The sequence below is a fragment of the Furipterus horrens genome, unplaced genomic scaffold (assembly GCF_987537825.1).
Source record: "Furipterus horrens unplaced genomic scaffold, mFurHor1.1.pri manual_scaffold_13, whole genome shotgun sequence".
In the NCBI taxonomy this organism is placed as follows: domain Eukaryota; kingdom Metazoa; phylum Chordata; class Mammalia; order Chiroptera; family Furipteridae; genus Furipterus; species Furipterus horrens.
Genome location: NW_028327183.1, coordinates 52,955,770 through 53,027,858, shown reverse-complemented (window position 1 = coordinate 53,027,858; position 72,089 = coordinate 52,955,770). Strand labels below are relative to the sequence as shown.

General features: G+C 41.2%; 3 protein-coding genes and 1 pseudogene across 3 annotated transcripts; 1 reads left to right on the top strand and 3 right to left on the bottom strand.

The window, feature by feature from the left end:
- Nucleotides 1-7,082: 7,082 nt before the first annotated feature.
- Nucleotides 7,083-25,687, bottom strand: LOC149995312 (uncharacterized). The gene is made up of 3 exons (XM_090259615.1): nucleotides 25,501-25,687; nucleotides 20,248-20,374; nucleotides 7,083-8,826 (listed from the first exon to the last, which is right to left on the bottom strand). The coding sequence occupies exons 1-3, from the start codon at nucleotides 25,531-25,533 to the stop codon at nucleotides 7,157-7,159; spliced, it is 1,830 nt and encodes a 609-aa protein (XP_090115741.1). The 5' UTR covers nucleotides 25,534-25,687; the 3' UTR covers nucleotides 7,083-7,156.
- On the top strand, nucleotides 17,032-17,724 carry LOC149995313 (securin pseudogene; annotated as a pseudogene).
- A 6,370-nt stretch (nucleotides 25,688-32,057) lies between the features above and the next one.
- LOC149995311 (uncharacterized) lies at nucleotides 32,058-45,486 on the bottom strand. Its single transcript, XM_090259614.1, has 3 exons — nucleotides 45,185-45,486; nucleotides 44,187-44,313; nucleotides 32,058-34,557 (listed from the first exon to the last, which is right to left on the bottom strand). The coding sequence occupies exons 1-3, from the start codon at nucleotides 45,368-45,370 to the stop codon at nucleotides 32,741-32,743; spliced, it is 2,130 nt and encodes a 709-aa protein (XP_090115740.1). The 5' UTR covers nucleotides 45,371-45,486; the 3' UTR covers nucleotides 32,058-32,740.
- Nucleotides 45,487-52,650: 7,164 nt separating this feature from the next.
- LOC149995310 (uncharacterized) lies at nucleotides 52,651-71,535 on the bottom strand. Its single transcript, XM_090259182.1, is given in 6 exon segments — nucleotides 52,651-55,498; nucleotides 55,501-55,577; nucleotides 55,579-55,732; nucleotides 55,735-58,104; nucleotides 70,336-70,462; nucleotides 71,303-71,535. Coding segments are annotated over 6 exon segments (2,973 nt in total). The 5' UTR covers nucleotides 71,489-71,535; the 3' UTR covers nucleotides 52,651-55,439.
- Nucleotides 71,536-72,089: the final 554 nt, after the last annotated feature.

Sequence of the window (72,089 nt, the reverse complement as noted above, 5' to 3'; positions counted from 1 at the left end):
GCAGAGGGGAGCAAAGGGGGAAAAAATGGGACTACTATAATAACATAATCAATAAAATACACTTAAATTATCCATTAAAAAAAAAAAAAGACTGCACAAGAAAAATTTGCTTGAAAAAGGTGTGAAGGCATCCTACTTTTGATCAAGAGAAAGTGCATTTCTGCAATACTTTTGAAGCGAGGGTGGCTTTGTGTATTGCCATTAACATACATGATTTAATGGAGGAATTGGGAATTCCAATCTATAATGCAACTGAATGGCAACTGTTCATCAATAGCTCAAAGTGGAGCTTGAAGTGTGTCCTCCTCCACAATGGCAACTTATTTGGTGCAGTCCCAATTGGCCATTCAGTTTGTTTTCGTGAAGAATATGAAGACATAAAGAGGGTCAGTGATCTGTTGCAATATCACAAGCACAATTGGATCACCTGTGTTGACCTTTAAATGGTCTGCTCCCTTCTTGGTCAGCAATGCGGATACACCAAATATCCCTGTTTTCTGTGTATGTGCGACAGCAGAGCTCATGAAAAGCATTGGGGAAGTTGAATTGGCCTCCAAGATCTGACCTCAAACCTGGTGATCCAAACATTCTACATGAGCCACTTGTTGACAGAAAAGACATTATTTTCCCACCTTTGCACATAAAACTGGGTCTCATGAAGCAATTTGTTAAAGCTTTGCCAACTGAAGGAGACTGTTTCAAGTATCTCATTTTGGCATTTCCTAGCCTGTTGTTTGAAAAGATAAAATACCTTAACATGTATGTTTGGTAGCAGAACTTTACTATTTGTACACTATTTGACTTACAGTAACAATATATAGCCTTTAAAATAACTCTAAATAAAGAGTCTATTCAGGTAATTTTTTCTTTATTTTCCTTTGTATGTACATTCTGTATAATTTTTGGGACAAAGGGAGGGTATCCTGTACCTTAAAAAGTAGATGTGATAGAGAAAAACTGGGGTCATTTTTTGATTCAGATGCCAAAAGTTAGTCAAAAACAAGTGTCAGATCTAATGCAACAAAAATTGTGTCCCCCAGTGTAATCTGTTGTCCCATGCAGACACTGTCACTGTATTTACAGGTGTAATGATCATTATTTCCCTGGAAAGGGGTTAAATCCTGAAACGAAAAACTTTTCTCTCAGGTTCAGATGCCCACTTTCCCAAACTACACATATGCCAGCATTGCAGCCATCCTGGCACTGAATGTGAATTTGGTACGTAGTCAGTATTCCCATGTCCATGTTTAAGAAAATCAGTAAGAACTATCATATGCAAATACAGGTGAACTGATTGTTATTTCCTTGTAAGATGAGATCTTTGAATCCAAAACCTTTTTTCTCAGGATCAGATACCCCCTTTATGCACCTTCATGATGTGTCAACATTGTAGACATCTTGGTAGCAAATGTAAACTTGCTACAGAACAATATTCCCAGATATATGACGTAGTCTTAGAATAAACCATACCCCCAAATAAATTAAGAAATATTATATAGGAAAGCCAGTATTTTTGGGGTTGCAACATAAATACTGAGAGTCAGACGGAATACAGCCTGAAAACCTAAGGGGCGGGGTGCAGAAACATCCACTTGCTTTGGGGTGCTTAATATCTCCCCGCCATATTCCCTCTACACCTGTCTGGAGTGTTCTTTCTCTGACCAATGTGCAAGCATACTGGACCTTCTCATATTCATCCTAAGAGCTTTGATATCCATTAAGTGAAGAGAATGAAGACTGTGTGCTTTATTCAGTATTTTGGTGAACGTTAATTTTTTGTAGCAATTGCTGGATGTGCATTTTTCACCATTTCAGAGCATGAATTACAAAGGGAATATGTAGAAATATTTTCCTAACATGTCATTGATAAAGGTGGGTGTTAACTCTTCCTGCTGGCTTTAGTGAAAGCAACACTCTTCAAAAAACATGCTAATAAAACACTGTAAAATACAAATAGCAAGATAATCAGGCATGTAAAACATCTGAAAGCTAAAGAATAACGTTGAAGTTAGAATTCAATGGTGCCTTCAACTTCCCTAATATCTGGTCTGTGCTTAGAGGAGCTTGGCTGTGACCATGGGTATTATTCTCTTTAAAATGATCTATTTAAATTTTTCTTATACAGATTGTATACTAAAAAGTTTGCTTGTATTTCTGCTAACTGAAATATGGAATAAAGGTCCCAGTTGTGGCCCAGGATGCTGAGCATTGCAGTGAGGGTTTGTATTCAGGACTATGCTCCAAACCAAAGGTTCTGGGTGAAGAAACATAAGACTGCAAAGGAGGGCATGGTACCAGAACATGGTCCTGGCTGCAGGGAAGACATGGCGAGTTTCACTGCCTCATACACCCATGAGGGATATAGACAGAATCACCTGGGCAGTGGGTCCCTTGCACAGAAAAGAGGTGAGCACTTGATAATGAAACCAAGATCCTTCATGTCTCCCAGCATCACTTCCGAATGTGAAGTCCCAGCATTCACATCCAGCAGGCCCGTCCACCTCAGGGTGAATGTCAGTGCCACACAGGAACAACAATCGCAAAGTCAAAGTAAGGCATGAAATTCACCAGAGTAAACGGGATCACAGACCGAAACTCAAAATGGTGGTGGAGGTGCCGACACCCAAACCAAATTACCAAGGTCTCCTGAGGATCAAATTCCATGCTGGGATCAAATGAAAGGCAAACTGTAGCTCAGTCTAATAGGAGGTTCCCCTGGGTGCTGACCGGTGTGCCTCATTTGGTTGAGCGTTGTCATGCAAAGTGAAAGTTTCCTGGTAGCATTCCTGGTCCAGGCAAATGTCTGGTTTGTCGTTTGGTCCCAAGTCAGCAAGTGTTTAGAAGTATCTGATAGATGTTTCTCTTCCTTCCATTCCTTCTCTCAAAAAACGAATAAGTAAACTTTAAAAATAATAGGATGTTTCCCTAGAGGACTGAGTGGTTGAGGGCAATTGCTTTGATATTTTAGGGAAATAAGGGGAGAATCGTAATAATTGTACCAATGGAAAGAGAAGCTTCAGCTGAGCCTCCTTGGTTCTCACTGTACCTGCTGCAGTGAGGGCTTCACAGCGGCGGCAGAGGTTATTTCTGGCTCAGGAGCTAGAATACTGGGTTAAAATCCAGCCACTTAAATCTGACACTTGTGTGGTGCGTGAACTTGGAGAATTTAGTTCATTTCTCTAATCCTGGATGTTCCCAGCAATTCAATATGTTTTTCCACTTCCCAGGCGGTTGTGAGAATTAAAAGTGAAGCTTTTCCAAAAGCAAACCCTGGAATCCTGGCACTGACAAGTACTCAGTGTGTTATTCCATTCATTTTTAAAGGCCAGGGTTAGCGACAGCATCACCTGTATGTCATATTCAGCCAACTGAGGTTCAGGGAGCACTAGCGAGTCACCTGGAGATTCACAAGTTGGGACCCCACCCCGAGGGCTCTGTGCCCACAGCATCTGCCTCCCTGCAGGTGTGTCAGCAATTTCGTAAAAGCCCAATTTTATTCTAAAACACACCCCAAAACAAAGGTGCCTGTGGGCATGGGGGCGTGAGGGGTGCCTGGCCTGGAAATGACTCTGCAGGCAGAAACAAGGGTTGCCTGAGTCCTGGAGGGTCCATGCACACCTGATGCATTGACAATGGTCGCCTTAGTACTTGATTTTTTCTAAGAGCTGAGAGAAAATATAAACCTCATACCCACTTTAACAGAGGAAAATACTGAAGTCCAGACGAGAGGAAAGGATTACTCTGTGACAGGATAGTAAGAATCTAGGAAAATTCCTGGGCAGCTGGACTGGGGAAACTGAGACAAGAAAATTAAACAAGGCCAAAAAGCTTGAGCAACTTACAGCTATCAGGTGAATAACAGGACTTAATCTGCCCTAAGCAAGGACACTGAAGAACAGATGGTTTATACCTCTCATCCCTAAGCAGAGAATACATCTTGGTCAAGAAAATGGAGAACAGAGGTGCAATTAATGTCACTTGTGCCAGCTAAAGCCGAGGACAGACGAAGTCAAGGGAAGAAACCTAAAAAATGCCATTAAAAGCCAGACAGACCCTAGATAAAAGTAAACAGCACAGCAAAGAACATTCCCAAACCTCCCTTACGCTCATTTGGATGCATCCGCATAGTGAAAACACACCTGCAATGCTAGTGAATATTCTGCTGAAACCCTCCCCTAAGATTCTCACCTGAAGGAGAGATAAAAAGCCCTCAGGACAAAGGCACAGGGCCAGCCTGCTCTAGCGCATGCCCATGCCCCTTCCCACACATGAACATTTACTTCCTCCCAACTTCCAAGGGTCCCCAGGCTGTCACCGAGGGAAGCAGCGGGCAGCAGCTGCTGGGCCCCGGTTACCCACAATCCCGTCTCCAAGGCCCACTTTTCTCTGACTTCCCAGTGAGCTAAGAGCAGCCCTGGCCTGGCCCACTGCTTTCCTATAACTTTTGTAGGGAACCAAAGCGGACCACCGCCTAGGATCTCCTGTTACCTCCTCTACCCCAAGTCCATCCTTTGTTTCACTGTCCTCAGCCTTAATAAACACACTCTGAAAACCACCTGGACTTATGTTTTCAAATCTTTTCTATACACAGTCAAAATCCCACATACTACAGGCCGGCCTGAGGCAGACCTGCACCTGGTCAATTCCTGCCCTGTAACAATGTGACTGTTGAGTCCCAATGATATTTTACAACCTGGGATTCAAATCCCAGGTGCCTGACCCAGGGCATCCAGAGTCTGATCACTGCCCTCCTGTTTCCCTCTGAACTGAGGTCTCGGACTCTAAACCACCCTGCTCATCGTGATGCCATCTGGTCTTCTTGAGAATCCTGTTCCAATGATAGAAGACCTCGTCTCATGATAGAAGACCAGAAAAATGGGGTAACATCACAAAAAAGGGCTCATTGTATTATCAAATGACTGGACTTCTAAAAGTGATGGAGAATATTACTACTGGAGGTTAAAATAAAGTATATGAAAAGAATTAAAAATATTAAAAATTCATTCTAATGCAAAAACCATCTTTTAAATATCTTTTTAAAGATTTTATTTGTTTTTAGAGAAGGGAGGAAGAGAGGGAGAGAAATATCAATGTGCAATACATACATTGATAGGTTGCCTTTTGCACATCCCCAGCTGGCGACATTCTCATGCACTCTGGGACAGACTTTGCCTCAGTGACAGCAAATACAGCCAACAAAAAAAACTTTCACTCAAACCAACAGGAATGCTGGCTGGGTCAAAAAAGCCACACCAATCAAATATAGGTTTCCTGTTTAAAACTTTTTTGTTTTTGACAGGGCACCAGAGGATCTGACGTGAACATCTGAGAGGTGACAGAAATCTACACATTTTTAAATTATTCATTTATTTTACAGAGGGAAAGACAAAAACATGGATTTGTTGTGCTTACATGGGCATTCAGTTGTTGCTTCTTGTATATGCCAGCGAATGAACCCAGAACCTTGTCATATCAAGATGACACTCTAACCAACTGAACAAGTTGGCCAGCCACACAAAAGCTTTTGATTATATTCAGTGACAATGACTGAGTGAACAGAAGATAAAACATTCTGCAGATCCTGAGATTAGTGTACACACCAATCCTACAGTCTTTCTCTTAGAAACATTTCTGGATGCACGCTCAGAAGGGGCACATTCCATGTAGTTCACTGCAGTCTCCTGCATACCCTATTAGGCCAGTGCTTCTGTTGCAATCACAGTTTCCCCTAACTTCCATGATGCTCCAACCAGTCACCATCACTCACGGAATTGCAGACATTTTGGCACATGGCCCTTTGCAAGAACTGGGCCAGAGATTGCCTTCAATAGCAGTGGCATCCTTGCAAACAAGGAAAAAATTCATGTTGCTTCTAGATGTACTAGCGGTTGTCTTAGGTAACCCCTCTTTGGAGTGATCTCTGTATCTCCTAAAACTCTTTGCATCTAGCCTTCACAGGAATACTAAAGAGCCTACATCTTACCTAAATGAATATTGGCAGTGATGCAAATTTGGGAAAAACAGTTGATTTCTGCACCAAATTGTCCCAATGGAAGCAGAGGAAGTTTGAAACGTATTTTTCACCTCTTCATGCTTGTAATGCCCATACCTGCTTATAAAGTACCCTATACAGTAAACAGAACACCCAAGATTAAACAAGACTTTAAAAAAGGGGCTTCATTATTTAAAAAATCAAATGGAGATGAGCTTTGCAGTTTTTGCACTGGAGGCTTGGACATTCAAAAATTTATCCCTGATACCTAGGAAAAGCATGTCCCTGAAAAAGGAAGTCCTTCTGCAAGCTGACAGCTGAACTCAGATGATGTTCTCTGGGCCAATACTGAGTCAGGTCAATGCGCCAACAAGTAAGAGTGAAAGGAATAAAGACTTAAACAAACACTAAGGCAACTCTATAATTTTCTCCAACAAATCAAAGAACAATGACTGTCTGTGAGCACGTGAGGCTGGTGACTGATGTAATCTGTGTGAACCTTATAAGTGGTACAGGTGAAAATAAGCCAGCAACAGAAATATGCAGTCACATAGCTCTGGCAAGACACCTGGGTAAACTAGAAAGTGCAACACAGAAGGAATGCTTCTTGCATAAAACAAATGTATGGGGAAATCTCCTTACTGTTGACGATTAGATGTATGAGATTCAATTTAAATAAAACAAAGCTTAAAAGGTTCCTATTGTATTGTTAAAACCAAAAATTTGTTTTAAGAAAACCAAAATAGTACATTTCTTGCACATCTAAGACCTTCTAGCCATGTGAACTCTTCTGTGGAGGGAGATTAAAATACTGGCTAAATGATTTCCAACATTAACTGTACTCATAAGGCGTTTCTCCTGTGTGAAATATCTAATGATAACGAAAGACAGTATTAGTGGTAAAAGATTTTCCACATTCCCTGCATTCATTAGGCCTTTCTCCAGTGTAAAATTTGTATCAACAAAAGCCAGTGCTACTGTAGAAAGATTATCCACATTCAATGCACTCATAAGACTTTTCTCCAGTGTGAACTCTCTCATGAAAACGAAGTTTCCTGGTATTGGTAAAAGATTTCCCACATTCACTTCACTCGTAAGTCCTTTCTCCAGTGTGAACACTGATGACAATGAAGGTTATGCATAATGGTAAAAGAGTTCCCACATTCACCATTCACTACACTTATAAGGCTTTCCTTTAGTGTGAACTCTCTGATGACGATGAAGGTGATGGATTCTGGTAAAAGATTTCCCACATTCACTGCATTTGAAAGGCCTTTCTCCTGTATGGACTCTCTGGTGATAATGGAGGTCAGTACGAGTGGTAAAAGATTTCCCACATTCACTGCACTCATAAGGCCTTTCTCTGGTGTGAATTCTCTGATGACGATGAAGGTGATGGATTCTGGTAAAAGATTTCCCACATTCACTGCATTTATAGGGCCTTTCTCCCGTGTGGACTCTCTGATGACGACGAAGGTGGTGGATTCTGGTAAAAGATTTCCCACATTCACTGCATTCATAAGGCCTTTCTCCTGTGTGAACTCTCTCATGATAACGAAGGTCACTACAACTGGTAAAAGATTTCCCGCCTTCACTGCACTCATAAGGCCTTTCTCTGGTGTGAACTCTTTGATGACGGTGAAAGTGATGGATCCTGGTAAAAGATTTCCCACATTCACTGCATTCATAAGGCCTTTCTCCTGTGTGGATTCTCTCATGATAATGGAGGTCACTATGACTGGTAAAAGATTTCCCGCCTTCACTGCACTCATAAGGCCTTTCTCTGGTGTGAACTCTCTGATGACGGCGAAGGTGATGGATTCTGGTAAAAGATTTCCCACATTCACTGCATTCATAAGGCCTCTCTCCTGTGTGAACTCTCTCATGATAACGGAGGTCACTACGACTAGTAAAAGATTTCCCACATTCACTGCACTCATAAGGCCTTTCTCCAGTGTGACATCTCTGATGATAATGAAGGTGATGGAGTCTGGTAAAAGATTTCCCACATTCACTGCATTCATGAGGCCTTTCTCCAGTGTGAACTCTCTGATGACATTGTAGTGCTTGCTTTTGGATGAAAGATTTCCCACATTCACTGCACTCATGAGGCCTTTCTCCAGAGTGAACTCTCTGATGATAACGTAGGGGAGTTTGACTGGTAAAAGATTTTCCACACTCACTGCACTTATAAGGCCTTTCTTTTGTGTGAACTCTCTGATGATAATTAAAACTAGAAATTCTGGTAAAATATTTTCCACATTCACGACACACAAAGGACAGTCTTCCGGTACAAAGAACCTTGTTCTGAAGCAAAGTGTGGCTGCAGCCAATGGCTTTTTTACATTCACTCTGGGTGTAATGATTTTTTCTTTTCTGAATAATGACCTCAGACATTGAAATTTCATTTGGCCTGTCCCTGGTGTGAGAAGACTGTTGTTGGGCATGTTGTGATATGGTAAGATTGTCCTGCCCAATCTCTCCACAGGTAAAAAGGTTATGGGACACATTGTAATTGCAGTCCTTCACAAGTAGGATGCTGTTCATACCTCTTACGAGAGGCTTCTCACCAACATGATGCTCCTGTTGCTCATCACACTTTCCACTGAAATAAAATCGTTGTGCACATGCCCCACACCTCAACTCTTTCGGGCTATGTTGTGTTTCCTGCTGCTCAACCAAGTGGAAAATGTGTCTCAAGACTGGCCCACAACTCTCACAGGGGTGGTTCTTCTGGGAAGATAAAGCTACCTTGGGATTCTTTGCCTGAGACACTCCACCAGAAATGTTCTGTTCAGTTGGTGTTCCCACATCCTCTGCTCCACAGCAGCACCCTTAACAAAAGGAAACACTGGTGAAGTATAGGTTGACCTTATAGAGAAGGAATATCCTCATCATAAATGGCCATCTGTCACAGCTAGCCAGGATTCTAAGAAATGATATTCAAGACAAGTTAGTCAGATTCTGAAGGAAAGCGCTGTTATACATTACTTGGCCCCAAAGGTCAGTCATGGCGGAGACCTCACCAAAGGAGAGACGGAAACATAGTATAGGACACAAAGAAGAGAGACAGGGTCTATTAGTGGTTCCCCCATAAATGGCTTCCTATAGGACTTTCCTGCTGGTGATGTGAGGGAGTATAGAATAATTTGAATGAGCTCAAACTCATAAACATCAATTGATGTACAGGGTCAATATCATATGTGCGCACTCCAAGGCTCTGCAGGCATGGACCAAAGTTGCAGTGAAGTAAAAAGGAACATGTAAGAGAAATGGTTGAAGTACAAAGTTTAGAGAGGGAAAGGTCTACCATGGGCTGGGAATCCAAGTAGAAATGATAACTTCAAGATGAGTACTTTACAAAGTGTCAACAATAACCAAGAACAAGTAGATGAGGTGAGACCTGGTAATGGTATCAAAACACTGTCCAACAAAATGGGTTCCTTGTTTTAACCTGAACAAAGCCCTGGCATCAAACTGTCTCCAGCAGCCCATTGCCAAGGCAAGACCGCCTCTGAGTCCACCATGCCATGGATGGAGTCCTGTTTTTGCACAAATGATTCTCCCCCTTAATCCCAGTTGAGCCACTGAATGGAATACAGATGACATAAATTCTAGCAGGGAACCTAAAGAGGCAGATGGCCAGCACTGTGGTAGAACAAAGCACAGAAGAGACCACGGAAAATGATCTGTGTAAGTGACTTCAGCAAGATGGGAGAACAAGAAATACGAGAATTCTTCCTTTTCCCAGAGCAAGGAGAAAGGTATCCTAAAACAAATCAACGATAGGTAGGGGAAAAGAATCTAGTTATGACAAACAGGAAATTAGTCCTGACCAGGGAGCTCAGTCTGTTAGTGTCAACCTGATGTGCTAAGGTTGCAGATTCAATCTGCATTGAATCCACATGCAGATGAATCTATTTCACTAGTCAAGAATTGATCCATATGGCTGAAAGGAGTAACTCCTTTATCAAATGCAGACATCCAAACAGTATTTTAAAAAATACTAAAAACAAGGACATAACAAAGAAAACATATCAAACAAATGAAGATCTACATACAGCCTAATAAGAAATCCAAAATATTTACTTTTAAAAACATCCACTATCCTCCAGAAAATATAAATAGAACCAACTTAAGAAACCAACACAAAAAGAAAAGAAATTAGAGAAAGAAAAATTAAATAATAATAAAACAGAAACACTGGAGTTGACAAATTACAATGAACAAAATTAAAAATACAATAAAGAGAATCAAAAGCAGACACAAAAGACTATGTCATGTCAAAGACAGGTCATTTAAAAGTATCCAGGTGCAGAGAAATAAAAAAGGGAAATAAGTTTTAAAAATACAGGGAGGTAAATTAAACAACACCATCAAGATAACTGATATATTTACATTATGGGAATCCCAGGAAACACTGTGTGGGTGGGTGGGGCAGACACAGAGAGAAGGAAAGGAGGTAAAGGAGAAAGTAAAGTAGAACATTTATTTTAAAAAAAACAAAAAACCCCGAAGACTGACTTCCAAAGTCTGAAAAAGAAATGTGAATAATCAAGTGCATGCATTCTCACAGGTCCCTATACAGATTCAGTACAAATTGGACTTCACCAAGACACAATAAAATGAAAGTGTCAAAAATCAAAGGCAGCCATGGTTGGTGTGGCTCAGTGGATTGAGTGCCGGCCTGCGAACCAAAGGATTACCAGTTTGATTCCCAGTCAGGGCACGTGCCTGGGTTGTGGGCCAGGTCCCCAGTTGGGGGTGCGTGAGAGGCAACCACACATTGATGTTTCTCTCCCTCCTTTTCTCCCTTTCTGCCTAGCTCTCTAAAAATAAATAAATAAAATCTTTTTTGAAAAAATCAAAGGCCAATAGAACTGTGAAAGTACAAACAAGGTAAACTCCTTACACACTGGGGAATGCCTATTTACAGTTATCAGTAGATTCCTCCAAACAAAACTTGCCAACTAGGAGAAAATAAAATAATATCCAAAACACTAACTGGAAACCGTCAATATTTTATCTAGGAAACAGGTTCTTCAGAAGTAAATACTTCCCCAGACAAACAAAAGCTAAGGAACTTCACTGAGACTCAACCTGACTTATAACATTTACTAAAAAAAAATTCTTGAAGATGATATGAAAGAATACTAAATAAAAACTCAAATATATAGGAAAGTGTAAATCTCAGTATTAAATTGACAATAAAATCAAGTTCACTATACTGTTAACTCTGGATTGGTGAAATGTACATTACATAACTCTATTTACAAAGGTTAAAAATTAAATCTGGTAAAAATAACAAAGCTAACATTGTGTACCTTAACAGATAAATATGAAAAAGTATGATTTGTGATATCAAAAACATATAAAGAGATGTGTGGCAGAGATTCAAAAAGTAGAATTTATGCATGCAATTGAAAGTGTTTTCAAAATAAGATAGACTATGCCCTGACCGGGGTAGCTCAGTTCGTTAAGCATTGTACTGCAAAGCAAAAGAATGCTGGTTCGATTCCAGTCAAGGCACATGCCTAGGTTGTGGCTGGTCTTGGATTGCAGGCTGGTCCCAGGTTGGGGTGCATGCGATGTTTTTCTCACACATTGATGTTTCTCTCCCTTTCTTTCTCCTTCACTTCCCCTATCTCTAAACATAAATAAATAATTTTTTTTTTAAAGAGATAGATTGTAAAGAGTATGAGCTTTTTAAGTAAGTCTTTTGGAAATCATAAGCAAAAAGTATATACTAGATATACAAAAGAAAAGAGTCAAACCACTACACAAAAATCATCAAATCAGCCCTGGCTGATGTGGCTCAGTGGGTTGAGGGGGTTCACCCTGTGAACCGGGGGATCACCAGTTCTATTCCCAGTCAGGGCAGATGCTTGAGTTGTGGGCCATGTCCCAGTTTGGAGCGTGTGAGAAGCAACCAATCAATATATCCCTCGCACATCGATGTTTCTCTCCCTCTCCTTCTCCTTCCCTTCTTCTCTCTTGAAAAATAAAATCTAAAAAACAAAAAAGCCCTGGCTGGTGTGCCTCAGTGAACTGAGCACTAGCCTGCAGACTATAAAGGCTGCTGGTTTGATTCCCAGTCAGGGCACACGCCTGGGTTGTGGGCCAGGTCCTCAGTTGGGGGTGTGTGAGGGGCAACTGATCAATGTTATCTCTCACACATCAATGTTTCTCTCCCTCTCTTAGTCCCTCTCTAAAAATAAATAAATAATTTTTTTTTAAAGAAGCAAAATCATCAAATCACAAAGCAAGTCCACAAGAATAAAAGACAAACGAACTACAAAAGAACCAGAAATCAATGAAGAAGTGGCAATAGTAGCTTCTAAAACAAATTCTTCAAACAAGATTTTCAGTGATTGAAGAGAATTTTAAAAAACCAGATTCAGTATATGCTGCCTACAAGCGGCACTACACCTTTATGGGCACAAACAGGCTGAAAATAAAGAGGGACAAGATATTTATAATTCTATTAGACAAAACGGACCACCTCCGATGTTTTCCAAGGCTACTGCTTGTGGTAAAAGACTTTCCACACTCACTGCACTCATAAGGTCTTTCTCCTGTGTGAACTCTGTCATGACAACGGAGGCCAAATATGGTGGTAAAATATTTTCCACATTCAGAGCACACAGAACACTGTCTTCCATTATGGACACCCTGGAGCTCTACGAGAGTGTGCTTACGAACAGTGGCTTTCTTGCATTCTCTCCAGGTGTCATGATTTTTTCTTCCTTGAAAAGTCACTCCAAACATAGAAATTTTATTTAGCCTGGTGCTAATTTGAGTAGCTTTTCTCTGGAGATTTTCTGAGAAGTTCTTCCCAAAGTCTTTGGTAATAAGACTTTTCCTTGATATGTGAAAATTGCTGCTCTTTGCAGGAGAGACTCTGTCGGTTCTGCATATAAAAGACTTCTTACTCATGTACTGCTCCTCGTGCTGGTGAGAATTTGCACTGAAATAAAATTGTTGTGCACATGCCCCACACTTCAACGGTTTCTGGCTGTGTTGTGTTCCCTGCTGCTCAACCAAGTGAAAAATGTCTCTCAAGATTGGCGCACAACTCTCACAGGGGTGGCATTTCTGAGAAGACAAAGACACCTTGGGATTCTTTGCCTGTGACACCCTTACAGAAATGTTCTGTTCAATGGGTGCCTCCATAGCCTCTGCTTCACAGCAACATCCTGTACACAAAGAAATGCTAATGAAGTAATGTGGATCTTATAGGGAAGGGTTCTTCTCATTATAAATGTCCATCTGTCACATCTAGGTAGAAAATATAGAATGATTCAAGACATGTGAGTTTGGCTCTGAGGAAATGGCTGTTGTCATTGCTTAATCATTAAGGTCAATAAATGGCTATTGGACATTACTCAATCCTTAAGGTCAGTAAATGGTGGAAACTTCACAAGCATAGGATGGGACACAAGGAAAAGAGGCACGGTCTCCAAGTGGTCCCTCTGCCAATGGCTTCCTGCAGGAGTGTTTCTGCTGGTGACATGAGGCTAGGTAGAAGAATGGGGATGTACCCAAAGCCATGAAAACCAACTGCAGCAGAACAGATCCTATCAAGGTCAACATAAAGGTACGTGCGCACTGTAACGCGCAGCAGGCATGGATCACAGTTGGAGAGCAATACAGAGAGACCTGTGAGAGAAGTGGTTGAGGTGCAAGGTTTACAGAAGTAAAGATTATTCATGAGCAGAAAGTCTAAGTAGAAATAATAATTCCTAGAACTGACTATTTTGCAAAGTGTCAACAATGAGAAAAAACAAGTAGATTAGGGTGTGGGCACTGGCAATGGTAACAAAACACTGTTCTAACAGCTGGAGTTTCCAGTTATGACGTTAGTGGTAATGTCAAATCTTCACCAATAGTCATTGACCAAGGCAAGACTCCCTCTGAGCCCACCCTGCCATGGATGGAGTCATGTCCCTCCTAAGATGCACAGAAAGACTCTTCCCCAATTGAGTCATTACATGGGATACACATAATACACTTCCTCAGGGAGAAACTAGGTGCATAAATGGCCAGCACTATGGTAGGCAATGCAGCACAGAACAGACCACAGGAAAAAGACCTATGTGAGTGACATCGGCAAGATGGCAGAGTAGGAGATCAGAATTCACCCCCCTTCCAAGAACAAGTAGACAGCTATACACAAACAAATACAGCAATGAGGTAAAGGAATGAGAGTCCAATTAAAACAAAGAGAAATGCAGGGGAGCAAAAAGGGAGACCTGAACAGAAAGTATGAATGTGGAGACTAGGTGTGCAAAGATGTGTGGAAATAATTAGGGTCCAAAACAAGGGTGGCGGCTAGCTCTGTCAGCCAGTTTGCTTGTGCTAGAGAAGATACCGTTCTATGGAAAACCCTGGTGAACTTTGTTGCTGCAATCCTCAGGAGGCTCTGAAACATCTGAAAACTCTCCAGAATTTGCACATCAGAGGACGCTGTAGAGTTCATAGGCATGGATTTCAAGAGGAATCCCCTTGACCACAACCTCCACAATAGTAGAAAAGAGATCAGTGTTTTCCCAGAGGTGTATGCACCTCAAACTCCACAAACCAATACTGCCATTGAGGAAAAATCCTGCCAAAGCCACTGAAAATCCCTACATTCTTCACTACTCTGACCTCAGCTCATGGAACACCAAAGTGATGAGGTTGCTGTGACTTCTCCCAAGCCTGAAACACAACACCCCACCCAGTCAGAACCCTCGCATCCACATGCAGGTGGAGATTTTCTCTAACCAGAATTAGTCAATAGAGTGCAAGGAGTAACTGGTTCACAAATGGGGAGACTTCAACATTAGACTAAAGGAAATATGAGCCCTGACTGGTGTGGTTCAGTGGCTTGGGCGTTGTCCACAAACCAAAAGATCCTTGGTTTCATTTCCAGTCAGGGCACATGCCTGGTTGGGGCTGTGTGAGAAGCAACCAATCCATGTTTCTCTGGCACAGCAATGTTTCTTTCCCTCTCCTTCTCCCTCCCTTGCCCTATCTCTAAAAAAATAAATCAATAAAATAGTTGTAAAAATAAATAAATAAAAAATACAAATACAAAAAACATGAGACCACCAAAAAAAGATCATATCCTTCCCATGCTGTATACACCCCCCCCAAAAAAGGAGAGATCTACAAATGGCCAGACAATAAATCTAAAATACTTAATTTTGATAACTTCAACATAATAAAGAAACCAATATAAGAACAGAAGGAGTAGTTGAGAGAGACACAAATCATAAAAAAGAATCAAACAGAAATTCTCAAGTTGAAGAATAAAATGAATAAAGTGAAAAAATGCAATGCAAAGTTTCAAAATCACACATGGCCAAATAGCAGAAAAAATAGGTGATCTCTAAGACAGCTCTTTCTTTTTTTCCTAACACAGCTCATTTGAAATCATCCATGTAAGAGAAAAAAAAGAAGAAACAAGTAAAGACAGCCCAGTTGAATTACTGAACACCATTAAGTTAATCTATAGTTGCATTATGGGGTTCCAGAATAAGGGGGGAGAGTGAGAGAGAACAGGAAGGGAAGCCGGAAGGAAAACAGCAAGGGAGGTGAAAAGATAGAAACTTTATTTACAGAAATAAGCTGGAAACTGACATCTAAAATCTAATTAGAGATGTGATTATCCAAGTTCATGATTCTCACAGGTCCCTGTACAGATTCAATGCAAAGAGGAGTTCACCAAGACACATTTAATGAAAGTGTCAAAAATAACAGCAAAAGAGTTTAGAAAGCACAAAAGGAAACTCTTCTCACACAAGGAAATAAACCCATAACAATAAAAGAGCTCTTCTCGGCAAGAACCATCCAGGCTTATAAGCAAACCAGGTCATTACGTCAAAACACTAAAACAAACAAACAAACAAACAAAAAATTGCCATCCAAGAACATTATACCCAGAAAACCTGTCCTGAAGAAACAAGAAGAAATAGTTTCTCAGACAAACAAAAGTTGAGGAAGTAAACTGCCACTTAACCTGACTTGTTAGAAATGACAAGAAATATTCTTCAAGCTAAAAGGAAAGATTACTAAATAAAAACACAAGAACATAGAAAAGTGTAAAACTTACTGGTAAATCTGAGAAAAGAATCAAATTCACAATACTGTAATACTGTATTGGTAGAATATACAATATATAATTCTGCTATAAAGGTTCAAAATTAAAAGTATTAAAAATTATGACAGTCACAGTAATTTGTTAATAAATGCACAAAATAAAAAGATGTGAATTATGACATCAGAAACATAAAATGCTATAGTATGGAGGAGATACAAGGTAAAATATTTACATGCAATTGAAGCTCTTATTTGGTTAAAACAGATTTTTAAGAGTATGATTTATTTTACATGCTCCTCATGGAAACGACACACAAAAACCTATATAAGAAACAAAAAAGAAATCAAAGCCTACTAGGAAAAATTATCAAATCATAAAAGACAGGAAGAGAAAAACAGAAACAAGGGAACTGCAAAAGAGCCAAAAAACAGTGCAGAAGATCTCAAGAGAAGGTCCTTAAATAAATTCTACAATCAAAAGACAGAGTGTAGATTTGGAAATTATTATGCTAAGTGAAATAAGGCAATCAGAGAAAGACAAACACCTTATGGCCTCACTTCCATGTGGAATCTAATCAACAAAATAATGTAAGAAACGAAATAAAAACAGAAGCATAGATACATAAAACTGACAGCTGTCAGAGAAGAAGGAGTTTAAAGGGCTGGTAAAAAAAAATGGTGAAGGAATTAAGAAAAAAATGTATATGTGACACAGACATGAATAACAATATACTGACAGCCAGAGAAAAAGAAGAGTGGAAGGAGGTGGAAGTGGGCAAAAGGGGGGATAAGTGGGGACAGAAAGAGTCTTGACTTTGGGTGAAGAACCATGATGTGGTATGCAGATGATGTTTTATTGAGTTGTACACTTGCAACCTGTTTGGTTTCATTAGCCAATGTCACCCCAACAAATTCAGTTTAAAAAAAAAAAAGACAGAAGCTGAGGCTTAGGTGATTTTGGCTGTTGATCCTCACTTAATCCAGAATGGCTACTGTGATTTTTGTGGATAAGGAAAACGGACAACCAGACACTCGTGCTACTCCTAAGGACCAGCTGAGGCTGGGGTCCCGGCCTTCAGTCAAAGCTTTAGATGGGAGACCTCAGGTTTCAATACCACATGTTGGCAAAATATTTGATGCTCCACCAGCCTTACCTAAAGCTCCCAGAAAGGCTTTGGGAACTGTCAACAGAGCTACAGAAAAGTCAGTAAAGACTAATGGACCTCTCAAACAGAAACAGACAGCTTTCCCCACTAAAAAAGTGACGGAGAAGACTGTTAAAAGGAAAAAGCTCTGCTCCTGCCTCAGATGACACCTACCCAGAAATAGAAAAATTCTCTCCCTTCAATCCTCTAGACTTTGAGAGTTTCGACCTGCCTGAAGAACACCAGATCGCCCAGCTCCCCTTGAACGGAGTGCCTCTCATGATCCTGGATGAGGAGAGGAAGCTTGAAAGGCTGTTACACCTCCGCCCCCCCCCCCACCTCTGAAGATGCCCTCTCCTCCGTGGGAGTCTGATCCGTTGCAGTCTCCCTCCAGCATTCTGTTGACTCTGGATGTTGAATTGCCACCGCCTGTGTGCTATGATGTGGAGATTTAAGTTTCTTAGTGCTTTATAGTCTGTGTGTATGTATTAACAGTTTGCATTAATAAAGCAATTCTTTAACAGAAAAAAAAAAAAGACAGACTGGCTGAAGGAATAAAAACACAAAACACAACAGACGCTACCTACAAGGGACTCACTTCACACTTCACATTTGGGAACAAATAGGCTGAAAGTAAAGAAATGGAAAAAATATTCCATGCAAACGACACTAAGAGAGAACAGGTGTAGCTATACTTCTGTGAGACAAGACAGACTAATTCAAAAACTGTCACAAGAGACAACAGTCATTATAAAAGGAGTCAATTCTTCAAGAGGATATAACAATTTTAAATATTATTCATCCAACATGAGAGCATCTATGAATATTAAGTAAATATCATTAGATCTGAAGGCAGAAAAGGCAACCCAAGAGTAGTAGGAAACCTTGATACTAACCTTTCAACAGTCGGTAAGCCAGCCTGATCAAAAAAGCAAGAGGAAACCGTTGAAGTTAAACTACACTTTAGAGAAAAAATGTAATGGACATACAAAACATTACATCCAAATGCAGGTGAATACAGACTCTTTTAGTTACTTATTTTTTAAAATTAGGAGTGAAACTGCTAGATCATAGGGAAGGCACATGCTTTATTTTTACTTTATAAAGATTATTTATTTATTTTCCGAGAGAGGGGAAGGGAGGGAGAAAGAGAGGGAGAGAAACATTGATATGAGAGAAAAACATCACTTGGCCACATCTCGTCGCCCCCAGTCAGGGACCTGACCTGCAACCCAGGCATGAGCCCTGACTGGGAATTGAACCAACAACCTTTTGGTTCACAGGCCAGTGCTCAATCCACTGAGCCACACCAGCCAGGGTAGAATACAGATTCTTCTCAGGTATATGTGGGACAGTCTCTACATAGATCACATTAGGTCAAGTATCTTTTTTGACTCAAAGGTATGAATGTAGAAATGAATTTCACTGTCAAAAAAGATGAAAAATTAACAAATACGTGGAAATTAAACAACACATTTGTGAAAAATCAACAGGTCAAAGAAAAAAATCAAAAGAGAATTCAAATACATCTAGAGGCAAACGTAAATGAAAACACAAGCTACGAATGATTATGTATGAGGTATGGAAAACAGAGTTCTAAGCGCAACTTTTATAGAGATGAATGCCCACATTAACCAACAATCTCAAATGAACAGCCTAACTTTGCACCTCAGAAAATGAGACAAACAAGAAGAAACAGAGGCCAAAGTTAGTAAAGGAAAAAAAAAAAACATATTAGAACAAAAACCACACATATGTGGGAAGGCACAGTCTCTTCAATGAATGCTGTCAGTAAAACTGGATATTTCCATATAAGACAAAACTGGACCCCTATCTAACACCACTCATAAACATGAACTCCAACTGGATTAAAAATTAAATATAGGAGCTAAATACCTACATTTCTAGAAGTCAATTAGAAAAAAAGCTGTGTGAGATTAGTGTCGGCACTTTCTGGATATGACACCAACACAACAGCCACAAAAGTCAAAATAGACAATCTAGACTACACCTTACAAAAAAGCTTCTGTAAAGCAAACAAAAACTAACAGAACGAAAATGCAATCTCTGGGGTGGGGGAAATATACAGTTATCTGTTGGAGATGCTGTGGGCTCAGGTGAGGCCACCACAATAGAGCGAATTTCACAATATGAGGTGTCGCGTGAATATTTTGATTTTCAGTGAATAATAAAAGTTCTGGTTCCACTATACTGTATACTCTTAATGATGCAATAGTAGTATGTCTTTAAAAATATACACAACTTAATTAAAAATACTTGATTGCTAAAAAATGCTAACTGTATACTAAGACTGCTCAAAAAGTGGTACCAATAGAATTGCTGAATGCAGGGTTTCCACAAACCTACTTTGTAAGAAAACACAATATATGCAAAGCAAAATTAAGCAAATACAAAAAGACATGTACCTATATCTGATAAGAAGTTAATATATAAAGTAAAGAAACTAGTATAAATAACCCATGGACACGACAACAAAGTGGGGATGGACTGTGGGAGAAGGGGTGGGCTGGGTGGGGGTAGCAATGAGGTTAAAAGTAGGACAATTGTAATAGAAAAACAATACAAATAAAATTTTAAAAAAGAAGTTAATATATAAAATATACACAAAATTTTAAAGACTCATCAGCAAAAATAAACAAGATATGGTTAAAAAATGGACTTAGGATGTACAGATATTTTTCAAAAGATCATATGAAAATAAGCATCAGAAATGTAAAAATATGCTTTTCCTCACAGTCATGGTGGAATCCATTAGGCTCCCTGCAAGACATCTTACTTCAAATCCTGCCCATTGTGGGTTCAGTACAACAGGTGCTGGGACTACAGGGAGAGAAGAGGGCAGTGCAAAGAAACCAGCCCTACCAAGAACAGTAACCACCCAAAAAACTGGGGAAGCAAGCACCGCCCACAGTCCACATGTAAGGACAGATCGCCCACTGGAAAAAAAGAGGGGCAGAAGGAAAGGCAAAGTCAAGTCCAGGTCACTGTGTAGCGTGAGGGCCTTACCCAGCGAGGACGTAAGTGCAAAGTTCTCCAGCATCACATCCAGGTACAGGCCTCTCTGAGCTTCATCAAGGAGGTGCCATTCATCCAGGGAGAAGCAGATGGCCACGTCCTCAAAGGTCACACCAGCCTGACAGGGTTAATATAAATGAAACAAGAACAACTCCCCCCCCCCATCTATTGCCCTTACATACACACCATTCAACAAGTAAAATTTGGTTACCAGAAATGCCTTCTGACATACGAGGGCAAGTCACCCACCAGAAATCCCAAAACTCAAAACCTCTCTGCAAACTGAAACTTTCTGCTTAAATTTAATTTAGCTTCAACTAGTAGCAAAATCTTCCTGGACCCATTGTAAGACTCATTATACAGGGGAGCAAAAGTAGGTTTACAGTTGCACTGTGACATTTTTGAGTTGATAAAGCTATTGCAATAATCATAACCTGCATGTCTTTTTCCATTCAAATAACTATAAACCTACTTTTGCCTGCCCTTGTATTAGGTTGAACCAAAAGAAGTCTCCAACATTCATTCACCTGGACTATTTCTGACCTAAACAATAACCATTCATCAGCCTAATGATATTTATCTCTCCCACTTAGTGAGATACTAGCTTTTTGGCAGAAATATTAATGTGTTTGATTATGGAGTGCTGCCCCAGACCCCACTGGAGGTGTGATGTAACATACAGCATAGGCACCTCAGAGCTTTTCTAAAATCCGAAAAAAATGTTGAATTCCAAACCACACCTGGTCCCAGGGGGTTACAAATCTGCAGTAATAAAACAGTCATTGGACAATTGGTGGGGCACTTTTCATGCACAAGGTTCTGTTCATCAGATGATTCATTTGGGAGTTAGGATGAGTAAAGAGTTCATGAGTGCTAATTATATGGTTAAAAAATGGACACCATATATATGGCACCATTTTTCCCCCTTAAAATCCTAGCTGATGAAGCCACTTTCTGTTTAACATAATAATGTTGGGGTGAGCCTACCCCCCAAACAGTTCATGCCTCCCTGACGTTCCCAATCTGAAGAAAAACCATAGGTTTTTCAAAGAGTAGAAGCTGTTAGTTACAGAGCCAATCAGCCTAATAGGTTTCTCATTACATCCCAAGTCTGCTTGTTCCCAGATCCGCACAACATAATGACACTGTTCTTTTCTCTTGGAAAATAGTTTATGTGAACTTGGGAATATGTGTGATTCAATAAAGACATCCCATATGGGGCTCCTACGGATGTTCAATTGGAAAGTGTCCTGACAGTATCCTATATCTGACAACCTGGAGGTGGGAGGAAGCAGGAAATTGGGGAGAAAGGAAAGAGATGGGGATGGACAGGGTTTCAGCAGATGACTCTAAATGCAGAAATGGCTCCCAATAGATATCTGTGGCTTAACTCCTCTGAATAAGCCAAGTATAATAAGCCATTCTTAGAACTTAATAACTTCTCAGCACCCAATCAATAACAACTCTGAAAAATCTCTCCCCTGTATTTATATAGTTCTACAGCACTCAGACCCTTTAGCATCTTAGTCCCCATGATACCCACAGCTGCACTTCACTTCCTATATGAACTGGATGGCTTACTGACATATCAACCCAGAAGGTGTGCCTTTAGGAAGGTGGACTTTGATGGGAACTCCCCATAATGAGAAAGCAAGAAGGACCAAAGAGATAAATGAGTCAGTACATGTGCAATATCTCTAAAACCAATCTAAAATTAACTTCGGCACTTTTCTAGTTCCTGCTAATGCAAAATATAATCTGGATCATTGGGAGAAAGGGGCCAGGTTGCACATCTTTATGGTATTCATCTGGGAAATTATCACTATTCAGTTAAGGAACTTGCAGTACTGATGGATGAGCAAATTTTTTTTAGTCCCTCTCTTAGGTGGGTGAGTAGGAGCATTTTGCTTTGAATTTTTCAACTGCTTTTCTTGGTGAAGCTAGATTTAGGAATCAACAGAAAGATGAACAGAAAGGGAGAAAAGGAGAAATGGAAGGAAGAAAGTGAAGTCTCTCTTGACTCCGTCAAAAGAAAAAATTGCTGCAAAGCTGCAACCCCAGTGGACCAGCCCAAATGAGCAAATAGCCTCACTTCAAAATGCAGACATGGTGCTCCATTTGCTGCAAACTTCATATAATACCAGTCTGATGTTATAAAAAACGAGGGAAAATTGGGCATCCTGGTACCAGATTCTTTGGGCACTAAATCAGCTCCAGAAGAAGTTACATATCATAGCAAATAGAGATGGAGTTATGTCTTTCTAAAATTTTGATAGGGAGGTGGTCAGCCCAATTATATCAATCAAGATGAAAGGATTATTTATTGGTTAGGATCTATACAGGTAGCACTTTCGACTGTTCCATGTGCCTCTGAAACCTTTATCTCTGAGATGGGTCATTCCAGCCCTAACTGGCATGAGACGTGTATTCCACTCTAATCAGATAGTAGTTGCCAGGGAATCTGGTGCCAGATATGGCCATTCTCCAGAGAGATACTGATGGTTTGAAAAATAAACAAAACAAATGAAAAAAGAACAGTCTCTCTCTAAGAACCCACAATCCTACTCCTCATACATCTTCCCCATGCTCATCCTACTCCAGGGCTTCCCACCTCAGAGGACATACAAGGCCCTGGGGCCAGTGACGCTACCTGCTCACAGGCCCATTCATCACTGTTACCACACTCAGCAGCAACAGTGGGGGGTGGAGGGGTGGGAGCAAATAAATGCCATCTAAGCTCTGGGCCATGCCTGCAGAGCCTCATCCTTCCTGCTAAGCAATTCCACTGAATCCCCCAAATCATGACTCCAACACAGTCAAACATAGGCTTATGCCGCATCATGATGTCCTCACACCAGGTCCCCAGGACCTTCTGCTCACACTTCCTCAGGCCGTGCACACCATTGTGGAATGTCTGCCTCCTTCCCATCCTCACACCCCAGGTTCACTCCCTCAGCTGTGCCACCTTCCTGCTCCATACTATGGGGATCTCTCCAGACTCACCCATGTACTTTGTATATGGTATACAGAGAGTGCTCAAATAGTTGAAAATGTTTAGTACAACTGCAATCCTGTTAGATCCCACAGCTAGATGAAGCCTCCGATGAGGCTCTGAAGGCCTCCTTGACTGCCTTTGATCTTTGCTTCAATGTTAGTCGCCCAGAACCACACGTTAATTTCAAATATGAACAACCCCATTCCACTTCTGCGCTGCAGAAGCCACAACATCCTCTCTCCACTAAAACTTCCGTAAGTGCTCAGTCCAATTTGTTTCCCATTCAGACACAGTGACACCCAAGGATGACTACATTCGCCCCAGACGTCATCTACCAGCAAGACGGAAACACTCCATACCCCATCAAAGTGTACCACCAAGTTCTGATGAGTCTCCGTGGTAATAAACAAGCAGGAGCTTTGTCCTCAAAGTCATCTCCTCTCAATCATCACTCTTCTGCCTTAAGAACCCTCATGTCCACTCATCCCACAAAAGCCTTAGTCACCTGGGAGGTCACTCTCTTTCCCACTCTGTTGCCACTATTACTCTCACTAACCTGTGTTTGTGAGACTTAGCAACCCCATTCAAGTGACAAAGAAGGGAAACCACTCCTGGGCAGGCACCCAAGTCTTTCTGACCTTTGCCACCAAATCCTGCACTCAGTCCTAAACATCATCACAGCTCTACACTGATCCACACAATATTTCAAAATGATTTAGTACAACTGCAGTCCTCTGATAGATCCCACAGCTAGATAAAGCCTCAGATGAGCAACAACCTTTGGATATCTCCCTCCTGGATCCCTCTCCAGATTTCCAAACCTGGGTATCCAGCTGCCCACCAGATGCCCCTACTCACTGTTCTCTGAAACTTCTCAGACACTTCAAAGGGCCAAAAGAAACTTCTTACACTGCCAAGAAAAATGGTCCTACCACCAGCTTCCCCAGCCGTTGATAGAGTGTCCATCACTTCAACTGCTAAGACCAAAACTCCTAAAATCATCCCCATCTCCTCCCTTTTCCTGCATCACCTACAGTGTCTGAGAGTCTACTTGGCTCTTCTTTAAAAATTGACCTAGAATCCAAACTTTTCCCCTAATCCCTAGGACACAATTCTGGTCCATCAGCACTCCTCTGGATTACAGCAGTTGCTTCTTCCTCGCCTCCCTGCCTCCTGCTCTAACCCCACAACCTGTTCTCCACTGCTCAGCGAGATGGAACCCGTTACACCCAGGGGAGACCTACTCCTTCCTCTCATCCAAACATCTCATTCTCCCCCAAACAGGTGCAGAAATGATCAGTCGGCCCCTTCACAGGTCTGATTCTAGTTGCCTGCTGTTTGTTTTAAACACACAAAAATGGAGACCTGAGGTACCTATTCCCCGCTCCGTGGCACCTCCGAGCACTTGCACAAGCTGGTGACTCTCCCTGGGTTAACCTTCCACGTCTGTTTACATGGTTGTAAACCAATGCAAGCACCTTCGTGTTACCTGAGCCCGCACGCAGGACACAGGTTTGGGGGGATTCGTCGAGTCTTCAGAGCCAAGAGACGGAACAAAACTAAGGAGAGTCCCAGGACACCATAATCCCAAACCTATATGGTTGTGTCACCACCAGGGAGAGCCTCGGACACCCTGTCCTTTCCTTGTCTTGTTTAAGTAAGTGGTTTTGCGTCCTTCAAAAGCTGTGGGAAGACGCAGACCACCACCATTCAGCCCCAGGTAAGCACGTGTCCTCCGTATCCGTGCCCAGCCCCGGAGGCTGGTGACCTCCGGCATGCTGTCCTCTGGGACTGCCTTAGGCAGCTCTGTGAAATTGCACAAGGACTCAACTCCCTGCGACGACTGTCCTCATCAGCCCGTTCCAGTCCGTTCTCTCTGAGCAGGATTTAAAAAGCTTGGAAACGCTAACCCAACCTGAGTCCCTCTTTCACAACCTTCCCGGCCCCAAGCCCCTCATGACGGCGGTACAATCCCTGTGCGGCTCAGTCAGGAGGTGATCCCGTCTCTGGCTGTTTAACGCAGACAGGAGCCCAGGTTCCCGGGTCCTCCCGGGCCAGCGGCCCCTGCTCTCGTTTACGGGGCTCCTCGGCCTGTCACTCTCTCCCACCGCGGTCGGACGTGTCACCCAGGAACGCTCCCTGGGCCTGGACGCCGGGGCCAGTGATGCAGGACGTGACAGGCGCCCCGCACCCGGGGCCGTGGGACGCGGGAAGGTGAGGCGGTGAGGGCGCGGGGGACGCGCACTCACCTCAGTCGGGCGCCTCAGCGCGGCCGCCGCCATCCGACTCTGAGGGCGGAGCGCGGCGGCAGCGGCGGGCGAGGAAGGGGCCCCGGGCACGGCGGTCCCAGTCCCGGGCCCAGCGCCGGTCTCCAGGGCAACGTCGCCAAGACTCAGACCCGTGGCTGTGTGGCGGGGACCGCCACTCTGGGGCCTGTTCAACTGGACTCAGGGAATATCCTCCGGACCGCCTGAGACAAATCTGACAGAAGACGAAATGCCCGCCAGGAGGACTACCGAAGTCCCGCCCTACGGAAGTGGCCTAGCGGAAACGCCCTTTCTGAGCCTTCATTGGCTCAGTGCGGTGGCATTTCACGCCCGGAATTCTGGGTAATGTAGTTCCTTCACTCCAGGGCCGGATTCTGCATTTCCTCAGCTGACTGCCGGAGTGCGTCAGATACCCCAAGAATACACGAAATGTACCAAGTGCCCGCTCTCCCCAGTGGAGATCATTGGCAGGGCACGTCTGTCTCCGGTGCACCCACGGGGTTCTTTTAATTGCAGGTTTGGCATATCTTTCTTCAGTATCTGCTCTTTTGAACCGCCAGGCATCCTGTTCCCTGATTCGGGCCATCTGGCATCTGGCTCCTTCAGGCGGAACGTAGTTGGGGGAGTCTGCTCAAGTCCATAACGCTATCCTGCCTCAGTTGGACAAACTGTGTAAAGTTAATGTCACAAAACAGATACTTATACTTAAGAGCATCTGTTCCTGATACAATCAGAAGTGTCAGTTCAGCCTGAGGAGCAGTGGGGCTGGAGTCAAAGCTGGATTTGATCTGGTGCCTCTGGCTCTAATTTTACATTTATTGCAAACAGTGGAGAGCATGTTGAGAACATCAAGGACATGCAATTACAGGCATTGCACTAAGACAATTTGGGCTGGGGTCCACACCAACCAAGCAAATATGCCCATAAAGCTCAGAACAAGAATTTGTTGGTTCCCCAGTGCATCTAAAGCTTATGTGATATACTACTGTAGACTATTAAGTGTGCCACAACATGATGCCATATAATAATAACATACATACCTTAATTTTAAAATACTTCATTGATAAAAAATGCAAATCATCGTCTGAGACTTCAACGAGTTGTAATCTTTTTTCAGGTGAAGGATCTTGCTTTCGTGATGATGAAAAGCATGATCCGTGAAGCTCAGCATAGCACATACAAATAAAGGGAGGTACGCCTGCATTTAAGAATCTGGGCCCTGGCCAGTGCAGCTCAGTTGGTAGGGGCATCATTCCATAAACTGAAGGGTGGTGGTTTCAATTCCTAGTCAGGGCACACACCTAGGTTGTAGGTTCAGGCATGTACGAGAGACAGCCAAAGGATATTTCTATCTCGCATCAATGTTTCTTTACCTCTCTCTCCCCCTTCCTTCTCCTCTCTTAAAAATCAGTAAATATGCCCTAGGGTAAGAATGAAAATAAAAAAAGTATCTGGGAAATTTTACCAAATGATCTGGTCCATTATATACGTGATAAATATGACCAAAAAAGGTAGGAAAAGTTTTGAAACACACAAACAAAAATGCATAAGATAAAAAGGTGAGTGGGTCTGCTGCATGGGCAACAGCAGACCCTCCATATCACCCTGCCCAGGCTCTGTAGCTTCAGCTTCCCTGGAGAGGACACTCCAGTGTCATCGCAAGATGTCGATTTAACACGGGAGGAGACAGATACCGTGTCACTCCCGAGTCGGACTGCACAGCCATTCCTGGCGGTGCAGATACTCTTAAGAAGCTATACCATCGTCTCTCGAGACGGACGGCTGCCGACGACGAAAAAGGTGAGTGTTCTAGGAAACACATATGTACCAGTATACTAGCTGGCGTTGTGAGAAGCTGCATTTGATTTCAGTGAATTTTTTTGAAGACTCTTTAAACACATTTGCCCATTTCATGATCGGTGATTTACGAGAGCACCTGCCCACACCATGCTGAATGTTCAGCAGCTTTTGACCAAAAACAGGATGGCCCCTGTGCTCCACCCTCCCTATTCACCTGATCTAGGCCCCAAGTCACATTTTTTTTGTTTCCCTGGATGAAAAACGTCCACAAAGGAAACGTTTGCTGATATGGAAGAGGTGAAACAAAAAATGACAAGTGCACTAAAAGGCACCAAAATCTTCAAGTTCAAAAACTATTTTGAGCAGTGGAAAAAACGACCTGATAGGTGTGTTATATCAAATGGAGAGTACTTTGACTGAAGTTTAAACATGTAAAAATAAATACTGAAATTTTTATAAATTCCAGGTATTTTTATGTCCCGCCTTGTATACTAAGACTGTTTGAAAAGTGATGCCAATTTGTAAACTATGCAATGATCTGCAGAACACAATTAAGAAAAAAAAAATTTGTATGTGTATCTGAAAAAAAATTAATATGTAACATAAAAGGATTAAAAATACTCATTATCAAATAAAAATAGTTAAAAAAAGATCTTAAGATGTACATTTTTCAGAAAAACATATAAAAATGACCACCAGGAATATACATAAAAAATGCTTTAACTCACTGATCAAGGTGGAATCCATTAGGTGCCCTGCAAGACTATAACCACAAATCCTGCCCATTGTGGGTTCTGGAATACAGAAGAGGGCAGTGCAAACAAACCAGCCCTACCAAGAACAGCAACCACCCAGGAAACTGGAAAAGCAAGCAGTGCCCACAGTCCACATGGGAGGAAAGAGCACCACCTGGGACAAGGAAAACGTGGGAAATGCAAAGCTTAGTCCAGGTCACTGTGCATCTTACCCAGTGAGAATACAAGTACAAAATTCTCCTGCAACACTCTAGCTGGTGTGGCTCAGTGGATTGAACACTGGCCTGTGAACCATAGGGGCGCTGGTTCGATATCCAGTCAGGGCACATGCGTGGATTGCAGGCTCAGTCCCAGTTGGGGTATGCAAGAGGCAACCACACATTGATGTTTCTCTCTCTCTTTCCCCCTGCCTTCCTCTCTCTCTAAAAATAAATATTTTAAAAAAATTCTCCTGCCTCACATGGAGGTACAGGTCTCTCTGAGCCTCATCAAGGAGCCGCTATTCCGTCCAGGAGAAGTAGACAGCTGTGTCTTCAAATGAAACACCAACCTGTTGGGGTTAATAAAACAAGAACAGTGTCTCTCTGAGAACCCACAACCCTCCTCCTCACAGATATTCCTCATGTTCATCTTCTAGGGCTTCCCATCCCAGAGTGTAGGGGCTTCAGCCATTCCATGTAAGGAATTCCAGTCATCCCCTAAGGGCCCCATTGCCTAAGGCCTGTAAATATCTGCAAATGTCTGCTGCTGGCATTGAGCAATTGCCTCTTTGAGCCTTTTCTCTTGCAGAGAATTTGGACTTTTTGCAGAGCTGTCTGCCCTACAGAGAATCCAGCTAAGCAGCTGACTATGACTGAAGATAACCCCTTAAACCTTGTCCCTGTTGCTGCCAGATGTCACATATACACCTACCTGCAGCTGACCCACCCCCACTTCCTGCTCGGGTTGGTTTCCAGCTTAAGGAAAAGACCCTATATAAACCCTGCCGTAAACCCCACTGGGGCTCAGCTCCATTTTGGAGACTTGGTCTCGACCTGGCCGCCAGGAATAAACCCTTTGCTTTCCTTATCCACTGTCTCAGAGTGGTTTATTCTCGATGAATCTGCTGAAACAAGAGGATATAGAAGACCTTAGCGCCAGGGATGCTGCCTGCTCACAGTCCCAGTAATCAGTTACCACCCTCAGAAACACCACCAAAAGGCAGTGGGTGGGGTGGGATATGAACGTAATATAAGTTCTGGGCCAGGCCTGCAGGGCCTTATGCTTTCTACCAAGCATTTACTGATGCTTGGTGCATCAGCAGGGTTTTTAAAAGCCCCACTTCTTTCTAAAATGCACCCCAAACGAAAGGTGCACTGCGGGAGGGAGAGGTGCCTGGCCTTAGAGCTGCTCTGCCGCGAGTTGCCCGGGTCCAGGCAGGCTGGGGACAGAGCTGCTCCTCTGCGAAAAAGCCCCTGAGCACTTCACCTCCTGCAGCAGCTCGGGGAGGCAGACATGCCTTATACCCGTTTACAGAGGAGAAAACTGAAGCTCAGTCACAAGACGGACAGTCCCAAGGGCATCCAGGAAACTGGGATTCAGATCCAGGGTGCCTACCTACGGCATCTCGACTCTGATCAACGCCCTCGTTTCCCTCTGCACTAGGCTTCCGATTCCAAAGCACCCTGCCCACCCTGATGCCATCTGGTCTCCTTGAGTCCTGTTCCAACGCAAAAAACCCATAATGGGAATCCAGAAAAATGGAATAACACTAGAGAGCAAAAGCTTATTATCAAATGATTAGACTTTTGAAAAGAATGAACATTAATAGTCAAGGTTAAAATAAAGTGTCAATTTCACTGTGTATAGCATTAAAAAAGTAAAAAAAACAACATATCATTCCAGTACAAAAAAACAATTTATTTAATAAAGTAAAAAACAACAAATGAGTGCAATTTCAACATAGATCTTTGTTGTTTCTCTGTTCTTTTGTTAGAGAAAACTACCAAAACTTGTGCCAGAACATCGGCTCGGACCATTTAGTAAAGATAAGAGACACAGCCAATACGAATCTGAGGAAAAGCTCACCATGAATCCTTATAAAGGTACAATCAAACAACAACAGTGAGGTAGAACTATAATGGAAAATAAAAGTATAAATAAAAAAGGACTGACCGACCAAATACCTTCTAGGATGTGGTGAAACTGAATCCCTCACACGTGGCTGGAAGAATGCAAAAAGGTACAATGGATTTTGAACACAAATTGCTAATCTCTGTAAGTTCAACATTCACCTACCCAACAACTCAGACTGTGCAACAAGTTACTGACAAAGGGAAAAGAAACTTATGTCCACACAAAGAATTATACACAAATATTTATACCAGCTTTAGTGTCAAAAAGAAGTAACAAAATTGAATGGATAAACTCACAGGGCTATCTTCTAAAATAAGAACATTTTATTAAAATATCACTCATAAATCTCCAAATATATATGCAATGTAAATGAAAGCAGAAAAATAGTTGTCATATAAAATTAAGAAATTGCAAATTTATCTATTATAATGTCATCTAAGTCAACGCTTACTTACAGAGCTGTGAAGGGGTGGGAGAGATTAAAATGGCCATGAAGTAAATTCCTAGTGACAGTAACAGTCAGTATTATGACGATGGTGATGATTTTGTGTCAGATATGAGTGAAGACTGATCAAATATTATACCTGAAATGTGATGCCTACTAATTGAAACTTTTTAAAAATGGGACAAGATTTTAATATTATGTCCAACTCATTTTGAAAATAGGCTTAGCAATTCTGTATTCAATCCACATTCTCATGCACTCTGGATGAGACTTTGCCCAGGGACAGCAAATATAGCCAACAAGAAAAGCTTCTGGAAACTGCCCTGGTGGGTGTGGCTCAGTGGAACTAGCGCTGGCCTGCGAACAGAAAGATTGTCAGTTTGATTCCTGGTCACGGCGCATGCCTGTGTTGTGGGCCACATCCCCAGGTGTGAGAGGCAATATGGATTTACTCTCTCACACACATTGATATTTCTCTCTCACTCTTTCTCCCTCCTTATCCATCTCTAAAAGTAAGTTTTAAAAATCTTAAAGAAAAACCTCACTGAAACGAACAGCACTACTGGCAAGGTCAAAACAACAACATCCCTCAACTGTAGGTACACTTTAATTTTTCTTTCCACCAGGGACCAATAGCTCTGATAATAACATCTGAGAGGCCACAGAAATGCACACTTTTTAGAAGATATTATTAATTTTAGAGGGAAAGAGAGAGAAATCTGGATTTCTTCGTCCAGGTACGTGTGCATTCATTTGTTGATTCATGTATGTGCCCTGACCGGATACTGAAATGAGAAATTTGGCATATCAGGAAATGATACTCTAACTTACTGAGCTACCTGGCCACACCAGAAAACCTCTTCATTATATTCAAGGATAATGACTGACTGAATCAACAGAAGATAAATATTTCTGCAGATCCTGCAGTTGTGTACACACCGATCCTGCAGTCTGTTTCACAAAAACATATCTGGATGCACGCGCAGAAAAGTGCTACAACTAGTTAGCACCACTCATGGAATTGCAGACATTATGGCACAGAGCCGATTGTAAGACCAGGGCTGGAGATACCCTCCAATGGTAATGGGCTCCTTTACAAATAAAAAAGAAAACTCATGTTTTTCCCATGTGTACCTGACGTTGCCATAGCTACCCACTCTTTAGAGTGACCTCTGTGTCCCCTGAAACTCACAGCATTGAGGGTTCTCATGAAAACTATAAAGCCCACGACCTTGCCTAGGTGGATAGGAGCAGGAATTCAAGTTTGAGAAAAAGTGCTGAGTTCCTTTCTGCACCAAAGTGTCCCCAGGGAACAGAGAAAATTTGGGACAAACATGTAAGTTTTTCATGTCTTTACACTTGTAGGCCCAAAACTGTTTATCAACCATCCCACACAATAAATACATCATCAAAGATTAAAGAAGTTAGGATAAAGGCCTCCATTATTTTATAAACAAAAAATAGATTAGCCAGGCACTTCTTCCCCTGGTGATTTGGACACTCAAAAATTACCTCTGGTATGCAAAAAAAGCATGTCACCAAAATAGGCAGTCCTCCTGCAGGCTGACAGCTGAACTCAGATGATGCTTTCTTGGCCAACGCAGAGTCAGTTCAATTTCACAACTAGTGAGAACACAAGAATCAAGACCTAAAAAATTAGGCTATTCCTAATTTTCTCCACCAAATCAGGTAACAGTGACCTTCTGGGAGCACATGATACTTATGACTACTGCAATCTCTCAAAACCTTATAGGTAGTGGAGGTGAAATTCATTCAGCAACAGAAATATGCAGCGATGCGGATCTGGAAAAAGGCTTGGATACATAAAAATAGTTCAGCAGGGACACACAACATCCGTATGAAAATGTATTATGGTGAACCTCTCTAGTGTTGACGTTTGGCTGTATGGAATTTGATTCTGACAAACAATGCTTCAAAGAGTCACCTACTACTGTTAAAAAATGCCAAAAAATTAACAAAAAAACCTTCAACAAAACAAAACAAAAACCCTGTATATTTCTTATACATTTAGACCTTCAGCCCATGGAAATTCTCATGTGAAGGATGGTTAAAATTTTGTATAAACAATGTCCCACATTAACTATACTTATAAGGCCTTTCTCTTGTGTGCAATCTGTTGATGATAATGAAGGCCACTGCTACCGCGATAAGATTTCCCACATTCACTGCACTCATAAGGCCTTTCCCCAGTATGAACTCTGCAATGCACCTGAAGGTAATATTTCCTGGTAAAAGATTTCCCACATTCATTGCACTCATAAGGCCTTTCACCTGTGTGAACTCTCTGATGACGATGAAGCTCAGGCTTTTGGATGAAAGATTTCCCACATTCACTGCACTCATAAGGTCTTTCTCCTGTGTGAACTCTCTGATGATAATGAAGTGCTTGCTTTCGGATGAAAGTCTTCCCACATTCACTGCACTCATATGGCCTTTCCCCAGTGTGAATTCTGCGATGTATATGAAGGTCATGATTCTTGGTAAAAGATTTCCCACATTCACTGCACTCATGAGGCCTTTCTCCAGTATGGACTTTCTGATGACGATGTAGTGCATACTTTCGGATGAAAGATTTCCCACATTCACTGCACTCATAAGGCCTTTCTCCTGTGTGAACTCTCTGATGTACATGAAGGTAGCGGTGGATGGTAAAAGATTTCCCACACTCACTGCACTCATAAGGCCTCTCCCTTGTATGACCTCTCTGATGTACATAAAGGTAGCGGTTGGTGGTAAAAGTTTTTCCACATTCACTGCACTCATATGGCCTTTCTCCTGTGTGAACACTCTGATGATAATGAAGTTGATGCTTTTGGATGAAAGATTTCCCACACTGACTGCACTCATACTGCCTATCTCCAGTATGGACTCTCTGATGACAACGTAGTACTTCCTTTCGGATGAAAGATTTCCCACATTCACTGCACTCATAAGGTCTTTCCCCAGTATGAACTCTGCGATGTATATCAAGGTCATGATTCTTGGTAAAAGACTTCCCACATTCACTGCACTCATAAGGCCTTTCTCCTGTGTGAACTCTCTGATGACGATGTAGTGTGTGCTTTCGGTTGAAAGATTTCCCACATTCACTGCACACATGAGGCCTTTCCCCAGTATGAACTCTCTGATGTACATAAAGGTCATGGCTCTTGGTAAAACATTTCCCACATTCACTGCACTCATAAGGCCTTTCACCTGTGTGCCGTCTCTGATGATAACGAAGGCCAGTGCTACTTCGATAAGATTTCCCACATTCACTGCAATGATACAGCTTTTGTGCAGTGTGAACTCTCTGACGATAACAAAAAGTAGAAATTCTAGTAAAATATTTTCTGAAATTATGGCACAAAAGATACTGTCTTCTGGTAGAAACTCCCTTGTTCTGAACAGATGTGTGGTTGCAGCCAATGGCTCTTTCACATTCATTCAGGGTGAAATAATCTGTTTGAATAGTAACTCCAGGAGTTAAGATTTTGTTTGGCTTTTCTCTGCCGTCAGTAGCCTCTTGTTGGAGATGTTCTGACTTTGAAAGAATGTCCACTCCAACCTCCCCACAGGGAAAAAGCCCCTGGGACATCGTATAATTGCAGCACTTGGCAAGTGACATGCTGTCCACCTCTGCCATGAAAGGCATCTCTCTCTCGTGAAGCTCTCGGTGCTGGTAACACTTTGTACTGAAATAACATTGTTTTCCACATGCCCCGCACCTCAACAGTTTCTGAATGTGCTGTGTTTCCTGCTCCTCTATGAAGTGAAAAATGTCTCTCCAAACTCCCCCACAACTCTCACAGGGGTGGTTCTTCTGGGGAGACAAAGCTACTTCGAGATTCTTTTTCTCTGACTCTCCTACAGAAACATCCTGTTCAATCGGTGCTTCCACATCCTCTGCTCCACAGCAACAACCTGAACAAAAGAAAAAGCTAGTAAAGTATATGTTACCTTAAAGAGAAAAATATCCTCACCCTGGTTGGTGTGGCACAGGGGACTGTGTGCATGCCTGCGAACCTCGGGTCACAGGTGTTATTGCCATTCAGGGCACATGTCTGGGTTGTGAGCCAGGTATACAAGTGGGGGCATGCTAGAGGCAACCACACATTGATGTTCCTCTCCCTTTCTTTCTTCCTCCCTCCCCCTTTCTCTAAAAATAAATATTAAAAAAGAAATAAATGACATAAGAAGGATTATCCTCATCACAAATGGCCTTCTTTTACAGCTAGGCATGATTCTATGAAATCATTTTCAAGAAAATTGAGTTACACTCTGAAGAAATGGCTCTTATACTTTACTTGGCCACAAAAGTAACTTAGTAGTGGTGACCTTACCAAACAATAGACAGCATAGGATGAAAAACAAAGAAGACAGTAGGGACTACTCATTGTTCCTCCTCCAATGCCTTCCTATAGGATCTAACCTGCTGGTGATGTGAAGCTGTGTAGAATACTTTCTATGACCTCAAACTCATCAACATCAATTTGCCACACCCTAAGATATTCATGGTCAATAAAATAGTAAGTGCACACGCCAAGGATATGCAAGCACACACCAAAGTTAGAGGGTAGAAAAAAATACTATAAGAAAAGTGGTTGAGGCACAAAGTTTAGAGAGGTGAAGATTATCTGTGGGCTGGGAATCGAAGTAAAAATGAAAACTTAGAAGTGAGTAATTGACAAACTCTGAACAACGAACAAGGATGAGTATAATCGGTGGAGGACCAGTAATGGTGACCAAATACTGATGAACGAAATAGATTCCTAGTTATGACCTTAACAAAGCACAAGTGTGAAAACATTTCCAACAGCCATTCATGAAGGCAAGACGGATCTGGGTCCAGTCTGGCATAGATGGAGTCATGTTTCTCCAGGGAATCACAAATGATTCTTCCCTTAAATCTCAGTTACATGGAATATAGATAATATAAATTCAAAGAGAAAAAGAAGAGATGGATGGCCAGCACTATTATAGAACAACAAAGCACAAAGACCCCACAAAAAAAAAAAAAAAAGTCTATGTGAGTGACTTCAGCAACATGGCCGAATAAGTATGACAATTTTCCCTTCCACCAGTACAAGTAGACAGCTATAGGTAGACTAAATCATTCACAGGGAAGGGGAATGAAAATCCAGCAAAGGCAAATAGAAAATCAGACCTGACTGACATGGTGGCTCAGTGGTGAGAGGGTCATCTCTATACGCCAAGGTTGTGGGTTCGATCCCCAGTCAAGGCACATAGAAGCAGCAAGCAATGAATACATAAAAAAGTGGAACAAGAAATTGATTTCCTGACACCTCCCTCATCTTGTTTCTCTAAAAGAAATTAATAATAATCAACAACAACAAAAACAAAAAAGCACCGAAAGAGCAATAAACAAAGAAGAGCATAAAAAAGATGATTGGAAATATGGGTTACCAAACCTGTTTGAAGACAGTTAGGATCAAAAAGAAGGGTCAGGGTTACCTCTGTCAACCACTGTGATCACGGTAGTTGACTTTATTCTAGTGTTCTGTGACAAATACTGGAAATTTTTGTTTTTAAGAACCACAGAAGCCCCTGCAACAACTGTGAAGCCCCCGCGGTTTACACATCGGACTATCCTCTAATGTGTTGGCATGGAATCCAAAACAAATCTCTTTGTCCACAACCTAGCCCAGGAAGAACACAAAAAATATCAGTATGTCCCCAAAAGTATTTGCCACCAGAGATTCCAAAATACCCGACAATCACAAAAAAATATTCTACCAAAGCAAATTGGACTTGCACATTTTTTGTTACTATGATCTCAACTCATATAGCATCAAGGAGACTACACTGCTGTGTCTTGTCGCCAGACAGAAACACAACAGCAATTGAGCCAACCCAAATCCACATGTAGATGTATCTATTTCTCTAGCCAGAATTAGGCCATAAAATTGAAAGGAGTTTCTGCTTCCTCGAATGGTTAAGGCATCAATACATGATTAAAAGAAATGCCACAAACAAGGTGACTAAAAAAGGTACACAATAATTTTCCAATAATCAATACCAAACAAATGCATTTCTACGGAAACTTGATAAGGAATACAAAATCTTACTTTGAAAAACATCCATAAGCCACCAGAAAATACAAATGGAACCAACATAAAGGAGATGCCAATATAGGAACAAAAGGAGAATATCAGATATACAGAGAAATTATAACAGAAGTGGTGCAGTGTCAAATTACATCGGACAAAATGAAAAATGCAATCAAATGTATTAAAAGAAATCATGAAAAGAACATTTCATATCAAAGACAGATCATTTGAAAGCATCAAGGTAGAGAGAAATAAAAAAAGGGAAATACGCCCTGGCTGGTGTGGCTCAATGGACTGAGTGCCGGCCTGCAAACCAAAATGTTGCTGGTTCGATTCCCAGTCAGGGCACATTCCTGGGATGCCGGCCAGGTTCCCAGCTGGGGGCATGCAGGAGGCAACCGACTGATGTTTCTCTCCTTCTCTCTCTCCCTTCCTCTCTTTATAAAAGTATATAAATAAAATCTTTAAAAAAAAAGGGAAGTTTTTAAAATATAGCAATGAAATTGGGACAACGGTAACAGCATCAATAAAAAAGTACATAAAAAAAGAAAAGAAAATATACCAAGGTGAATTATGTAATACCACTAGGATACCTGACATATGCAGTATGGGAATCACTGGAGGGTGAGGGGGATGAGTGGAGAAACAGAAGTGAAAAGGCAGGCAAGGAGCAAGATGAGTAGAACATTTATGTTAAAACTATAAGCTGAAGGCAAATTTCCCAAATCTAAAATATATCTGTGAATAATCAATTGCATGCCTCTCCACGAGTTCCTGTACAGATTCAGTAGAAACTGAATTTCACCAAGACACGGAAAAATTAAAGTGTCAAAAATCAAGGGAAAGAGAACTGTGAAAACACAAAGTAGAAACTCCTTGCACACAGGGGAACACCTCAATAAGGATATCGATAGATTCTTCTGAAGAAAACTTGCAGACTAAAAGGAAATAAAAATAATGTTTACAACTCTAAATGGAACCACCGATAACTTATCCAGAAATTCTATTCTTCAGAAGGAAATACTTTCCTAGACAAACAAAAGCTAAGAAACTTCACTGCCATTCAATCTAACTTATTAGAAATGCCAAAAAGACTTCAAGATCAGATAAAAAATACTAAATAGAAATTCTGATAGGGAAGTGTTGTTCTCACTAGTAAAGGTGAGAATAAAATTGATTATACAGTAGCACCGGATTGATGGGATGTATATTATGTAGCAATTATAAAGGTTTAACATTAAATCTAGTAAAAATAATAAAGCCACTATTTTGTACCTTATTAGATACACAATATAAAAAATAGGAACTGTGATATCAAAAAAATAAAGGGGTATATGATAGCCAAAAGGTAGAATTCTTGGATGCAGTGAAGGTGTTGGCAGGATTAAATAAATTGTGAAGAGTATGAGTTGTTTTATGTAGTCTTTTGCAAATAACCAGCAAAAATAATTTTACAAAAGATGAAAGTCAAATTACTATACAAGACTAAGATATTGAAAAAGAGGGCAATAAAACAATGCAGAAGTGGCAATAGCAGCTCCTTAAACAAATTCTCCAGTCAAAAGACATACAGTAGCCCTGACTGGTGTGACTAGGGGGTTGGGCACACTCCCGCAAACTGAAAAGTCATTGGTTTGATTCCTGATCAGGGGACATCCCTGGGTTGTCAGCCAGGTCCCCGGTGGGCAGTGTGAGACAACTGATGATGTTTCTCTCACATGTCGATGTTTCTCTCCCTGTCTTTCACTGTCCCTTCCCCTCTTATGTAAAAATAAAGATAAAATATTTTAAAAAATGACATAGAGCAACTAAAGAGTTAAAAAAAAAGACACAATATATGCTGACTATAAGAGACACTAAACCTGTATGGACACAATCAGGCTGAAAATAAAAAGAGGTACAAATAGATTCCATGCAAATGAAACCAAAACATGGCCGGCGTAGTACATTTCCATCAGGCCAAAAGACACTTCCTGAAAAAGTCACAAGAGACTATGGTCATGACAGAATGAAAAATAAGTCAATTCATCAAGAAGATAGCAGTGTTCAGTATCATGCGCTAAACAACTCAACAATCAAATATGTGAAGCAAATAATATCAGATCTGAAGACAGAAACAACCCAACATTAGTAGGTAACTACAACATTGCCCCTTCAACAACAGGTATAGAGATCATTCCATCCAAAAGCGGTAAGGAATTATTGAAGATAGACTATAGTTTAGAGAATAAGTACTAATAGAAATATACAGAACATTCCATTCAATAGCAGCAGAAGATGTAATCTTTTTAACCACACTTGAAATATTCTCTAGATAGATTGTACGTCAGGTCAAAAATGAAGTCTCAAACTTTGAGAAAAAAACCACAAGTATTTTATTTGACCACAAACCATTTACTTGAAAACAATTTTATTTTCAAGAAAGCTTGAAGCCCTGGCTGGTGTTTCAGTGGATTGAGCGCCGGCCTGTGAACTGAAAGATTGCAGGTTCGATTCCCAGTGAGGACACATGCCTGGGTTGCGGGTCATGTCCTCAGTAGGGGGCGTGAGAGAGGCAACTAATCCATGAAACTTGCACACTGATGTTTCTTTCCCTCTCCCTCCCTTCCCCTCTCTGTAAAAAAAAAAAAAGAAAAAAATCTTTAAAAAGAAAAATCTAGGGGCAAAGTAAATAGAAACACAACCTACCAAACCTTATGTATAAAATTCTAAGAAGAACTTTTATAATGATGTTTACATTTAAAAAAAAGCTCAAATAAATAATTCATCAATACAACTCAGAAAACTTTAAGTACATGAAGAAAGCAACTACCCCACCAAAATAAATAAATAAATAAAAAGTAAACCCAAAGCTAGCACAAAAAAAAAACCAAAAACTAAAACCATTAAATATTAGAATGAAGAGAAAGGAAATGGAGACAAGACAAAAAAAAAAAAGAGAGAGAATATCTAAGCACTATTTTTGAAAGATACCCAAAATTAGCAAACCCTTAAACTAAAACAAAAGAAGACTCAAAATAATTTAAAGAATAATTTAAAATAAGACATTACGGCTGACACCATGAACCACATTGCATCATCATTAAGAGATGCTGGCACCCTGGCTGCTGTGGCTCAGTGGATTGAGCATCGGCCTGCGAGCCAAGTGTCGCTGGTTCAATTCCCAATCAGGGCACATGACTAGGTTGCACGTCAGGTCCCCAATTGGGGACGCCAAGTGAGAGGCAACCACACAGTGATGTTTCTCTCCCTCTCTTTCTCCTTTTCCCTCTCTCTAAAAATAAATAAATAAATAAATTATTTAAAAAAAATGCTGGCACATGACATGATCCTTCAGAGAAAAAAACTATCAAATTCCTATAAACTTCTGAAATAAATAAGCAACTTCAGAGCCCTGGTCAGGTCCCAATGGGCAATTTTGTGGGACAATTCTCCCATCAGGGAACACGCACTGGGCAGCCAATGAATGCACAGATGTTTCTCTCTCTCTCCGTCAGGCTCTCTTTTCTCTCGGAAATCAATCAATAAAATTTTTAAAAAATACATAAATAGACCTTCTGGCCAAGAGGGAGGCATAGGTAGACATGCTTTGCCATCCTCCACAACGATAAGAAAAATAAAACTACCTCAAAACTAAAAACAATCAGAAGTACCAGAATATTGAACTGCATGGAAGTCCAACAAAGACATAAAAAAGCAATACTCATCCTGACAGGTAAAAGGGGCAAAAAGGATGCCTTGTTGCGAGGACGGCAGTGGCAACAAGGAAGGGCTGTGGTCAGCCACTAAAAAGAGTAATCACACATTATAAAAGTAGAGACAGACACCTGGGGGGTGATCCTAGCCCCAAAGCGGACCACACAGCTCCTGGCTCCAGTGCTGGGAAAATAAAAGTTCATTGCTGCTGACTGAAAATCCGTGAGGGCTGGGCAGGAGAAGAAACTGCCTGTCTTTCAGCAGAGTCCGTTTGTTTAGACAGGCCCCCCCAGTCCTAGAATGTTCACAAACTCACCCATTCTGGGAACCACAACAACGGCAACAGCTAGAGGGGTTTCAGTCCCCATACGGAAAGCAGGAGAAATGCCTGGAAAAGGGGCGAGTGTTAAGCAAGTGATATTGTTCCCTCTCAGACCCTCCCCCATGTAGAGAGCTGCAACCCTGTGAAATGGGTCGCCCCATACTGACAAATACCTAAGGCTCTGCCTTTTACAAAGTAACAGGCGCAAAGATTCTACCTAAGACACAGAGGTAAACACAGGAGCCTATCAAGTTGAGGAGAGAGAGAATATGGCCCAAAAGAAGGAGAGATAAAGGTTCCAGTGGGAGACCTAGCGACAAGGAGATAGCCAACCTAACAGATTAAGAGTTCAAAACACTGGTGATAAAGATGCTCACAGGCTTGACAGATATGGTTAAGTACAGCAAACGCATAAGGGAAGAAGTGAAGGCTATGCTAAATGAAATGAAGGAAAATCCACACAAAGCCAATAGTGAAGGGAAGGAAATCAGGGTTCAAATAAATGATTTGGAAAATAAAGAAGAAAAAAACAGTCAACCAGTACAGAATGAGGAAACAGGAATTTTAAAAAAATGAGGAGAGGCTTAGGAACTTCTGGGACAACTTTAAAAGTGGATTGCTGGAGGGAAGGGGGGCGGGTACTGGGCAGAGGGGAACAAACGGAAAAAAAAAACTGGGATTACTGTAACAACATAATCGATAAAACATACTTAAAAAAAAAAAAAAGAGAAGCATAATTGGTAGAAACAAAATAGTGGGATGTTAAAAATAATACAGGGAAAGGTGAAGCCAAAGACCATACAGGCACAACCCATGGACATGAACTAAGAGGGGTGGAACTGCTGGATAGAAGGGAGTATTGGGTGGACGGGAGCAAAGGGAAAAAAACTGAGAGAACTTTAACAGTATAATCAATAAAATATACTTAAAAAAATAAAATTTAAAAATACATAAATAAATAGAGAAAAGTGACTGGATACAAAAATCAACATACAAATCTCAGTTTCATTTCTATACACTAATAATAAATTCTTTGGTAAAGAAATGAAGAGTCATGGCCAGGTAGCTAACTTGATTTGATTCCAGGTCAGAAAACACACATAGGTTGCTTGTTGTGTTCCAGGTTGGGGCATGTATTGGAGGTGAACGATCAAAAGATTGTCTCTCACATACATGACTCTCTCTCCTCCCCTTTTCTCCCTCTGTCTCTAAAATCAGTACACATATCCGAAAATCAGGATTAAAAAAGAAAATTAAAAAATAAAAAATGTAGTCAATATTATACAATAGAATCAAAAACAATAAAATACACATGGATAAATGCAACCATAAAAGGTGAAATGTCTGAATATTGAACAGGAGAAGATGATGATGAAAGAAAATGATGAAAAGGCAAATGACTGGAATAGCCAGTGTTCATGAATTTAAAATTTAATAGTGATAAAATGTCTACATTATCCAAATCAATCTACAGATTAAATGCAATTTTGATAATTCTAATGGTATTTTGTACAGAAGTAAAAAAAGAATCCTGAAATGTAGAGCCTCAAAAGACTTCGAGTAAAACCAATCCTGAGTAAGAACAAATTTTGTTGGCATCATACTTCCTGACTTGCATCTATTACAAAGCCAAAGCAACCAGTGTGTTATTAAAATCAACATAGCCTGGCTGCTGTGGCTCAGTGGATTGAGCATCGGCCTGCGAGTCAAGTGTCGCTGGATCAATCCCCAGTCAGGGCACCTGCCTGGGTTGCACATTAGGTCTCCAGTTGGGGGTGCAAGTGAGAGGCAACCACACAGTGATGTTTCTCTCCCTCTCTTTCTCCTTTCCCCTCTCTCTAAAAATAAATAAATAAACAGATAAATAAATAAATCATTTTTTAAAGTAATCAACACAGAAACACAGACCAATAGAACAGCACACACAACACAGACAAAACACAGGCACCGACGTTCAACTAATCTTTGACAAAAACTGCAAGACATAAGTAAAAAAAGAAACTTTCCTTAATTAATAGTGGGGGAAAAATTGAGTCACCTATAAACAAAACTGGAAACCACTGATAAAAATTAGCTCAAAGTGCATGAAATATTAAATATTAAAAACTTAAAACACTTTCTAGACAACCTAGAGATGCTTTAGAGATCTTATTTTCTTTTTCATCTATATAATCATTTTTTAAAAAAGTTTTATTTTTTTTCTTTTTAAGAAAGAGGAAGTGAGGGAGAGAGGGAGAGAATGATAGATGTGCCAGACAAAAAATGGGTATGTTGCCTCTCCCACGCCCGCGACAGGTGACCCAGCCAGCATGTTCCCTGACTGGTATTCAACCAGCGACCTTTTGGTTTGCAGGATGAAGTTCAACCCATTTACTAGTCAGGGCTGAAGATTTGGTTTTGAAATAATCTTCTGAATTTGACAACCGCCACAATGCAGAAAAGCATATGTAAATAGTTCAAGCTACAACAAATGAAAAGGATTCTCAGGGAAGAAAAATTAACAAACTAAAAGAAAAAGCAGCCCTGCAAAGTGTGGCACAGTTGGTGGAGAGTCCTCCTGCAAACCTACTGATACGGTGTTGGATTCCTGATAAGGGTACATGATTGGGTTAGTGGGTCAGTCCCTGCTAGGGACTGCAGAGAGAGGTAAAGGATCAATGTTTCTCTCTCATATTGACAGTTCTATTTTCCTTCCATACTATCTAAAAATAGAAATGACAAAAATTTATTAAGAAAAAAGGAAAAGGCAAACTGAACATGGGAGAAAATACTTGCAGAACACATAAATAATTGGTTTCAAGACATTGTGGGTTTGGTTAGGAAAATGTGACATAAATTGTTTGATTAACCAGTAAGTAATAGTTACGTCATCACTATATTGTAGATTATTAACAAAGCAACACCTGAGTCTAAAAGACTCTACATGACTTATTTAAAATTTACCACTAACACTGGAAAGCAGCTTATGAGCCTGCTGAAAAATTGGCAACGTTAGACATGCCAAAAACACTGAAAGAGTAAAAAAAGAGCAAATGCAGTATCTGTGAAGCCATATTAAGCCAATGTAAAAAGCCATGTACTCATAGGTAAAAAGGCATCTATAAAATATTCAACAGATTCAAAACTCATTACCCAAAATGTAGAATAAATATGCACAAATGACAAATAGGAAAAGAGAAAAAATGCTTTTTCTCACTAATCAAGGTGGTATTCACTAGCCTCCCTGCAACATTACCAACCACAAATCCTTCCCTATGAGTTCAGTACAACAGGTACTGCTATTGCAGGGGCAGAAAAGGAAAGTACACACAAATCATACCTACCAGGGTAAGCAACTGCTCAGAAACCTGGAAAATCAAGCAGGGCTTACCGTTCACATGTGAGGAGAGAGCACCTTGTAGACAATAGGAGGCATGGGAAATGCAAAGACAAGTCCATGTAACTGGCCAAAGTGAGGGTCTTACCCAGAGAGGATATAAGGTCAAAGTTCTCCAGCATCACACCCAGGTACAGGCATCTCTGATTGTCATCCAGGAGGCACCATTCCTTCCTGGAGAAGTACAGGGCAATGTCCCCAAAGGTCACACCAACCTGTCAAAAGTGAAACAAGTGACAAGAGCTGTCTCATCTGAGAAACGCAATACTACTTCTTACAAATCGTCCCCACGTTCAATTTCCTCCAGGGCTCCCCAGTTCACCGAGGACACCAGGCCCATATACCAGTGCTGGCCGCTCTGTCATCACAGCCCCATTAATTACTCTACTCACGCTCAGCAACAGCTGCTGTTTGGGGCCTAGAGGGGAGAGGAGAGCCGATAAACACCCTATAAGCATTAGAACGTGACTGTAGGTTCTCATTTTTCCCCACAAGCAATGCCACTCAGTCTCCCAGATCATGTCTCAAAGTCACAGCCAAACACGACCTTATGCTTTACACTTAAGTCCCCAAAATAGGTACTGAGGACAGTCATCTCTCACTTCCTCTGCTAGTGCACACTACTGTGGAATGTGTGCGTCCTTCACGTCTTCAGACCCCAGGTCCTCTCCCTCAGCTGTCACCTTCCTGCTCCGTAGTACAGGTACATCTCCGGACTCACCCAAAACTAGGCGTATGGCATCCAGAGTGCTTGACCTGTTCCCAAGCAGGATCCATAATAGCCCGTGTTCTGATGGATCCCACAGCCCGGCAAAGCCCAGGAGGAGGATCTGAGCTCCTCCGTTCCTGCCCGCTGACCTTTCCGTCAGTAATCACCACCCAGACCCGCATGGGGACCTCAGACACAAAGGCCCTTGTTCACTGTGCACTGTACTTGCTGTGTCCTCAGTAACCGCGACACTCCTCTTCCGATGACCCTCCTCAAGAAGTCTGACATGAACCCTCACAGGTAGGATGCGCGCACAGGGATGTAGGGTTCCTGCCCCGAGGCTGTGAAGGAGGGAATGCGGGAGGCCGCGCACTCACCTCAGCGAGGCGTCTGAGCGAGGCCGCCAACGGACGCTGCCGGGGAGGAGAGACAGTATCGGCGGGAGGCGAGGACACCAACGGCATGACGGTCCCCGTCCGGTTCACCCTGTTAGGGTCGCCAAGCTCCTTACTCTTGCGTGTGTTTAGTGGACGACGACTCCGGCGCCGTCCCCGCCCCCGCATTTCTACCAGCACCCAGCGTCCTGGAGCTTCTGAGAAGTGGGTCCACCCGCCTCTGCGTGAAGATAAAACGCCCGTTGTTGCGCCGGAAGTCCCGCCCTACGCGGTGAACGCCAACGAAACGCCCCTGTCGACTGCTCAGCGGCCAGGTGTGGCAGTATTCCTCGCACGGTGTTCTGGGTAATATGGGTTAGAGAGTCCACAGCGGTGATGCCGTTTTTTCCCACGTCCCTTGAGCAAAAAAGACCACGATTCGCCGCTAGGGCCCATGGGAAATGACAGGTCCGCACAAAAGACACATCTTTAAAATGGCTAAAGAAACTTTTCATTTCTACCTGGCCAAGCGACTTGAGTTCATATTGGTAAAAACACCTGATCTGCGAACCCCAACAGTGAGTAATAATAAGAGGTATTCCTGTGTTACAGTCTGCAAAAATTTATCATACAACTGATATCCTTACACCATCATATATATATATGTGACAAATATAATACTGTAGGACACACCTTTGAAACAAAAAAATCTATGATGCATAATATATACATTAGAATTCTACTTTTGGATATCATTTGAATGCCATTAGAAATAAATAATTTTAAAAAATGTTGGACAGAGCAGTTGAAGAAAATCTTATGACCAGAAATTATGGAAATCCCTTGAAATGAACATTCTCTCCAGCACACTGAAGCTGGAACAATGGTTATAGAAGTGGTCTGACATTGTTGCCAACCCCTGGCAGGGAAGACTGTACAGCGTTTTCTTGTCCATGAAACACCTGCCCCATTAAGTCAAACCGCTTTCCTCTCTCCCTTAATTGTGTGATCTTAAAACCTTCAGGATCCACATGCTTGGCACTCCTGGGTGCTGCTCAGTTTATGTTTCCATATCATCTATCACCCAATAATTTACTACAAAACCTTTTTTTTTCTTTTAGTCCTTGGCAACTCCTTCAATAAAAGCCATTGAACAAGCCTGATTGTGATCACATTTTTTATTAATTGCTGCATATCACAGACCTAGGTAAGGCTCTGAAGACATAATTAGTAATGTAATATTAAAGCAAAGAAATATAATACGCCTATTCCATATTTGTAACTTTTACTGCTCACACCTTATACTATCTCATCTTGCTTTCCCCCCTCAAATTCGAGTGAATAAAAAGGACTTACCATTTGTAGAAACAAAAAGTTTACGACAGCCACTAAACCAGCCTAGCTATGGTTCCCGTAAATTCTTTCACCTCTTAGAACTCACTGTCCATTAATTACCACCCATTGAGACTAACCTGTTCTCAGGCTCCAGAGCCTTTGGTCTTCAAGCTATTTCAAAAATGCTCACTTTCTGACTCCACTAATCATCATTCATATCTTTATGCAGTCTCCTCACCCCTTATTTTTATGCCAGGAATAATATGCTGTCGAATGCAGACACTGTCACTGTATTTATGATCATCATTTCCCAGCAAGGGGGTTAAATCCTGAAATGAAAAACTTTTCTCCCAGGTTCAGATGCCCACTTTCCCAACCCGCATGGATGCCAACATTGCAGACATCCTGGCACTAAATGTAAATTTGGTACATAGTCATCATTCCCAGGTCCATGTCATACTATGAAGATCTTCGGAACAGACCACGTCTCAGACAATTCAGTAAGAAACGTTATATGCAAATACAGGTTAAATGATTATTATTTTTTCCTTACAAAGAGATGAGATCTTTGAATCCAAAACCTTTTACTCAGGGTTAGATGCCCACTCTCAACTCCTTCATGGATGTGTCAACATTGTACACATCAAGGTAGCTAATGTAAACTTGCTGTGGAACTACACTCCCACATATACCTTCTATTGTTAGCAAAAGTAAGCCACGTCCCCAAAATACATTAAGGATTCTTTTGGAGGAAAACAATTTTCTGAGGTTGCACCCAAAACCAATAAAGAGCCAAATGGAATACATTCTGAGGAAGTAAACAGTAGGGTGCAATCACATCCACTTGCTTTGGAGAAGCCTGATACCACCTTCCACATTCCCTCTACACCTGTCTGGAGTACTCTTCCTCTGATCACTGTCTGAGCAGAGGGACCTTCCTTATTTTTTTTTTTAATATGCTTTATTGATTATGCTATTACAGTCATCCCAATTTCTTTTCCCTTTGTTCCCCTCCACCCAGTGACACCCCTCCCTCCAGTTGTCCCCCCTTAGTACGACCCATTGGTTGTGCATATAGTTCTTCTCAACATCTTCCTATCTACTCCACTCCCTCCTACTATGCTTCTTAATTCCTGTACCATCTCCCTCCCTTTTCCCCCTTCCCCCTCCCCGCTGACCTCCCCACAATATGTTCCCCACACCTATAATTCTTTTCCCACTCTCATTGCCTACTTGGTTTGCCTTTGTTTCGATTCCCTAGCTTCTGTTGTTGTTATGTTGTGATACAGTTTTCATTTTAATGTTCATAGTTTTGATCCTTCTTCTCCTAAAAAAGTCTCTTTAACATTTCATGTAACAGTGGTTCGGATCTGATGAACTCCTTCAGTTTTATTTTGTCCTGGAAGCACTTTCTCTGCCCTTCTATTCTGAATGACAGCTTCGCTGAATAGAGTAATCGTGGTTGTAGGCTTTTGCTTTTCATTACTTTGAATATTTCTTGCCAGTTCCTTCTTGCCTGCAGTCTCCTTTGAGAAATGAGCTGATAGTCTTATTGGGACCCCTTTGTAGGTTATTCTTGTCTTCTCTCTTGCTGCTTTTAAGATTCCCTCTTTATCCTTAATTTCTGACATTTTGATTATAATGTGTCTTGGTGTGGTTCTCCTTGGGTCCAGTTTTTTTGGAATTCTCTGTGCTTCCTGGACCTGTAATTCTATTTCTTTCCCCAAGTTAGGGAAGTTCTACTTCATTATTTTTTCACATGATTTTTCAATTTCTATTTCTTCTTCTTCACCTTCTGGCAACCCTATGATTTGGATGTTGGCCCGCTTATAGCTGTCCCATAGGTTATTAAGCCTCTCCTTATTTTCCTCACTTTTTGTTTCCTTTTTCTGCACTGGTTGACTGTTTGTTCCTTCCCTCTGATCCGATTTGTTGATTTGATCCCTGGTTTTCTTTCCCTCACCACTAGTTTTGTATGTGTTTTCATTCATTTCAGCAGGACTAGCCTTCATTCCTTTACCATCTTGTTTAAGATCTGCTGTTAGGTCTGTAAGGTTTCTTATAACCAAGGCTCTGAAGTGTGCCTAAGAAAGATTTCCTATCTGCTGCTCCATTATATTAGATATTTGCTGTCTGGTCAGCTGCTTGATTGGGATCTCGATCATGATCTGTGCCATCCTGACAGTTTTGTGTTTACTTTTGCTTCCGGGGCAGGGCTGTCAAACTTTCTATGCTATAGGGGGCGGAGCCCTGTGCACTCATCACAACTGGGTGACCATTCTCACCACACTGTGGCGTTTTGTGTGTGCGCGCGGGTGTCCAAGATGGATTCCTGCCATTTACTCTCTGCTGAGAGACCGGGAGCTTCTTCCTCCAACCCCACCCCCTCCAGCCTTTACAGTCCGAAGCAATGGGGGTCTGCCTTCCCTGGCGTTGGACTCACGAGCTGACAGGTTCAGTCTGCAACTGGGGGAGCTCCCCAGGAGCTTCTCGCCTCTCCTTAAATATGGGTGTCTGTGATTACCGCTGTCCCGCTGCCACTGTCGCCGCAGCTGTCACTACCAGCACAGCTTGACCTCTCCACTCCGGCTTCGCCCCTCCTACCCATCCAGGTGAGCACCACTTGTTTATAACTTCATACGTTGGACTTCCATGTAGTTGTATTTTCTGGAACTTCTGGTTGTCTCTAGTTTTGAGGTAGTTTTATTCCTTCTTAGTTGTGGAAGGAGACGGAGAGTGTCAGTCTAGGCCTCCATCTTGACTGAAGTTCACAATGGACCTTCTGATGTTTATCCTAAGAGCTTTGCCACCCATGAAGTGAAGAGAATGAAGACTGTGTTTTATTCAGTATTTTAGTGAATCTTAATGTTTTTATAGAAGTTGCTGGATGTGCATGTTTTAGCATTTCAGAACACGAATTACACATGAAATCTGCAGGATCATTTTACTAACACGTCTTTGATAAAGTTGGGGGTTAAGTCTTCCTGCTAACTTTAGTGAAAGCAGCAAGTCTTTAAAAGCATGCTAATAAAATACTATAAAATACAAAGAGTGAGATAATCAGAAACATAAAGAATCTGAAAACTACAGAATAATGTTGCTGCTGGAATTCAATTTGTGGAGCTTGAATGGTGCTACTTGCCTAATCTCTGGTCTGTGCTTAAGAGAACCTAGGCTGTGACCATGGTTATTACTATCTGTAAAATGACCTCTATTTTATTATCTTACAGATTGTGTGCTGAGAAGTGTGCTTCTATCTCTACGCTAACTGGAATCTGGAGTAGAGGACTTCAGTTGTGGCCCAGGATGCTCAGCACTGCAGTGAGGGTTTGTGTTCAGAAGGACTATGTTTCAAACCAAAAGTTTCATGTGAAGAACAAGAGATTGAAAGGAGGACCTGGTTCAAGAACACGGTCCTGCCAACAGGGAAGACATGGTGAGTTTCATTGTCTCATACAGTCAGTAGGGATATAGAGACAGAATCACAGGGGCAGTGGGTCCCGTGCACAGAAAAGAGGTGAGCAGCTGATACTGAGAACAGGATCCTTTCAGTCAGCAGCATCACTTCCGAATGTGAAGTTCCGCCATTCACATCCACCTGGCCCATCCACCTCAGGGTGAATGTCAGTGCCGCATAGAAAAAACACAAAGTCAAATAAGGCATCAAATTTACCTCAGTAAATGGCATCACAGACTGACACCCAAAATGGTGGTGAAGGTGCCCAAATTACCAAGACCTGTAGAGGCTCAAACTCCTAAAAAGGCATCATAACGCAAAGTGAAGGATCCCTGAATACACTCCTGCTTAAGGCACATGCCTGGTTTGCAGATTTGGTACCTAGTCAGGAAGCTTTTAGTTGCCACAAAACCATGTTTCTCCCTCACATAAGTGTTTCTGACCCACTCTTTCTCCCTTCCTTTCCCCTCAAAAATGAGTAAAATCATTTAAAACTAATAATAGAAGGTTATCCTGGAGGAATGACTGGCAGGCAGTGAGTGCTTTGATATTTAAGGGATTTAGGTGGAGAATCATAGTAATTGTACCAATGGAAACAGCAGCTTCAGCTGAGCCTCCGTGGTCTCCACACTGTACATGACCTAGTGAGGGTTTCACACCAGCCCTAGAGGTTGTTTCTGCCTCTGGAGCCAGAATACTGGGTTAAAATCTGGCCACTTAAGTCTGGCACTTGTGCGGTGAATAAACTTGGAGAATATAGTTAATTTCTCTAATCCTAGATGTTTTCAGCAGTTCAATATTAGTTTCCACTTCCCAGATTCTTGTAAGAATTAAAAGTGAAACCTCAAATAGCAAACCCTGGAATCCTGGCTTTGACAAGTACTCATTTGTTCCTTCTATTGATCTTCAAAGGCCATGGTAAGCACCGGCATCACCCGTCTGTCACATTCAGCCAAATGAGGTTCACAGAGCTCTAGCAAGACAGCTGCAGATTCCCAGGTAAGGAACCCTAATAGGGAGCTCAGTGTCTCTACAGAGGTGGGTCAGCCTGTACTTAAAACCTGATTTTACCCTGGCTGCTATGGCTCAGTGGATCGAGTGCCAGCCCTTGAACCAAAGGGTTACTGTCAGGACAAATGCCTGGATTTCGGGCCTGGTCCCCTGTTGGGGGTTCCAGATAGGCAACCACACATTAATGTTTCTCTTCCTCTCTTTGTGCCTTCCCCTCTCTATAAAAAAATTATTTTTTAAAAACCACAAACATCTGATTTTATCTTCAAACAAAGCCTAAAACAAAGGAGTTTGTGGCTATTGCGTGAATTAGGGGTCCCTGGCCTGGAAATGACTCTGCAGGGAGAAACAAGGGTTGCCTGAGTCCTGGAGGGTCCACGCACAGCTGCCACTTTGCAAATGGGCACTGTAGCACTTGACCATGTGCAACAGATGAGGGATAAAAACATACCTTATACTCAGTTTACAAAGAAAAACTAAAGGTCAGACCAGAAAAGAGGTTATTTTTGACAGAAAAGTAAGAAGGTAAGAAAATTCTCGGGCAACTATGATGAGGAATCAGAAAAAAATTGGTAAAGGCCAAGCAACAGAGTTACTTATAGCCAGCTGGTGAATCCTAAGCCCTTCCTTACCTCCCCTAACCAAGGACACTTGAGAGCCAAAGTTTTATACCTCTCCTTCCTGACCAGAGACTACTGGGAAGTGCAGAAATCAGACTCAGGGCATGTCATCTGTGCCAGCTAAAGCTAAGGACAGACGAAGTCAAGGAAACAAATGTAAAAAACACCATTAAGGCCAGGCACACCCAAGATGCAAGTAAAACAGTCTGGTAGATCCAAGAATATTCCAAAATCCACCATATTCTCATTCGACATGTCAGCATATTAAAAAATGCACCTGGAGAGCTAACAAATATTCTGCGGAAACACTCCCCCCAAATTCTCACCTGCCAAAGAGACAAAAAGCCCTCAGGGCAAAGACTCTGGGCTGGCTTGCTCTACAGCATGTCCATTCCCATTACTGGGTAGAAACCTTTACTTCCTCCTAAACTCTGAAGGACCCCAGGAGACTTGCAACCAGGGCAGCAGTGGGCAACAGCAGTTCAATGTGGGTTACCCCTTATCCCATCTCCAAGGCTGAATTTTCTCTGACCTCCCAGTGACCTAACAGCAGCCCTGCCTTAGCTCACTCCTTTCCTAGAACATTTGAAGGGAGCCAACGTGGACCACCGCCTAGGCTCTCTCCTGTTACTTTCTCTACCCTAAGTCCTTCCCATGTTTCACTTTCCTCGGCCCGAATAAACATACTTCAGGATGGTATCTGTCCTGTAACAATCTGACTGTGAGTCCCAATAGTTTATATTCTGAAATTCAGACACAGGGTCCCTGAGCACTGCCCTCCTATTACCTCTGCACTGAGCTTTCAGAGTTGAACCCTCCTTCCCTGTCCTACTGCCATCTGGTCTCCTTTAAAAACTTCTTCCAACCCAAGAACCCCCATTATGGGAGACCAGAAAAATGGAAGAAAAAACAAAACAAGGGCTTACTGTATTATGAAATGACTAGACATTTTAAACTGATGGCGAATGTTAATACCAGAGATTAAAATGAAAACTGTCCCTTGAAAGGTGCAAAGTATAAAATGAGTAAGAAATATTAAAACATCATTCGAATAACAAAAAAACATTTATTTCATAAAGCAAGAAAGGCCAGAAATTAGTGAAATTCTAACATGCATTATTGTTATTTCTCTGATGTTTTGTTATAGAAAACTGCCAAAAATCATATCAGATTAAACAGAACATAGGATTAGCACAGATATAGACATAGCAAACATACATCTGAGAAAAGGCTCACCATAAATCCTTAAAACAATACAATGAAACAGTGACATAGCATTACAATGTTGAAGAAAAGTAAAAAAAAAAAAAAAAAGATTTGAGGATCTGAATCTGTCATACACTGCTGGAGAATGCAAAAAGGTAAAACTAGTTTAAGTCACAAATTCCTAACCTGTGTAACTTAAATATTAACCTACTTTACAACTCAGACTGTGCACTGAATTATTGACAAAGGTTAATAAAACTTATGTCCCATAAAGAATTATACACAAATATTTATACCAGCTTCAAAGTAAAAAATAAGAAGTAATCATTTTGAATAAATTCATAGTGATATGTTCAAAGAAAATATTTCTCAGCAAAAACTTATGGGCTACTAATAATCATTAACAAATCTCCAAATATGTATGCAATGTAAATGAAGAAGAAAAAATACTGTTACTCTCAGTTATTTAGTACAATGGAATATAAATCAAGATTATGTACAGAACTGTGGAGGGCTGAGATTAAATGACCATGAAGTAAATTCCCAGTACGGTTGGTATTATGAAAACGGTAATGGTTTCACTGTCATGTGTAAGTGAAGGTTGACCAAATATTATACTTGATATATGATGTCTACTAATTGAAGCTTTTTTAAAATGGTAAAAAGGTTTTAAAATTAGTATGTCCAACTCATTTTGCAAATAGGGTTAACAACTTTATATTCAACCCACATTCTCATGAGCTCTGTATGAGTCTTTCCCTCAGAGACAGGAAATATAGCCGACAATAAAAACTCATTGAAACTGCCCTGGGTGGAGTGGATCACTGGAATTAGCGCTAGTGTATAGACCAAGAGGACATAGGTTCAATTCCCATTCAGGGAACATGCCTGGGTTGGTGGAGAGGTCCCCAGATGGGGCCATGTGTGAGGCAACAGATCAATGTTTATCACACACACACTGATGTTTCTCTCCACTGTCTCTCTCAAATAAAGAAAATCTTTAAAAATAAAAACAAAATAACTCATTGAAGCCAATATAACTGCTGGTTGGGTCAAAATAGCAACACCCCTCAACTACAGATCCACTTTTTTCCTTCTTTCGACCAGGGCACCAGTGGCTCTGACATGAACATCTGAGATGCTACAGAAATCCACTAATATTTTTAAAAATTTTATTGATAGAGAGCCAGAGTGGGAAATCTTGATTTCTTATTCTAGTTATGTGGGTATTCATTTGTTGCTTTCTTTATGTGTCCTGACTGGATATTGAAATCAGAACCTTGGCATATCAAGAGATGATACTCTAACTGAGCTACCTGGCCACACACCTAAACCCGTTTCATTATACATAGGGACAGTAACCGAATCAATAGAAGATAAATATTCCTGCAGATCCTGCGATTTGAGTACACACTGATCCTGCACTATCTTTATCAGAAACATTTCTGGATGCACTCTCAGAAGGGGCAAACTCACTCTAGCTGGCTGCAGTCTCCTCCAGCACCTATTAAGCCAGTGTTTCTGTTGCAGTCACAGTTTACTTGACCCGTATGGTGATATAACCGGTGATCATCACCCATGCAATTGCAGATATTATGGCACCTGGCTGATTTCATGACAAGGGTCAGAGATGCCATTCAACAGTATTGGCCTACTGGAGAAATACGGAAAAAACTCGTGCTGTTCCCATGTGTACCTGAGGTTGTCATAGCAAACCCCTTTGGAGTGATCTCTGCATCTCCTGTAACTCACAGCACTGAGGCTTCTCATGAGAACTAGAGCCCACGATCTTGATTAGGTGGATTGGAGCAGGAATGTATATTTGGGAAAAATTGCCGAGTTCATTTTTGCATCAAATTGTCCCCAGTGAACAGAGAAAGTTTGAGACACACATAAAACTTGTTCACGTCTTCACACTTCTAGGGCCTAGAACTGTTTATAAACTTACCCATATCATAAATACAGCACCCAAGATTAAAGAAGAATTAGGAAAAGGGTCTCTGTTATTTTATAAACCAAAGAGAAATTAGCCTGGCAGGTCTTGCATTCAGTTTGGACACTCAAAAATTATCCCTGGTATATAAAAAAGACATGTCACTGAAAAAGGCAGTCCTACAAGCTGACAACTGAACTCAGATGACATTGTCTGGGCCAACTCACAGTCAGGTCCATTCTACAACTAGTGAGTGCAGAAATCAAGACCTAAAAAGTTAGGACATTCTTATTTTCTCCAACAAATTTAAGAACAGTAACCCTTTGTGAGCACTTGATACTGCTGACTCATGCAATGTCTTGGAACCCTAGTTGGTGCAGGGGAAATACCTTCAGCAACAGAAATATGTAGTGACGTGGATCTGGAAAAAAGACCTGAATACATAAAAACAGAGCAACACAGAAACATGACCCCCATATAAAATATTTAAGGGGAACCTCCCTAGTGTTGATGTTTCATTGTATGAAATTTGATTCAGAAAAAAATGCTTCAAAAAGATACCTATAGTACGCTTAAAAAGCATGCAAAAAACCAAAAATAAAACATGTACATTTCCTACACATCTAAGACATTCAGCCCATGGGACCTCATATATGTGAAGGTTAAAATTTTACCTAAACAATCTCCCACATAACTCTACTTGTAAGACCTTGATCCTATGTGAAATCTCTCATGATAACAAAGGCCAGTGCTACTATGATAGACTTCCCACATTTAGTGAACTCATAAGACTTTTCTCCTGTGTGAACTCTCTGATGAGAATGAAGTTCTCGTTTTCTGATGAGATTTACCATATTCACTATACTCGTAAGTTCTTTCTCAACTGTGAAAGTTCTGGTAATACTGAAGGGTAGTGCTACAGATGAAAGATTTCACACATTCACATTCACATTTGTAAGGCCTTTCCCTAGGATAAACTCTCTGATGTCCACAAAGGTCATGTGTCCTGTAAAAGAGATCCCATATTAATTGCACTCATACAGCCTTTGCTCAGTATGATTTCTCCGATGTACATGAAGGTAATGGTGGGTGGTAAAAGGTTTCCCACATTCACTGCACTAATAAGGCCTTTCACGTGTATGAACTCTGCGATGTATAAGAAGGACATGCTTCCTGGTAAAAGATTTCCCACATTCACTGCACTTATAAGGCCTTTCTCCTGTGTGAATACTCTGATGACGATGTAGTGCTTGATTCTGGATGAAAGATTTCCCACATTCATTGCACTCATAAGGCCTTTCCCCAGTATGAATTCTACGATGTACATGAAGATAATCTTTGGTGCTAAAAGACTTCAAACATTCACTGCACTTATAAGGCTTTTCATGTGTGTGAACTCTCTGATGACGATGAAGAGCTTCTTTTCGGATGAAAGATTTCCCACATTCACTGCATTCATAAGGCATTTCTCCAGTATGAACGCGCTGATGTACATAAAGATCATGGCTCTTGGTAAAAGATTTCCCACATTCGCTGCACTTATAAGGCCTTTCACCTGTATGAACTCTCTGATGACGATGTAGTGCTTGCTTTCGGATAAAAGATTTCCCACACTCACTGCACTCATAAGGCCTTTCCCCAGTATGAACTCTCTGATGTACATAAAGGTCATGCATCCTGAAAAAAGATTTCCCACATTCACTGCATTTATATGGCCGCTGTTCCGTATGAATTCTACGATGTACATGAAGGTAACGGTCAGTGGTAAAAGATTTCCCACATTCACTGCACTCATAAGGCCTTTCACTTGTGTGAACTCTCCGATGATGATGATTTAGTGCTTGCTTTCGGATGAAAGATTTCCCACATTCACTGCACTGATAAGGCCTTTCCCCAGTATGAAGTCTCTGATGTATATAAAGCTCATCCTTCCTGGTAAAAGATTTCCAACATTCACCGCACTGATATGGCCTTTCCCCAGTATGAATTCTCCGATGTATGTGAAGGTAATGGTCAGTAGTAAAAGATTTTCCACATTCACTGCATTCATAAGGCTTCTCACCTGTGTGAACTCTCTGATGAGAGTGAAGTGCTTGCTTTCGGATGAAAGATTTCCCACATTCACTGCATTCATAAGGCCTTTCCCCAGTATGAACTCTCTGATGTACATAAAGCTCATCCTTCCTAGTAAAAGATTTCCCACATTCACTGCACTTAAAAGGTCTTTCCCCAGTATGAAGTCTCCGATGTACATGAAGGTAATGGTCGGTGGTGAAAGATTTCCCACATTCACTGCACTCATAAGGCCTTTCACCTGTGTGAATGCTCTGATGACGATGTAGTGCTTCTTTCCGAATGAAAGATTTCCCACATTCCCTGCACTCATAAGGCCTTTCACCTGTGTGAATGCTCTGATGACGATGTAGTGCTTCTTTCCGGATGAAAGATTTCCCACATTCACTGCACTCATAAGGCCTTTCCCCAGTATGAACTCTCTGATGTACATAAAGGGCATGTGTCCTGGTAAAAGATTTCCCACATTCCCCGCACTCATATGGCCTTTCTCCTGTGTGAACTCTCTGATGGCGATGTAGCGCTTGATTCTGGATGAAAGACTTCCCACATTCACTACACTCATAAGGCCTTTCCCCAGTGTGAAGTCTCTGATGTGCATGAAGGTAGCTGTTGGTGGTAAAAGATTTCCCACATTCACTGCAATGATAGAGTCTTTGTCCAGTGCAAACACTCTGAGGATAACAAAATGTCAAAATTCTGGTAAAATAATTTTCATAATCATGGCACACAAAATACTGTCTGCTGGTAGAAACTTCCTTGTTTTGAACATACGTGTGGTTGTAGCCAACAGCTTTTTTACATTCACTCAGGGTGAAATAATTTTTTGTTTGAATAGTAACTAAAGGTGTTGAGATTTCATTTGGCCTCTCTCCGGTTTGAGTAGCCTCTTGGTGGAGATGTTCTGACTCTGAAAGAATGTCCAGTCCAACCTCACTACAGGTAAAAAGCCTCTGGGACACGTTATAATTGCAACACTTGGCAAGTGACATGCTGTCCACCTCTCCCATCAAAGGTTTCTCTCTCTCGTAAAGCTCTTGGTGCTGGTGACATTTTGTACTGAAATAAAATCTTTTTCCACATGCCCCGCACCTCAACAGCTTCTGAATGTGCTGTGTTTCCTGCTCCTCTATGAAGTGAAAAATGTCTCTCCAAACTGCCCCACAACTCTCACAGGGGTGGCTTTTCTGGGGAGACAAAGCTACCTTGAGATTCTTTGCCTCTGACAACCTCAGAGAAACACTTTGTTCAATCGATGCTTCCACTTTCTTGGCTCCACAGCAGCAACCTGAATGAAAGGAAAAACTGGTGAAGTATGTTACCTTAAAAAGGAAGTATCCTTCGCCCTGGCTGGTGTAGCTCAGTGGACTGAGCTCCGATTGGAGACCAAGGGGCACTAGTTCGATTCCCAGTAGGGTTTACGGCAAGGTCCTCAGCTGGGTGCATGTGAGAGGCAACCACACAATGAAGTTTCTCTCCCTGTCTTCTTCCCTCCCCCCTTCTCTAAAAATAAATAAATACTTATAAAAGAAATAAATGAACTAAGAAGGAGTATCCTCATCACAAATGGCCGTCTTTCACAGCTAGGAATTATTCTATGAAATCATTTTCAAGAAAACTGAGTTACAAACTGAAGAAATGGCTCTTATACTTTATGGCCACAATAGTAACTCAGTAATGGTAGCCTAACCATGGAATAGACAGAAGCATGGGATGAAACACAAAGAAGAACTACTCGTTGTTCTTACTCAAATGGCTTCCTGTAGGACTTTTCATGCTGGTGATGTGAGGCTGTGTAGAATAATTTCAATGACCTCTAACTCGTCAACAACACCTAACAAGAGCCTATGTGATATTCAAGGTCAAAATAATGGTAAGTGCATACACAAGATTCTGCAGGCATGCACAAATATTACAGGGTAGAAAAAAACTACTCTTAAGAGAAATGGTTGAGAAACAAAGTTCAGAGAGGTAAAGATGATCTGTGGGCCGGGAATCAAGAGTTAAAATGAAAACTTAGAAGTAAGTAACTGACAAAGTAACTGACAAAGTCCCAACAATAAACAAGGATGAGAGGAATGGGCTGAGGAACAGTAACGGTGATAAAATACTTATGGATGAAATAGGTTCCTGGTTATGACCTTAACAAAGCTCAAGCGTCAAAACATCTCCAAGAGCTGTTCACCAAGGCAAGACTAGATCTAGGTCCAGTCTGGCATGGATGGAATCAAGTTTCTTCACATAATCACAAATTATGCTTCCCTTAAATCCCAGTGGAGTTGTTAAATGGAATAAGGATCATATAAATTCAAAGAGAAAAACTGAGGAGATAGATGGCCAGCACTTTGGTAGTACAACACAGCACAAAGAGACCACAGAGGAATATCTACATGACTTCAGCACCATGGCCGAATAAGAAGTATGACAATTTTCCCTTCTTCCAGTCCAGGTAGACAGCTACTAACAGACTAAATACTCCACAGGGAAGGGAAATAAAAATCCAGTTAAGAGAAATAGGAAATCACACCTGATATGGTGGATCAGTGATGAGAGGGTTGTCTCCATATGCCAAGGTTGTGGGTTCAATCCCTGGGCAAGGCACATAGAAGAGGTGACCAATGAATGCATAAATAAGTGGAAGAAGAAATTTGATTTTCTCTCTCTTTCTCCCGCCCTTTAACTTGTGTCTCTAAAAGCAATTAATAATAATCAACAACAACAACAAACAAGCAGCAAAAGAGCAGAAAACAAAGAACTTCATAGAAAGCATGACTAGAAATGTGGACTACTGAACCCATTTGAAAATGTTTAGGATCAAATACAAGGGTCAGAGTTACCTCTGTCAAACTCTGTGATTGTGCTAGTTGACTGAACTCTTCTGTGACAAACACTGGAAATTTTTTATTTTAAGAACCACAGAAGCCCCTGCAATATTGTGAAGCTGCCAGTATACTCATTAGAGAGCCCTATAGAGTTTCTTGGCATGAAATCCAAAACAAATCTTTGTCAACAACCTAGACCCAGAAGGACACAAAAAAGGCAGGTTGCCCCCAGCAGTATTTGCCACCAAAGTCTGTGAAACACCGACTATCAGTGAAAAGAAATTCTGCCAAAGCAGATTGAACTTATACATATTTTGTTATTCTGACCTCAACTCATGTAGCATCAAGGAAAGTAGGCCACTGGGACTTGTCTCAAGATTCAAACACCACAGCAACTGAGCGAACTCCAAATCCACATGTAGATGATCTATTTCTCTAGCCAGAATTAGTCCATAAAATTGAAAGGAGTTTCCACTTCCTCAAGTGCTTAGACACACATACGTGATTAAAAGAAATGCTATAAACAAGGCCACAACCAAGAGAACACAAGAATTTCCAATAATCGATACCAAACAAATGCATTTCTATGGAAACCTGATAAGGAATCCAAAATCTTTACTTTCAAAAACATCCATTGCATGGATGGAACTGAAGAGTATTATGCTTAGTAAAATAAGGCAGATAGCAAAAAACACACACCATATGATCTCACCTAATGCAGGAAACTAATGAACAACACAAACCAATGTGCAAAATAGAATCGGAGGCATGGAAACAAGGGACAGACTAATAGTGACCAGGAGGGAGGGAGGAGAAAGGAAAGGGGGGAAAAAGGGGGAGAGTCTAGTCAAGGAACTAGGATGAATGACCCATGGACATGGACATGGACAACAGGGTGGGGACTGAATGTGGGAGAAGGGGTGGGCGGGGTAGGGGGGAGCAATGGTGAAAAAAATGGGACAATTATAATAGAAAAACAATAAATAGAAAAAAAACCCACGGCCACCAAAGAATACAAATGGAACCAACGTAAAGGACATAATGACACAGGAAAAATAGTAAAATGTCAGATATACAGAAAAATAAAATATAATAAAAGAGAAATGGTGCAATTGTCACGTTACATAGAAGAAAATGGAAATGCAATAAAAAATATGAAAAGAAGTCATGGAAAGAATATGTTGTTTGAAAGCATCAAGGTGGAGAAAAATAAAAAAGGGATATAAATTTTTAAAATATGGCAAGGTAAATAAAGTAACAGCACCAGGATACCTGATCTTTGCATTATGGAAATCACTCGGTTTTGTGTGTCAGGGGGAGGGCAGAGAAAGAGAAAAGAAAAGGGAGGCAAGGACCAAGAGAAGTAGAACACTAATTATAAAACAGTGAGCTGAAGACTGGCTTCCCAAATTGGAAAAAGAGCTCTGAATAATCAGGTGCATGTCTCCCCACACGTTCCTGTACAGGTTCAAAGCAAAATGGACTTCAACAAGACACAGAAAAATGAAACTGTTAAAAATCAAAGGCAAAGAGAGCTGTGAAAACACAAAGGAAGTAGAATCTTGTCACACACAGCAGAACGCCTCAGTAAGGTTATCAGTAGATTACTCTGAAGAAAACTTGCAGACTAGGGGTAAATAAAAATAACATATTTACAACAATAAAAGAAAACCATCAATATTGTATCCAGAAATCCCGTTGTTCAGAAAAAATACCTTCCCAGACAAATGCTAAAGAACTTCACTGCCACTCAACCTATTAGAAACGCTAAAAAGACTTCTTCAAGATCAAATAAGAGTACTAAATAGAAACTCAAATAGATGGGGAAGTATAATTCTCACTATGAAAAGTGAGAATAAAATCAAACTCACTACACAGTAGCACCGGATTGGTGGAATGCATATTACGCAGCCATCATAAAGGTTTAAAACTGAATCTAGTAAAAATAATGAAGCCACCATTCTGTACCCTATTAGATACACTATATAAAACCTGTGAATTGTGACATCAAAGAAAATAAAGGGATATGTGGTAGGGAGTCAAAAGGTAGAAAGCTTGGATGCAGTGAAGGTGTTAGCAGATTAAAACAAATTGTAAAAAGAGTTATTTTATGTAGTCTTTTGAAAATCACCAGAAAAATTAATTTTACAAAAGTCAAAACAGTCAAATCACTATACAAAATAATCAAATCACAAAGGAAGACCTCAAGACAGGAAGACTAAGAAACTGCAAAAGAAGAATAAACCTATGCAGAAGGGGCAATAGTAGCACCTTAAAGAAATTCTCCAGTCAAAAGACACATAGTGGCCCTGATTGGTGTGACTAGGGGGTTGAATACCCTCCTGCAAACTGAGAAGTCACTGGATCAATTCCTAGTCAGAGGACATGCCTAGGTTGTCGGCCATGTCCCAGGTGGGCAGCTTTCAAGAGACGACCAATGATATTTGTTTATCTTAGTCATCAATGTTTCTCTCCCTGTCTTATACTGTCCCTTCCTCTCTCTGTAAAAATAAATAAAATCTTAAAAAAAAGACACAGAGCAACTGAAGGGTTAAAGTACAGAAACATATACTACCTATAAAAGACACTAAACCTGTATGGACACAATCAGACTGAAAATAAAAGAGATATAAATATATTCCATGCAACTGAAACCAAAACAAAGACGGCATAGCTGAAATTCCATCAGACCAAAAAAGCCTGCCAGAAAAATGGTCACAAGAGACTACAGTAATGACAGAATGAAAAATAAGTCAATTCATCAAGAGGATAGCAGTGTTCAGTTATCATGCATGGAAATACACAACAGTCATCTATGTTAAACAAATAATATCAGAACTGAAGACAAACAGAAGTCCAACATTAGTAGGTAACTGTATTACCCTTTCAACAATAGGTATATAGATCATTCCATCCAAAAGCAATAAGGAAGTATTGAAGACTAAGTACAGATTAGAGCAAAAAGCACTATTATATATTCAGAAAATTCCATTCAATAGCAGCAGAAGATGCAATCTTTTCAAGCATACATGAAATATTCTCTTAAGTAAATCATATGTCAGGTCAATAATCAAGTCTCAAACTTTGAGGAAAATCATGTTAAGTATCCTATTTTATCACAATCCATTCACTTGAAACAATTTTAGTTTCAAGAAAGCTTGAAGCCCTGGCTGATGTGGCTCAGTGGACTGAGTGCCAGCCTGCAAACTGAAAAGTCACAGGTTCAATTTCCAGTAAGGGCACATGCCTGCATTGTGAGCCAGGTCCCCAGGAATGGGGTGTGAAAGGCAACTGATCCATGTACCTCTTGCACATGGTTGTTTCTTGCCCTGTCTCCCTCCCTCCATCCCCAACTATCTAAAAATAAATGAATAAATATACTTTAAAAAGAAAGCAACCTTGAAAATTCACAGGTCAGTTGAAATGAAACAAAACACTCATGAATAACCAAGGGTAAAAAAATAAACTGAAACAAAATTCAAAAAAACATAGGGGCACCCCTCGCTATTATGACTCAGTGCATTGAGCACTGGCCTGTAAATCCAAAGGTTGCTGGTTTGATTCCAAGTCAGAGCATGTGCCTGAATGTGGGCCAGGTTCGCAGTTGGGGGTGTGTGAGAGGCAAGCCTTAAATGTTTCTCTACCTCCTATTCCCTCCCTCTAAAAAAAATAAATAAATCTTTAAAAAGAATAATCTAGGGGCAAAGTAAAAAGAAACACAATCTACTAATGCTTAAGTATGAAATGCAATTCTACCAGGAAATCTTATAGTGAGGTCTACACTAAAAAAAAAAAAAAAAAAAAAAAGCCTCTCAAATAAATAACATATCATTACAACTCATAAAAATTTAAACACAATAAGAAAGTAAACCCAAAGGTAGCAAAGGAAAAAAAACCATTACATATCAGAACAAACATAAAGGAAATAGAGACAAGAGAAAAAAAGAGAATAAGAGCTATTTTATGAAAGATACGCCAATTGGCAAACCTTTAGTTAGACTAAAACAAAAGAAGACTCAAAATAATTTAAAGAACAATTTAAGATATGACATTACACCCAAAAACATGAACCACAATGCATGGACATAAGTGAAGCCGGCACATGACATGATCCTACATAGAAAAAACTGTCAAATTTCCATTATAAACTTCTGAAATAAATAAACAACTTCAGAGCCCTGGTCAGGATTGTGGGACATCTACCATCAGGAAACATGCATTGGGCAGTCAATGAACACACAGATGGGTGAAACCACAGAACAAAGCTTCCCTTTATCTCTCCCCATCAGGCTCCCTTCCTCTCTCTGAAATAAATAAAAATTAAAAATATATATATAATTAGGACATCTGGCAAAGATGGAGGCACAGGTAGACATGCTTTGCCACTCTTCACAACAATAAGGAGAAATACAACTACCTCAAAACAAAACAAAATAGAACTACCAGAAAATTGAAGTACATGGAAGTCCAACAAACAAAGATATAAAGAAGCAATATTCATCCTGAATAGCAGGAGGGATGGAGAAAATGCGGTGTGGCAGCAGCACTGGCAGTAAGGCAGTGGCTGTGGCCAACCAACAGAAAGAGCAGTCACACATTAAAAAAGTCCAGGTAGACACCTGGGAGCTATCCCAGCCCCAGACCAGATTGCACAATTCACTGCTCCAGCGGTGGAAAAAATAAAGCCTCATTGCTCCTTACAGTGTAAACCACTGGGGGCTGGGGCAAAGGAAGAAACTGCCAGTCTCTCAGCAGAGTCCGTCTGTTTAGAGGGCCATCAAGGTCCTAGAACATCCGCAAACCCACCCACTCTCGGAATCATGACCAGGGCAACAGCTAGAGGGGCGCCAGTTCCATACGGGAAGTGGGAGCAATAAGCATTGTTCCCTCTCAGACCTGTCCTCCACACAGAGCACCACAATGTGGTGAAACAGGTCTCCCCTGCACTGATGATTATCTAAGGCTCCACACCTTGCAACATAACAGGTGATAGAGCTCTACCTAAGACATAGGCAAACACAGGAGCCTGTCAACTTGAGGAGAAAAAAAAGTATGACCCAAAAGAGGGAGTAGATCAGGGATCCAATGGAAGAACTAAGAGATGAAGAGACTTCCAGCCCAGATGGAGGCGTAGAATGGCACTCTGTATCCCTCCACAACTAAGAAGGGACACAACTACCTGAAAACCAGAAATAACCAGAATTTCCAGAAAATAAATGGAAGTCCAACATATGAAGTTATAAAGAAATGGTGCTTGTCCAGATGGGTAGGAGGGGTGAAACCAGGGAAGAGAGGTTAAGCTGTGCTGGCAGCAGCAGCGAGAGTGGTGAGATGGCGGTAAGCACAAACACCCATATTTAAGGGGAGGCGAGAAGTGCCTGGGGAGCACCCCCGGCTTCAGACCAGACCCATCAGCTTGCAATTCCAATGCTGGGGAAGGTGGACTCCCATTACCTTGGACTGTAAGGCCTGGAGGGGATGATGACAGAAGTGGAAGCTCCCGATCTCTAAGCAGAGAGTGAACGGCAGGAATCCATCTTGGACCCCCACTCCCACAGAAAATGCCAGAGCTTGGTGAGAAGGGTCACCCATTGTGACAAGTGCAAGGGGCTCCACCTCCTATAGCATAGGTGTGACCATCCCGCCCAGGAAGCAAAGGTAAACACAAAACTGTCAGGATGGCACAGATCATGATAGAGATCCCATCAAGCAGCTGACCAGACAGCAAATATCTAATCTAACAAAGCAGCAGATAGGAAATCTTTCTGAGGCAAAATTCAGACTTTGGTTATAAGAATGCTTACAGACCTAACAGAAGATCTTAAACAAGATGGAGAAGGAATGAAGGCTAGTCCTGCTGAAATGAACAAAAACACATACAAAACTAGTGGTAAGGGAAAGAAAACCAGGGATCAAATCAACAAATCAGAACATAGGGAAGGAACAAACAGTCAACCAGTGCAGAAAAAGGAAACAAAAAGTGAGGAAAATAAGGAGAGGCTTAATAACCTATGGGACAGCTATAAGCGGGCCAACATCCAAATCATAGGGTTGCCAGAAGGTGAAGAAGAAGAAATAGAAATTGAAAAATTATGTGAAAAAATAATGAAGTAGAACTTCCCTAACTTGGGGAAAGAAATAGAATTACAGGTCCAGGAAGCACAGAGAATTCCAAAAAAACTGGACCCAAGGAGAACCACACCAAGACACATTATAATCAAAATGTCAGAAATTAAGGATAAAGAGGGAATCTTAAAAGCAGCAAGAGAGAAGACAAGAATAACCTACAAAGGGGTCCCAATAAGACTATCAGCTGACTTCTCAAAAGACACTCTGCAGGCAAGAAGGGACTGGCAAGAAATATTCAAAGTAATGAAAAGCAAAAACCTACAATAATTACTCTATCCAGCGAAGCTGTCATTCAGAATAGAAGGGCAAAGAAAGTGCTTCCAGGACAAAGTAAAACTGAAGGAGTTCATCAGATTCAAATCACTGTTATATGAAATGGTTAAAGAGATTTGTTTAGGAGAAAGAGGATTGAAACTATGAACATTAATATGAAAACTGTATCACAACAACCAACAACAGAAGCTAGGGAATCAAAACAAAGGCAAACTAAATAGGCAATGAGAATGGGAAAAGAATTATAGGTATGGGGAACATTTTGGGAGGAGGTCAGTGGGGAGGTGGGAGGGGGGAAAGGGTGGGAGATGGTACAGGGATTAAGAAGCATAGTAGGAGGGAGTAGAGTAGATTGGAAGATGTTGAGAAGAACTATATGCACAACCAATGGGCATGGACTAAGGGGCAGGGGACAACTGGAGGGAGTGGTGTCACTCGTTGGAGAGGAAGAAAGAGAAAAGAAATTGGGGCATTTATAACAGCATAATCAATAAAGCATATTAAAAAAATAAATAATGAATGATTTAATTAAAAAAGAGAGACGAAGAGAGAGCCAATCTAACAGAGGCAGAGTTCAAAACACTGATGATAATGATGCTCACAGACTTGACAGAGATGCTTAAATATGGCAAATGCACAAAGGAAAAAGTGAAGACTATGCTAAGTGAAATGAAGGAAAATCGACATGAAACAAATTGTGAAGGAAAGGAAGCCTGAGTTCAAATCAACAATTTGATACATAAGGAAGAAATAAATAGTCAACTAGTACAGAATGAAGAAACAAAAATAGAAAAAAATGAGGAGAGACTTAGGAACCTCTGGGAAAACTTTATATGTGCTAACATCCAAATCACAGAAGTACCAGAAGGAGAAGAGAAAGAGCAAGACACTGAAAACTTATGTGAAAGAACAATGAAGAAAAACTTTCCTAACTTGGTGAAGGAAATACATACAAATCCTGGAAGCACAGAGAATCCCACAGAAACTAGAGCCAAAAAGGAACACACCAAGATACATAATAATATCCCAAACGTTAAAGATAAAGAGAGAATCTTAAAAAGCAGAAAGAGAAAAGAAGAGAGTTACCTACAAAGGTACCTATAAGACTATCAGTCCTGGCTGGTGTGGATCAGAGGATTAAGTGCCGCCCTGCAACTAAAAGGGTCATCAGTTTGATTCCCAGTCAGGGCACATGTTTGAGTTGCAGGCCAAATCCCGAATTGGGGGCATGCAAGAGGCAACCACAGATTGATGCATCTCTCCCTCTCCTTCTTCCTTCCTTCCCCTCTCTTTAAAAATAAGTAAATAAAATCTTTAAACAAAAAACAATCAGCTAATTTCTCCAAAGAAACTTTGCAGGCAAGAAGGGACTGGCAACAACTATTGAAAGTGATGAAAAGCAAGGATCTACAACCAAAATTACTCTATCCAGCAAAGCTATCATTTAGAATCGAAAGGCAGATAACGTGCTTCCCATACAGGGTAAAGCTAAAGGAGTTCATCATCATCAAGCCATTATTATATGAAATATTAAAGGGACTTATTTAAGAAAAAGAAAAACCTCAAAACTATGAACATTAAAATAACAGCAAACTCACAACTATCACCAGAATTTAAAAAACATAAACAAAACAAAAAACCTAAGAACCAGAATAGAAAGAGAATCATAGGTATGGGGATCATTGGGAGGATTATCAGCCGAGAGGGGTAAGGGTGAGAAATGGGGAAATGGTGCAGGGATTAAGAAGCATAATTGGTTTGTACAAAATAGACAGGGGGATGTGAAGAACAGTACAGGAAAGGATAAAGCCAAAGAACATACAGGCATGACAAATGGGCTCAAATAAGGGTTGAAAGCTGGAGGGATGGGGGTACTGTGTGGAGGGGAGCAAAGGAAAAAAATAATTGGGAGAACTATAACACCATAATCATAAAAAATACTTAAAAAATAAAAAATAAATTAAAGAAATACATAAATAAATGGAGAAAAGTGACTGGATACAAAACTCAACATATACATCTCAGTTCCATTTCTACACACTAATAATAAATTCCTTGATAAAGGAATGAAGAGTCATGGCCAGGTGACTTGGTTCGTTTGATTACAGGTCAGAGAACACAAGTACGTTGTTCACTGGGTTCCAGGTCGGGGCACATGAGGGAGGTACCAATCGATGTTTCTCCCTCACATATATGATTCTCTCTCTCCCCCTCTAAAATCAATATAGATATCCTCAGGTCAGGATTAAAAAGAAAATAAAGAAATGAAGGAGTAGTCAACATTACAATAGCATCAAAAACAATAAAATACACATGGATAAATTCAACAGATAAAAGTGGTGTCTGAACACAGAACAGGACAAGACAGTGCTTAAAGAAAATGATGAAAAGGCAAATGACTGAAAGTCAGCTAGTGTTCATGGACTTAAAATTTAATAACAATAAAACTTTCTACATTATCCATATAAATCTACAGATTAAATGCAATTTTGATAACTCCAATCGTAGTTTAACACACAAATCAAAAAGAATCCTGACATGTACAGAGCGTCAAAAGACTTTGAATAGCAAAAGCAATCCTGAGCAAGAACAAATTTTGTTGGCATCACACTTCCTGACTTGAATCTATTACAAAGCCAAAGCAATCAAACAGTGTTATCAAAATTAACGCAGAAAACATAGACCAACAGAACAACACATACGACACCGAAATAAACACAGGTGCACTGACATTCAACTAATCTTGAAAAAACTGCAAGATATTAAGAAAAAAATGGTTTCCTTAATTAATGGTGATGGGAAAAATAAACATTCACATGTAAACCACAAAACTGGAAACCAGTGATAAAAATTAGCTAAAATATATGAAAAATTAAGTTGCAGTCTTAAAACATTTTCCAGATAACCTAGAGAAGATGCTTTAGTGATTTGATTTTCTTTTTCAACTATATAATAATTTGTTAAAGGATTTTTTATTTATTTTTGTCTTTCAGAAAAGAGAAAGAGAGGGAGACAAAGAGGGAGAGAATCATCAATGTGCAAGACAAGCATCAATATGTTACCTATCCCACACCCTAACTGGGGACCCAGCCAGCACCCAAGCCTGTTCCCTGACTGGGAACACAACAGACGACCTTTCGAATTGCAGGAAGACGCTCAATCCACTTACTCAGGGCTGCAGATTTGTTTTTGAAATAACCTGTGACAACAACCACAATGCAAAAGAGCATATATAAACAATTCAAACTGCAACAAATGAAAAGGCTTCTCCACAGTAGAGCAACTGAAAGAAAAGGCAGCCCTGCCCAGTGCGGCTCAGTTGGTGGTGAGTCATCCTGTAAACCTACAAGTGGCCTGTTGGATTCCCGATCAGGGTACATGATTGGGTTGGTGTTTCAGACCCCAGTTGGGGCTGGAGAGATAAAGGATTGATGTTTCTCTCTCACACTGACAGTTCTCTACCTCTATTTTCCCTTCCTTTCTATCTAAAAATAGAAACCCATAAAATTTATTAAGAAAAGAGAATAAAAGAAGAAAATGCACACTCAGGATAGGAGAAAATACTTACAGAACATATAAATATATGGCTTGGAGATATTGTGGGTTTCATTCAGAAAATGTCAACTAAATTGTTTGATTTACCAGTAAATACAACCTTATGTCAACACTATACTGTAGGCTATTAACAAAGCACCATCCGAGTATTAAAAAAAACCTACATGACTTACTTAAAATTACTTTCTCTCTAACACTGGTAACCAGCATCTCAGCCTGCTGAAAACCTGACAATGCTAGATATGGTAAATGCAGGATTGCCAAAAACATTGAAAGATTTAAAAAAAGAGCAAAAACAAGATCTTGGAGGCAAAATTATGTCAATGTTAAAAGCCATGTACCAGTAGGTAAAAAGGCATCTATAAAATATTCAACAGATTCAAAACTCATTAGCCAAAAAAAATGTACAAACAATTTTCCAAATAAATATGTAGAAATGAGCAACAGGAAAGAAAAAGAAAGCTTTTCTCACTAATGAAGGTGGTATTCATAGGCTTTCTGAAACATTACCAACCACAAATCCTTCCCTATGAGTTAAGTACAACAGGTACTGGTATTGTAGGGGGAGAAAAGGGCAGTGCAAACAAACCAAACCTACCAAGGAAAGCAACTGCTCAGAAACCTGGAAAATCAAGCAGTGCTTACCGCCCACATGTGAGGAGAGAGCACCCCCTTAAACAACAGGAGGTATGGAAAATGCAAAGCCAAGTCCATGTAACTGGCCAAAGTCAGGGTCTTACCCAGCGAGGATATAAGGTCAAAGTTCTCCAGCATCACACCCAGGTACAGGCGTCTCTGATTGTCATCCAGGAGGCACCATTCCTTCCTGGAGAAGTACAGGGCAATGTCCCCAAAGGTCACACCAACCTGTCAAAAGTGAAACAAATGACAAGAGCTGTCTCATCTGAGAACCACAATACTACTTCTTACAATCGTCTCCACGCTCAATTTCCTCCAGGGCTCCCCAGTTCACTGTGGACACCAGGCCCATATACCAGTGCTGGCCGCTCTGTCATCACAGCCCCATTAATTACTGTTATCAACTTTCGGAAGAGCAGCTCCTTTGGGGCACTGGAGGGAGCGGAGAGCAGATAAATGCCATATCAGCATTAGGGCATGGCTGTAGGGCCCCATTCTTCCCCACAAGCAATGCCACTGTGTCTCCCAGATCATGCCTCCAAGACACCGCCAAACACGACCTTAAGCTTTACACTTAAGTCCCCAAAACAGGTACCGAAGACAGTCAACTGACACTTCCTCTGCTAGTGCACACCACTGTGGCATGTGTGCCTCCTTCACGTCTTCAGACCCCAGGTCCTCTCCCTCAGCTCTGTCACCTTCCTGCTCCGTAGTACACGTACATCTCCGGACTCACCCAAAACTAGGCGTATGGCATCCAGAGAGTGCTTGGCATGTTCCAGCAGGATCCGTAATAACCCCTTATCTGATGGATCCCACAGCCCGCAAAGCCCCGGAGGAGCTGGCGTTTGCGTCAACCGTCACCACCCAGAGCCGCATGGGGACCTCAGGCACAAAGGCCCTTGTTCACCCTGCACTGTGCTTGCTATGTCCTCAGAAACCGCGACACTCCTCTTCCTAGAACCCCTCACAGTGCCTGACGGGAAGCCTGACAGGACGCGAGCACAGGGATGTCGGGTTCCTGCCCCGACGCTGTGAAGGAGGGAATGCGGAAGGCCGCGGACTCACCTCAGCGAGGCCTCTGAGGGATGGCGCCAACGGACGCTGTGGGGGAGGCCAGAAAGTAACGACAGGAGACGAGGACACCAGGAGAATGTCGGCCCCTGTCCGGATCATCTGGTCCGGGTCGCCCAGCTCCTTACTCTTGGTTGTGCTGTGTGGACCACGACTCTGGCGCCGCCCCTGCCCCCACATTTCCACCGGCACCCAGCGACCAGAGAACGTTGTCCAACCGACTCTGGGTGAAGACAAAGTGCCGGGTTCTGCGCCGGAAGTCCCGCCCTAAGCGGTGACCATCAACGAAATTGCCTCGCCTTACACCTCATTGGCTAGGCGGCGGTATTCTTCGCATGGTATTCTGGGTTATGTGGATTTACAAAGACCAAAGTGGTGACACAGTCTTTTCTCACGTCCCTTCAGCAAAAAATGAACACGATCCGCCGCTCGGGCCCATGGGAAATGACCCGCCCTCACGAAAGACACGTCGTGAAAGCGGCTGAAGGAAGTTTTCATCTTTTCCTGGCCAAGCGACTTGAATTCATATTCGTAAATACACCTCATCTGCGAACCCCAACAGTGAGTTATAATAAGAGGTATTCCTGCCTTACGGAGTGCAAAAATTTATTGTACAAATGCCCCGCTTACCTATCATGTACCTATGTGACAAATATAATACAAGACTGTAGCACACGCCTTTGAAACAAAAAAAGACCTATGATGAATATAAACATTAGAGGTCTGCTGTATAGATATAATATAAACGTCATAAGAAATAAGTAATTTTTTTAAAATGTTG

Excerpts from the sequence above, each read along its gene's own strand:
- LOC149995311 (XM_090259614.1), bottom strand. The coding sequence starts at position 45,370 with ATGCGGGGGCGGGGACGGCGCCGGAGTCGTCGTCCACTAAACACACGC. Across the intron at positions 44,314-45,184 it reads CGCTCAGACGCCTCGCTGAG|GTTGGTGTGACCTTTGGGGA; the intron begins GTGAGTGCGCGG and ends CACTTTTGACAG. Across the intron at positions 34,558-44,186 it reads TGACCTTATATCCTCTCTGG|GTTGTTGCTGTGGAGCAGAG; the intron begins GTAAGACCCTCA and ends TCTTTTGTTCAG.
- LOC149995312 (XM_090259615.1), bottom strand. The coding sequence starts at position 25,533 with ATGGCGGCGGCCGCGCTGAGGCGCCCGACTGAG. Across the intron at positions 20,375-25,500 it reads CGCTGAGGCGCCCGACTGAG|GCTGGTGTGACCTTTGAGGA; the intron begins GTGAGTGCGCGT and ends TAACCCTGTCAG. Across the intron at positions 8,827-20,247 it reads TGCACTTACGTCCTCGCTGG|GGTGCTGCTGTGGAGCAGAG; the intron begins GTAAGGCCCTCA and ends CCTTTTGTTAAG.